A 70,145-nucleotide genomic window follows, 5' to 3' on the forward strand; every position below is an offset into this window, starting at 1 on the left:
GACGCTTGGAATGTTGCGCAAATGTCCAGCAGACGTGACAGCAGTTCAAACTGTTGCTCTCTTAGGTGCTCAGGCATGAAACTGTGCAGCTCAAACACTATACTTTTCCGCTCACACTGAAAAAAAATTAGAGGGAACATTGGTGGTGGCGTCCTCGAGGGGCCTGGAATTCAAGGAACGTTGGTCTGCTTAGCCAGGAAACTAACATGCTTTTATCCGGGATTGAGAGAAGAAACCTGGCCGGATCGTGGCCTGTTTGGTTCTGCAGTGTAGCTGGATGGCTGGTCGGTCCCTGATTTCAGCTACCCTCCTTTTATCCCTATTTGGACGTTACTGATTTTTAAAAGGCCCACAAAGTGTATTCCCAAGAGGCGAAATGGGTAATTGGAAGGATGGTTGTGCACACAGGATTTGGGGGTCCCAGGATCTCTCCTCCAGATGCAAATGGTCTGTTTTGGGGTGGGGTCCCCTCCTTTCTGCCCTGAGCTGCAAATCTTCTCCTTGATTGGTCTTCATTTGATTTTGGGACCCAAAGTGTGCACATTTCCTCCCATATCAAACACAGAAAATCCGCCCCCCCCTCACCTGTTCGCGGGGAGCAGGGAAGGAGGTCCTTCCATCATGCCCATCCCAGCAGGGTGGGGGCTGGAGTTTCCTCTGGGAGACGCTGCCTGGAAGAACATCTGGCAGCCAGCCCATGTGGCGTGAGGCGGGTGAAGAATTAGTGAGGCGCCTGCTGTGTCTTCCTGGGGACGAGCCCCTCATAAGGAGGAGGAGGAGGAGGAGGAGGAGGAGGAGGAGGAGGAGGAGGAGGAGGAGAGCCCTTCTCTGTCCTTCTGCTGGGCGCCACATCTGGACAGGAGCCAGGAGATGCCCAGCCGCCCGAGGGATGCCCGGAATGATCTGGGAGGCAGAGGCTGGACCACTGCTGGAGGTAAAGCGTCACCATGGCAACCCCGGGATGTTCCCTCGGCGTAACTAGCAGACGGTGGGGACAGGGATGGGCTCCTCGGACAACGGAGGGAGTTTCCTTTGCAGGGCTGGCGAGAGCCGGCTGGCTTCCCTCTCGCCCTGGGGAGACGGTTGCCACCCCCGCTGTCTCGTGCCCCCACCCCCCACCAGCCCGGATCTGCATCCCTGCCGGCTGCCAGGTACGGCTTCCGTCTCTGCTTTTTTAAATAGTTGCAATGAAGGATGAAAGGAATTCGGCTGGTTGCGTTTCAGCAGCTGCTCTGGAGGCAGAGAGAAATTTATTTTGCTGCTGCTGCTGCTGTTGTTCTGAAGGGTTTTCCCAGCCATGAGATGCACCTTAAATGCAGGCGGGATTTTTTCTTTTGCGGGGGAATATCTGGAGCTTTAGAAAGGGGTGGGATTTAAAGGGGCACCTGTTTCTCTCCCGCATCAGGGCATTTCCCCAGCCGTTAGTTTGGCTTTTAATTAAGACTCTCCTGTCGAAGGTGGAGCTGGGGATGAAGGAAGAGGTGAGGAGCCACTGAATTTGGAAAATCACCCTCTGTTTTTTTTTGTTTTGCTTCTTTGCATTTTTCACTCCATTCTCTGCAGCTTTTTCCCTCTTTCTACAAGATATATATTGACCATTTCCCTTTTTGGCCTTATTCATTCCATTATATGCCATTGTTATTATCCATGCGGTCTATCACTTCATTCTCTGTTCCACATTTTGTTTTTCATCCATTTTGCAACCTTGTTCTTTTCTTTCTCTCCCAAACAGTTTCCAAGTCCCTCACCTTTTCTTCCCAAGGGCCACTTTCCACCCGTTCTCTGTTGGGAGAACTGGCTGGGATTAAACTCCAGTGAGAACTAAAATAATTAATTTATACAATACAATACAAGAGCAGACTTGGAAGGGACCTTGGAGGTCTTCTAGTCCAACCCCCTGCCTAGACAGGAAACCTTTTCAGACAAATGGCTATCCAACATCTTCTTAAAGACTTCCAGTGTTGGGGCATTCACAACTTCTGTTCCACTGATGAATTGTTCCAACTGTCAATGTATTATAATACATTTTAATTTCAAACTCCTGCTTTTTCTCCCTGCAGTGATTCAGATTTCTCTCCTTTCCTTCCATGCCTGGTTTCCCCCACGATCCCTTTGTGGGTCTATCACAAAATAGTCTTCTCTCCACCTTCTCTTATTACCAGAACCAAGCAGGCCGATCCTCATTCCTTGCCATAAGAACAAGGTGCAGTGGCGATGGCACCAGGTGAGTTCTAGTCCTGCCTTGGCCGTGAAAGCCGGCTGGGTGACATTCGGCTGATCACCAGGAGAGGTGAGTTCTAATCCCACTTATGGCATGAAAGCCAGCTGGGCCCTTTCTCTCAGGCCGGTCCACCTCACAGGGTTGTTTTTCTGAGGAAAATAAAATAGGAAGGAGTGCTTGCTGCCTTCAGTTACTTGTAAAATAATAAAGGTGGGATTAAAATAAATGAACCGAATTGTTTGAAAAGGTCAGAGCTGCTTCTGATTCCACCCATCAGGCAGCCTCTCATTCTTAGCTCTCCAGATGTCACCATTACTTTTTCCTTACTCTCTTGTAATGCACTCGTCCTCCATCCCTTTCTCCTGGATTGGATTCATTCAGGGGGGTGGACAATTCCCCCCAAACGCACCCCTGGTTCTTCCTTTACCACTCTTCATCGGAGGCCGTCACAACACACAACCAGGACCCATGGATGCCCACCTTCACACAGAATAACGGAGGAGGAAGAAGGGACTTCGGAGGTCTTCCAGTCCAACTGCAGGGAATGAGAGATTCAAAAATCAAAGCCTCTGACCCTGGGGGATTAGCTGGGGGTTGCATCATCCAGACAGGAGAAAGTTGCAGGAGGAAACTGCCAGGCCCTACATGAAAAGAGGGTGATGGGCTGGCGGCTGAAGGAAAGGCATGGCACACACTTGAAAGGAAAGCAGGAAGACTGGGTGTTTCTGCACTGCCAGCTGCCCTCAGAGCCAGCGTTCCCTCTAAGCTGCGCGCGTGAGCGGCCGCGCAGGTAACAAAGAAACACCGCGCACAAGTTTCAAAGTGCAGCGCAGTGTTTTTTAATATCTTTAAATGTGACTGGAAATATCCCCCTTCCCCCCTTTCTGAACTCTGATTTCTGATTGGTGAAATCAAGGAAAACTCTGCCCGAAGACCGATGACGCTGCAGAAGGGAGAATTCCCATTGGTCCCCCACGTGTCCACTCAATTCCCTAACCAACTGCGCATGCGCATGTCACACACACACACACACACACACAGACACACACACACACACACACACACACACAGAAAAACGGACGGTCTTCCTCTCCCCAAACACTTTCCTGAAGCCGGGGGGGGGGGCAGAAACGGCCTCCCCGCCCTCCTAGATGCCCCCTGGAAGTCAGAGACAGATCATGTCCGAACTTGCAGGTGGCCCTTTGGGGGCGTTTCTTGCCCCCTGCAGCCCCCGGGGGCTTCCCTGGAGCCACGTCCGGCTTCTCCGGGAGGCCGTTGGTGCTTCCGGAGACGGTGGTGGTGAGCCTCGGGGCTGCCGGGCGGCCGATGTGCGCAGGGCGCTTGGCTGGTTCCAGCTGCAGAATGTCAGAAATCTCCCCGTTCTGCCAGGCGGCTGCCAAAGGGAAGGGAGGGTTGGGGCGCTTCTCCCAACAGCCCAGGGCCGGCTCCTCTGCCTTCCTCGGCGGTTGGGAGAGCGCTGCGCCCCTTTCAGTCTCCCTGGGGGCCGCCAGGGCTGCTGCGGCTGGAGACGAGCGCTGCTGGGGAGAAGTCAGCGGGGGGAGGGGGAGGAGAAGGGAAACTTCTGCTCTGGACGCCTTTTCCCTCCTCGCCCCCGGATCTCCCTCCGGCAGCCCTCGCCCCGCGCGGCAGCAAAGGGTCCGTGTGTCACGGGGGCTGCCTGGCACCGATCAGCTGAGAGGCTGGCAAAGAAGCGGCTCTCGGAGGAAGAAGGCGGGGATGCTGGCTGGCATTCGCTTCCCTTCCTGTTCGCCGCCGCCTGCAGCCCTGGCCCCGCCTACACTGTAGGCTCTCCGGCTTGGGGAGGGGAGGGGTTGGACTACATGACCTCTAAGGTCTCTTCCAACTCTGATTCACTTAACAACCGTGTTACTAATTTGAAAACTGCAGTGATTCTCTTAACAAGCGTGTTACTAATTTGAAAACTGCAGTGATTCACTTACCCTGTTACCAATTTAAAAACTTGTGATTCACTTAACAACTGCATTACTAATTTAAAAACTGGAGTGATTCACTTAACAACTGTGTTAATAATTTAAAAACTAGTGATTCACTTAACAACCCTGTTAATTTATAAATTAGTGATTCACTTAACAACTGCATTATTTAAAAACTGCAGTGATTCACTTAACAACCCTGTTACTAATTTAAAAACTAGTGATTCACTTAACAACCGTGTTACTAATTTATAAATTAGTGATTCACTTAACAAGCGTGTTACTAATTTAAAAACTGCAATGATTCACTTAACAACCATGTTACTAATTTAAAACCTGTAATGATTCATTTAACAACCATGTTTCTACTTTAAAAAGTGCAGTGATTTACTTAACAACCACATTACTAATTTAAAAACTGCAGCAATTCACTTAACAACCGTGTTAGTAATTTAAATACTATTGATTCACTTAACAACCGTGTTACTAATTTAAAAACTTCAATGATTCACTTAACAACAGCATTACTAATTTAAAAACTGCAGCAATTCAGTTAACAACCATGTTACTAATTTAAGAACTAGTGATTCACTTAACAACCGTGTTACTAATTTAAAAACTGCAGCCATTCATTTAACAACCGTGATCCTAATTTAAAAACTGCAGTAATTCACTTAACAACCGTGTTAATAATTTGAAAACTGCAGCGATACACTTAACAACCGTGTTACAAATGTAAAAACTGCAGTGATTCACTTAACAACTGCATTACTAATTTAAAAACTGCAGCAATTCACTTAACAACCACGTTGCTAATGGAAGCGGAAGCGCAACAGCCAATGTTGGGGAAGGGGAAGGGATGGCACTCGCCTGTTCTCGCCACCGCCACCCCTTCGCCCCTGGTAACGGCGACCGTTGTGCTGCTGCTTCCAGACGGGACGCTGGAGGAGCTGCTGGCGGGCAGGTGAGATCCCCGCCTAAAGACGCCACCGAGGGCCTGGCAGAATATATCCCGCTGGAAGCGGCAGCGGATCCCCAGGAGAGATGCCGGCTGGAGCTGTGCAAGAAGCCCGCTTGGGTGGGGAGGGTGGGCAGCCCTTGCCCATCCTGGCCACCGCCGTCCCCTCGTCCTGGGCGGCTGTCACAGCACCCTCTCTAGCTCGTGTGGGGGTGGCTTCAGGCTGTTCCTGCCCTTCCCCTTTTGGCTGCCACTGCTTTTCTGCGGTGCTCAAGCTGGCCCAGCCCTGACTCGCTGCCCTAAACTCAGGGAGACCATCTGCAGTCCCTCTCGTCTGGTTGGGATGCCAGCGAGAGTGTGTTGGGCTGAAGGAAGGAGGGATACTCTCTCTCTCTCCCTCCCTCCCTCCCACTCTCTCTCTCTCTCTCCCTCTCTCTCTCTCCCCCCCCCTCTCTCTAGAAACATATATCATGTTTGCAATAATTTACCTTTTTTTCTAAATAGGCACAGTTCCCTTACCGGAACCCTCGCTCACTCACTCAAACACACACACACAACCATTTTCCTCCATTCCAATTCGGATCCTATAAATCAATTGCTCTGTGAAACATCTGTGAAAAAAATTCAGGTGCTCAGACATGAAAATGTGCCGCTCAAACACTATACTTTTCCGCACACACTGAAAAAAAATTAGAGGGAACATTGGTTGAGAGCAATATGCTAACTCTTGTAAACCCCTTAGAGAAGGCTGTAAAGCGGTGTATAAGTTCAACTGCAATTCTTGCTAAGACAAAAGTTATTAGCTGTGTATTTTTTAAAGCACATCCATGTTGTTCAATTCAATGATTGAGTAAATTTTCTCTTAGTGCATGAGAACAAATACATTCTTGCCATTACTGAAACCTGGTGGGATGAAACCCAGAAGCATTTAAAAATTTCAAAACAGACGCAATAGAAGAAGAGGTGAAGTTACACATCAACAGCTAACCCTTTTTAGAATTGAAAAAAAAAACACCACTAACCCCCCCCCCAAATCCCTCATTAAATGCACTTGGGTTATTATGAAAGGAAAACGGAATGTGGCTGCCATCGGTGTAAACTCCGGATTATCCAATCAGAGGAACTAGAAGAACCGTTTGCTAATCATTTAGCTGGTTAACAGGAAGCATAAAAATAGGGGACTTTAACCATCCTGACAACTGGGAAACACCTAATCACTGCACCTGGTGGGAGGTCGAAGAGGTGAGATGCGAGAATATGAAGTTTTCTTGGCCTTAAGAGAGTCCCTTGTAGCGGTTTCTGCTGGAAGACAAGGGGACCATTCTGGGGATCCAACTGGCAAGAGTGTCAGATGTCTGGAGATGGTCTTACATGGTTCGGACATTTGGAAAACCCATATAGAGCGAATCAAATAATGACAGAACACTTGTTCCAATTAAGCACCAAGTGGGATGTCAATTTAAAAGCAATTTATTAGAGTATTGTAGCAAACAGATTTCCCTCAACCAAAGAGGAAACAGAATCGGGTTTCATTTTATACTCAACACAGTAGAAAAAGTAGAAAAGAAAAATTGATTGTATGGAAGAAATAAGATTTTTTTAAAAAAATATAGAAAACATATATTTATAAATATAGATCAGTCTGTTTTTAAAGCATGGAAGAAATCATCCTGCTCAGCTACAGTTATATCAGAGACGTGGACAGTAACATCCCATAATATTAAGCACCAGCACTGAAATGAGAATTGCATTACAGAAGAGAACATTCACATGAGAAATGGCATCTCATTGTAGCCAGTTGAAACATCTAGCATGTACAATTGAAAAAGTCCTTTCTTAATCAGCCTGGGAAACTCCCTTATTTGGCAACTATTTACTTTTCTTAATCTCCTCTTTACTCAACCCCCTTATTGGAATTACAATTATCATGGATATCATTATTCTGTTGCTTTGTTAGGACACTGGAAGTTTGTGCACTTGGGACAAATCCCTAGCGTGTCAATTCACAATTGGCCAAATTGGATGCAAAATTCAATTCCCGAGATACACTCTGTGACTTCTCCCACGCCCTTGTGAATTATTTGGTCTTGATGGAGGCCTCTACACTCAGTATAGCTCTTTCCCCACTCCAGGCATTGGTAAAGTTTCTCTGTAGTGTGGATTATTTGATGCTGAATAAGTTTCCCTTTTGACTGAAGCTGTTTCCACACTCCAGACATTTATGAGGATTTTCTCCTGTGTGGATCCTTTGATGTGCAGAAAGGTTGCCCCTCTGACTGAAGCTCTTTCCACACTCCAGACATTTATGAGGTTTTTCTCTTGTGTGGATCCTTTGATGTGCAGAAAGGTTGCCCCTCTGACTGAAGCTCTTTCCACACTCCAGACATTTATGAGGTTTTTCTCCTGTGTGGATCCTTTGATGTGCATAAAGGCTGCTACTCTGACTGAAGCTCTTTCCACACTCCAGACATTTATGAGGTTTTTCTCCTGTGTGGATCCTTTGATGTGCATAAAGGCTGCCCCTCCGACTGAAGCTCTTTCCACACTCCAGACATTTATGAGGTTTTTCTCCTGTGTGGATCCTTTGATGTCTATAAAGGTCGCTCCTCTCACTGAAGCTCTTTCCACACTCCAGGCATTTATGAGGTTTTTCTCCTGTGTGGATCCTTTGATGTGCATAAAGGCTGCTACTCTGACTGAAGCTCTTTCCACACTCCAGGCATTCATGAGGTTTTTCGCCTGTGTGGATCCTTTGACGTTTATAAAGGTCACTCCTCTGACTGAAGCTCTTTCCACACTCCAGACATTTATGAGGTTGTTCTCCTGTGTGGATCCTTTGATGTGCATAAAGATTGCTCCTCCGACTGAAGCTCTTTCCACACTCCAGACATTTAAGAGGTTTTTCTCCTGTGTGGATCCTTTGATGTGCATAAAGGTTGTCCCTCCGACTGAAGCTCTTTCTACACTGCAGACATTTATGAGGTTTTTCTCCTGTGTGGATCCTTTGATGTGCATAAAGGTGGCTCCTCTGACTGAAGCTCTTTCCACACTCCAGACATTTAGGAGGTTTTTCTCCTGTGTGGATTCTTTGATGTGCATAAAGGTTGCTCCTCTGACTGAAGCTCTTTCCACACTCCAGACATTCATGAGGTTTTTCTCCTGTGTGGATCCTCTGATGTCTATAAAAGTTGCTCCTCTGACTGAAGCTCTTTCCACACTCCAAACATTTATGAGGTTTTTCTCCTGTGTGGATCCTCTGATGTCTATAAAAGTTGCTCCTCTGACTGAAGCTCTTTCCACACTCCAGGCATTCATGAGGTTTTTCTCCTGAATGGATCCTTTGATGTGCATAAAGGTTGCTCCTCTCACTGAAGCTCTTTCCACACTCCAGACATTTATGAGGTTTTTCTCCTGTGTGGATCCTTTGATGTGCATAAAGGTTGTCCCTCCGACTGAAGCTCTTTCTACACTGCAGACATTTATGAGGTTTTTCTCCTGTGTGGATCCTTTGATGTGCATAAAGGTGGCTCCTCTGACTGAAGCTCTTTCCACACTCCAGGCATTTATGAGGTTTTTCTCCTGTGTGGATCCTTTGATGTGCATAAAGTTTGCTCCTCTGACTGAAGCTCTTTCCACACTCCAGACATTCATGAGGTTTTTCTCCTGAATGGACCTTTAGATGCTTTTGAAGACACTGATTTCTCTTGAAGAATTTTTCACATTCCGGGCACTGATATCTCTCTTCTTCCTCCTGGATCCTTTGGGGATTCCGGGGTCTCCCGAAGGACCCTCCGCCCTCCAGGCCCGTCTCGGCGTCTCCCCCCGTTTCCTCCTCCCCGCATCGCCCTCCAGGCAGCCGCCTTTCCCGGGCTACCCCTGGGCTCATCCCTCCTGCAGCTCCGGAGCCACCCCGGCCTTTCCCCACCGTCTCCCGGGGCTGTTCCAGGGTGCCCGCTCTCCTCCTCCTCTCGGGCGGCGCTTCCTTCCTTCCCTCCCGCTCCGGGCTCCTCCGTCCTCCTGCAGGGGAGAAAGAGAGGCGGGTCACGGCGGCGTCCCCCTCACCGCAGGAGAGGCCCAGGCCGAGGCCCTCCCCTCCCGAGGACCCGAAGGAGACCCTCGCAGGCTGCCCCTCCGTCCCAGCAGCCTCTACTTACTTCCGGTTGCTCCGCCTCCGAAGGGAACCGCTCCTTCCGTCAGCTCTTTGGTTCCGCTGGAACAGTTCGGTTCTCAGCCTTCCTGATTCCGTTCGACACGGTTCCTCCTGCGGTGGTGACCCCCAAGCGCCAAATTGGGCTGCAGCCTTCCCTTCGCCGCCACGTTCCTTTCTTTTATTTCATTCTACGCGCCTGGTTCTCCGCCTCAGCAACGGTCCCTCTAGGCCTCCGTAGCTCCGCCCACCGAGCGCCGTCCCCTACTCCTCTCTACATCTTCCCCTTCATATCCTCTCCTCCTCTTCCTATCCCTCCCCATCTGCCTCTCCTTTACTCTTTCTTCTTTCCCTTTCCTCTCCCCTACTCCTCTCTACTTCTTCAGCTTCATATCCTCCCAAAAGGAGACCTCTCCAGTTAAAGAGGAGCTAAAGAGGAGAATCTCCTGCTCGTGAATTTCCTCATAGAAATCAATATCTCATTGTTGGGGGCAAAAAGAAACAGGAAATCATTCAGCGCTGATATTCTCCAAGTTGGATTCTTTCTGGGTCCTCAGCTGCTGGAGTCCTCAACATTTGGAAGATGGGCAGAAGAGGGTCATGTCCTTGGGGATTCAGCATCATGAAGCCATGCAGGATCTTCTTTTGGCAGAAATTGTTCAAGGGAGACAGGATTTCTTTTTCCTGTCCTGCATGGCCGTATTACTTGGGGATTCAGGAAAAGTTGTCTCGCCTAAGCAGAAACGATGGAGGGAGCTCAGCTGGGGTGACGGAAGAAAACACAAAAGAGCCTGGCAAAAGAAAGGGAAGGCGATGGGAAGTTCATCCAGAGGCACATTAATGAGTGGAGCCTCCCTGGACAGAGGCAGTCTACATACACAAACCTGCTCAGGAGCCTTGGAAGGAGCCCCCCCCTTCCTGGATCCTTTGGGGCCCCCGCGTCTTCCGAAGGACCCTCCTCCTCCTCCTCCTCCTCCTCCTCTCGGGTGGCGCTTCCTTCCTTGCTTCCTCCGTCCTCCTGCAGGGGGGAGAGAGAGGCCGAAGCCTCCGCCTCCCACGGAGGTCCTCCCTCGTAGGGAACATAGAATATGGCCAGGACTGGACAAAGGAGTCTGTAACATCCAGTGAGGCTAAACCAAGCCGCGAGCACCGAGAATCTTCACGCTCTTCTCCATGCCCTTCTTGCAGAAAATGACAGGCGTTAGACTTCTCAGGATACAGGAAAAGTCTATTTGGCAGCCAGGTTCAGAAAGGGAGCCCATGGCTTAGCATCGCAAGTTCTGAACCACCTTCATTATCGAAGCAGGCGTTCTTATACGTTCTCAAAAGCATTGCAACACGGAAACACTTTACTCACTTCTTAGTGGTTGCCTTGAGGAGAGAAGCCTTAGAAGGAGACGGGGTCTTACTTCTCCTTTTGTTTATGGAGGACGTGCCATTAAGGAACTTTAATTGAACCTTGGACTTTTGACATAGGTTTTGACATAGGGACGTTGGCTGGAACATCTTGTGGTTAGGCACCGGCTTCCTGTTCTTTTGCAAGCTGCAACTCTGCCTATGTGGCTTTTTAATAAGGGGTCCCGAGAGGCTGTCCAGCCTGACCCAGTAGGTTGTCACACTTAATGTCCAAATCTCACTTTACGTCCTACTTTACCCTCCTTGGCTCCTCGCAACTGCAATAGATGCCCAGATGAGGCTTTTGGGGCTGTCGGGCTGAAAACCGAAGCCCTATTCGCCCCAAAAGCGGCTGCACCAGTAAAGAAGGCCTCCAGGTGGCTGCCGGCTTTAAAACATGGCCACCGTTATGCTGACCGAGCCTCCGGAGCCCTGCAGTGGAGGAAGGGCCCCAGAATCGCCAGCTGAGGCCTCTCTTGCCACCCCCCCACCCCCCCAGTCCCCAGCCTCCCCTGGCTACCTAAGCCTGCCAGCCAGGCCACCTTACCTGCTGCCTGCTCACCTGCCTGCTCCTTGCATCCATCACATCGGAGAGCTGCTGATTCTGCCTGCTTTTTTCCCTTTATGCTTTTAATGTTTTTTTTTTAAAAAATATTTATTGTGCATAGAATATTTTAATGGATTTATTTTAATTTATTGTGTATAGAATATTATATTTTAGAAAAATGGGAGAAAGGAGGTGATGCTTTGAGTTCCTAAATGGAAAAAAGAAATATATATCTAAAAAATAAATGTTAAGTTAGATTTTTCCCTGCAAAGTATTCATGAAATAGACCAGGTTGAAAAAAAGATTCCAACAAAATTACCCCTAATCGGTTATGGAATGATTAAGGCTGACTCTGAAGTAGTTAAATATATAATAATTATGCTAACTAATAATATAAGACTGTAGGGATTAATATCAGTAGCTTTTCTACTGCCCATAAGCTATTTTCTTAAAATCTAGGTGTGAATGTTCTATATTATTATTTAATGTTGAGATACCAAAAAGATGCACACAAAGACAATACAAAGACTTGAAACTACAGGTAGTCCTAGACTCAACAACAATTTATTTAGTGACTATTTAAAGTTACAACAGCACTGAAAAAAGTGACTTATGACAAGTTTCAACACTTCTAAATGTTGCAGCATCTCCATGGTCATGTGATCAAAATCAATGGACGGACGGACCATGCAGACTTTCTCCACACCTGCTTAGCGACCCTTCTTGTCCCTCCACAGTCCAGTCCAGTGTCTTACCTGTTCCTGCTGCCTCTCTGCCTGCCTCTCCCTGTTCCTTCCATCCATCGCATCAGAGTTCGGCTGATTCTGCCTGCTGGTAAGGGAGCCGGGTTTTTTTCTTTTCTTTTTTCAATGTATTTTAAAATAATATTTTATTTATTGTGCATAGGATTTTTTAAAATAGTTTTATTCTGTGTGGATTCTTTTTTTAAATTGTCTTAGACTATTTAAGAAAAGATTCTATCCAAAATAAATCGAAACAAACCATTTTTAAAAATTCTATGCACAATATAGAACTTTTAAAAATGGTTTATTTCAATTTATTCTGTGTGGAATAGTTTGAAATTTGTTACTTCAATTTATTCTGCGTGGATTCTTTTTTTAAATTGTCTTAGACTATTTTAAAAAAGATTCTATCTGAAATAAATTGAAATAAACCATTTTAAAAATTTTTATGCACAATACATTTCAAAGTATTGTGCATAGAATTTTTTTAAAAGGTTTATTTCCATTTATTTTGGATAGAATCTTTTTTTAAATAGTCAGGAGTCATTGACACTGAATTTGCACTTTTAATAATCAGGAAGCACATACTGAGTTTCTTTGAAAGAAAATCCAGTAATTTAAAAATCCAATAATGTGTTTCCTAGTATAATTTGATTGCTTATTAGTAACCTATCACTATCACTAAGTGTTGTAGCTTATGATTCTTAATGAATGTATTCTATTTTATTTTTCTTTATGTACACTGAGAGCATATTCACCAAAGACAAATTCCTTGCGTGTCCAATCACACTTGGCTAATAAACTACTCTACTCTACTCTACTCTACTCTACTCTACTCTACTCTACTCTACTCTACTCATTTCTATTTCAATTCTAATAAGGCATTATAATGCAAGCTAGCCTTAGCTTTCAAACAGTTCATTTAGTGACCAAAGTTACAATGGCATTGAAAATAGTGACTGATGACCATTTTCACACTTAGCGACCATTTTCACACTTATTGGTATTGGTATTTTATTATTTGTATGCCGCCCTTCTCCGGGAGGACTCAGGGCAGAGAACAATTCAAAGGGGAGAAAAAAGGGGGAACATAAAAGACAAAATACAAATAATAAAAGTGGACAACAGTCGCACAACCATACATGTCGAGAGGGGAGGGAACTCATCACCCCCAGGCCTGCCGGCAAAGCCAGGTTTTGACGGCTTTTCGGAAGGCCTGGAGAGAGGTGAGGGTCCAAATCCCTGCGGGGAGTTCATTCCAGAGGGCCGGAGCTGCCACAGAGAAGGCCCTCCCCCTGGTAATAGCCAGGTGGCATTGGCTGGTAGATGGCACCCGGAGGAGGCCAACCCTGTGAGATCTAATGGGTCTGTGGGAGGTAATTGGCAGCAGGCGGTCTCTCAAGTACCCAGATCACTTAGCGACTGTTGCAGCATCCTCATGGTCACGCGATCAAAATTTTGATGTTTGGCAACAGATTCGTATTTATGAAGGTTTCAGTGTACTAGGGTCATGTAATCGCCTTTTGTGACCTTTTGACAAAGTCAAATGGGGAAACCAGATTCACTTATGCTACTAACTTATCAGCTGCAGTTATTCACTTAAGAACTGTGGCAAGAAAGGTGGTATAATGGGGCAAAATTCACCTAACAAATGTCTCAGGAACAAAAAATTTGGGCTCAGCTGTGGTCAAGGACTACCTGTACAGACTTCCTGGGCAGGATTTTGCTGATGGTGGTAGCTTAATAGAGCTGCCCCCGGGTTTCTGGTCGCGTTATTTGCCTAGATATCTGGTAGATACCTCATTCAGGCAAAGAAGAGCGAGAGAGAGATCCAGCTGGTAAGAGCTTTTCCTTTGAAGTTTGCAGCTTTTTTTGCTGCGAATAGAAGGGGGGCCAGCCGAGGCTGAATCATATCTCCATGCCGGAAATCCCTAGCTGTTTTTATTACGGTGCAAAGTAAGGCACCTCCACTTAGGACAATATTTGAACTATTTATCTGAAATTAATACAAGCAGAGTCCGTATCTGAGAACCTTATCTGCTTTTTTTTTAAAAAAAATATCCTAGCTTCATTTTTTACAAGAGCTTCCTTCGTGCACTTGGTTTTTTTTTCTTAAAAAATAAGCTCCTAAAATGGCGATTGTGCATTCTCCGTAACAATGTCACATTCCTAATTCCTCTACAAAGAACAGTGATAAAAAAGATCAAAGGAACAGCCAGCCATCAGTTTCTTACTAATTAGTTTCACTTCTCTGAAGAGCTTACAAGACTTTTTTCTTATCAACTTTTAAAAGTTTTAAAAGACTCTTTGCTAATATAGAGACATTCCAGAGGTGAATATGCTGAACTGTTTCGTTACAATGCTAATCTTTTGAAACCTTCTGCAAACTTTCTGCAAAAAGGGAGGAACAGTCGGCTAGCAGTATCTTATTAATTAGTTTCACTTCTCTGAAGAGTTTACAAGACTTTCCTCTTACCAACTTTGCTAATATATATTTCTGATATAGAGAAGTCCAAAATGGCGCTGAATATGCCGAGCTGCTTTGTTACAACGCCCTTTTCTGAAACCTTTTGAAAAATCCTAAAGAACTAACAAAGGGGTGACTTAATACTTTACTTCTTGTAAGCTGCACCGCGGGCCAGTAGAGTTTGATTAATTGCTTGAAGACATAATGGCATCAAAATTAAATCTTGGGCCGAAACTTCCTCCTAGAAGCACATCCCCCATACCTGGTACAAAGTTGCAGCTTCCACCCTCTATGCCCCCTACTGGAGATTTGCTAACGAAAGAACTTTTTTTGGAAACTTTTAGAGAATTTAGAGAGCAGAATTTAGAAACTTTTAGAGAATTCAGAGAGGCGATAAAGAACGAGATAAATGAGTTTAAGGCGGACTTATATGATAAACTTGATACTAGGATTGCCAAAATAAATGATGATATGCTGGGAATTGTAACTGTATTGACAGAACATGTTTCTGAAATTGAAGATAACCTAGAGGTTCTTAATGAAGCTAATACCAATTTGACATCCAAAACAGAGGTGGTGCAACAAAAAGTTGAAAATGCTGAAAAACAAATTATTATGATACAGTACAGGCAGATGGAGCTCGCATTAAGAGTCAGGGGGTTGCGTGAGGATAAACAGGAGGACTTGAAACAGATTTTTTCAGAGGCTTTTGACCGTCTGGCGGGAAGACCGGGGTCCAACTTTGACTGGCAGATTGATAAAATTTATCGTGTTAACTCTTGGGTGGCAAAGCAGAAGCAACTCCCCCGAGATGTAGTCATATACTTCACCACAAGAGAGCTCAGAAACATGATGTTACAAGAGTCCTATAACACCAGGCTTCAAATTGGCGGTCAGGATTTGATTATCTTGAAAGAAATACCACCTCAAATGCTAAGAGGTAGGAGAGACTATGCCTTTCTAGTGGAAGAACTCAGAAACCGTCAGATACAGTATAGATGGGATGTGCCATTTGGTATTATAATTACATTTGACAAGCAAAGATATCGTCTCAACTCTGTATGGAACGCTCGAGATTTCTATCACAAGATTCTGAAGGTGGGACACCCTGAATCATCTGGATCTGGAGAAAGACCACGAGAAGGACAAGATAGACAGCAAACCACACAACTACCAGACAAAACGCACCATTTCCTCCTCCCGGAAGGGCAAGGAGTCATGGAACAAAGACCTAGCCGTATGACTACCAGATGAATGGAAAAACAAGCTACAATGCAACAACCTCAACAAGGAGTTACAGCAACAAGCTCAGAAGCCATGGGAGGAGCTAGGCCAAAGGTTAAACAGGCCATGCAGGAGGCTCTAAAAAAGCTTCAGGCAACCAAAAATGACAACTAAGATTTTGACATGGAATGTCAATGGACTGAACTCTCCACAGAAGAGAAAGAAAATATTTCACTATCTCAAACAGTTCAAGAATGATATAATTTGTTTGCAAGAAACTCATATCAAATCAACTGATCAAAAATATTTGTTTAACCCCAAACTTGATCAACATTTTGTGACCTCTGCTACGGAAAAGAAAAATGGTATAGTTGTATACTTAAGAAAAGACATTAAGGCTGAACTAATTGAAGCAGATCCCTTTGGAAGACATATCGCGCTAGACTTAATCTTAGAAGGGAAAAAGACATTACTTTGGGGAATTTATGCTCCTAATCAACAGCAAGACGGATTCTATAGAAATCTTCATGCTAAATTAGTACAGTGGGACTTTAAGTCTTGTATACTATTGGGTGACTGGAACGGCATGATTGACACCAAAAGAGATAAGAAGACCTCTCGCCCAAATACTAAAATCCGAGCTAAGTTACCCAAACTTTTTTTTGACATGATGGACGACTTCGAATTGAGAGATGTTTGGCGAGAAAGAAACGCAGAGGAATATGACTTCACCTTTTTTTCTGATAGACATCAATCCCTTTCAAGGATTGATTTTATACTAATCACTAATGATTTGCTTTCTAGGGTGAAGAAGACAAAGATTGCGGCAAGGGTCCTTTCGGATCATAACCCAGTTTGGATGGAATTGGGAAGGGTAGTGCAGGCAAGAAGGTCTTGGAGGCTGAATGAAAACTTATTCAGATATGAAAAGTACATTAATGATTATAAAAAATTGTTATCTGAATACTTTGTTCTGAATATGAATAAGGGTACATCTATGGAATTTGTATGGGATGCAAGCAAAGCGTATATGAGAGGAGTACTGATGAATATAAACAAAATACATAGACATAAACAAGGACAAAAACGAAAAGAATTGGAAGAGGAAATTAAAGGGAAAGAGTTGGAGTTAACATTGAATCCAGGTGATACAAAGGTTAAGGAAGCAATCACCATATTAAAATCCCAATTTGATATGTTGATCTCTGACCAGGTAGCCATTAGTTTATTATATGCAAAACACAACACTTTTTGTAACGCAAATAAACCGGGCAGATGGTTAGCTTATCAGATTAGGAAAAAAAAGGAAAATTCGAAATGTAACCAAATTGAGTTATAGAGGGAAGGAGGTGTTTCAACAGGAGGAGATTCAAAAGGTATTTTGGGAATTTTTTACAGAATTGTACAAAGGGGACAAAATTAAGGGTTTAGATATAGACAAATACTTAGATAAAGAGAAAATACCCCTAGTTAGAGAAGAGTACAGGCAAAAGTTGAACCAACCAATAACCTCAGGGGAAATCTTGCAGGTAATCAAACAACTAAAGTTAGGGAAAGCGCCAGGCACAGATGGCTTGACAGCGGTTTACTATAAAAACTTACAGTTAGAAATGGTAGAACCTCTTAGAGAACTATTTAATAAAATTCAAACGGAAGGTAAAGTGCCCCCATCTTGGAAGACAGCGTTTATATCTTTGATACCCAAAGAAGATCAAGATATTACCCAACCAAAAAATTATAGACCTATCTCATTACTTAATGTCAGTGACGTGCGGTGACCTTCATTGCCGGTGAGGCGGAGAGAAAGAGAAAGAAAAAACACGGCTCTTCTTTCCCTCCCTCCCTCCCTCCCCCCACCCCACCACCTTCCCAAAGACTGCAACTTTGCCCCTCGCACCACACAAAAACTTTCCTGCTCCAGATCTCGCCAAAACACCCCTCGCTCCTCCCCACTTGGTCAAGCCTTATCCATTTCGCTTGGAGAGGGTGGGTGGAGATGGGGGTCTTCCGTGGCACATGCAGGCACGCACGATTCCCTCCCCGTGCTGACACGTGTAGCCATTTGGGGTGACACGCACAGGATTTCATGTGATTCATCCTCGGCTCCTGCACGGCCGCCGAGGATGAAAGAATCTGTGCTGGAGGAACGGGGGGGGGGCAGGACGTGTGATCTCCCCCGCCCACACTCACTTACTGTATCACCGCCGCCCCTTTCTGAGCGCAGGGGCTGCTGGTAAGGTGTGCGTGCCGTGCGCACACACGTCATCAGCGCAGCGAGGGAGGACCCGCAGGAGAGGAGCGCGGGAACAGTGCGCGCCTCTCTCCAGTCAGGCCGGCACAGAGAGTCTACTCCTGGGACTGTCGGTTACGACCGCACCACAGCAGGGAACAGCGGAGTGCCAACGGGAACTGTGAGCGCCATTATACATTTTTGTAGTTTAAACTATAAATTGCGCAAAATTATGTTTTTGTCGAAGTGACACACAACGCGAGTTATGCTCGATTTTTTGCCGATTTTTGACACACCACGCCAAAAAGGTTGCCCATCACTGCCCTACAGTTAGCACCACTGTTCCCTCTAAGGTGCGCGGCCGCGCGGCCGCGCACATGGCAAGAAACCCCCGCGCAGAGGTTTCTAACTGCCGCGCAGAGGTTTCTTTCAAAGCAAACGTGGGGAAGTCCTTTGCAGGCGGCTAGAACTGGCCGCCTGCAAAGGACCTCCCCAAACTTGTTTCAGCGGCAGCTCTCAGCCTGGGCGGCAGCGTCACACAGGCTGTGGAAGGAGGGGGAGGAGGAGGGAACCAAAGAGAGCTTTTTCCGAGTCTGCGCCCCACAGCCAGGACTGTCCTTGCGCCTCAAGCCGCGTTTCTTCCTGCAAAGCCCTTCTGGCGTCAAGCGGAACTCTCGGGTTGCCCGAAGGGCTTTGCAGGAAGAAATGCGGTTTGAGGCGCAAGGACGGTCCTGGCTGTGGGGCGCAGACCCGGTAAAAGCCTCTCTTTGGTTCCCTCCTCCTCCTCCTCCTCCTCCTCCTCCTTCTTTCTGGAGCCCCTTCCTCAAAGATTTGGTACCAAAGCAATGGCAGTGAGGAAGTTGTGTCTTTTGGATTTTGCACTGTTGTCTTTTCAATGGTTCTCAGACTGGTTGAACCTTTAGCAGCTGGGGTGATATTCTTTACTGTTAAGGTTACAATTGGATGTGTTGGACAAATCTTAAAAGATGAAACTTTTATTAAAACGTTTGACTTAACTAAAAACGTCTTCCTTTTTCTTCTTCTTCTTAAATATGATTTATTTATTTATTTTTACTTCAGAAGTTTGATGACCGTTGTACAAACTAATCCAACCTAAATGTAGAGGAGAAGAAGAAGGGGGGGGATTTAAAAAGAGCAGAGGAAAAAGAAAAGAAAGCATGAAGAAAACATAAAGAAAGGGATGGGAGGGAGGGAGGGAAGGAAGGCACTTTATGTTGAAACAGAAAATATTATATAAGGAAGAAAATGGAAATAACTTAGGAAGGAAGGAAGGAATTGCACTTAATATTGAAGGAAAAGAGAATGAAGGAAAAATTATTGGAAGGATTGAAAGAAGGAAGGAGGAACAAAGAATTACACTTAATATTGAAATGGAAAAGAAAATATAATGAATGAAAGAAGAAGTATAGGAAGGGAAGGAAGGAAGGAAGAAAGAAAGAAACAAAGAAACAAAGACTGTTGAAACAGAAAAGATAATATAAGGAAGAAAATGGAAAGACGTATAGGAAGGAAGGAAGGAAAAAAGGAAGACAATGTTGAAATGGAAAAGAATATAAGGAAGAAAATGGAAAAAAGTATAGGAAGAAAGGAAGAAATGTACTTAATATTGAAACAGACAAGGGAATGAAGGAAAAAATATTGGAAGGATTGAAAGAAGGAAGAAAGAATGGAAGGAACAAAGACAATGTTGAAATGGAAAAGAATATAAGGAAAAAAATGGAAAAATGTTAGGAAGGAAGAATTACACTTAATATTGAAACAATTGAATATAATGAAGGAAAAGGAAACAGGAATAAGGGAGGGACGGAGGACTTCAGCTCCCAGAATTTCCCTGGCTGAAGAATTCTGGGAACTGAAGTCCACCCCTCGTAAAGTGACCAAGGCTGGGAAAAGAATCCACACTAGTAGGGACAATGCAAGCTATGCTTCACCCCGTCAGTCCATCTTAGCGTGCAAGAAAGACATCAGACAACGCCATAGTTGCTATGGTAGCATTTGGCTATGCGCAGCGATGCTCTCCTGGTCTTTATGGGTGGGAGGGGGGCAGTTGAGCTATGATGCTAATCCCCTCGTGGGAACACAGAGGGTGGGAGAAGAGAACCAAAGAACTTCAAACTCCAAGGTTCTGGAGTGGAGAATAAGGGGATCAACTTTGTCTAAATGATATTGACATATAAAGAACGGTTGTAGGAACTGGGTATGTCCAGTTTGATGAAAAGAAGGACTAGGGGAGACATGATAGCAGTCTTCCAATATCTCAGGGGTTGCTCCAAAGAAGAGGGAGTCAAGCTATTCTCCAAGGCACCTGAAGGCTGGACAAGAAGCAATGGATGGAAACTAATCAAGGAGAGAAGTAACCTAGAACTAAGGATAAATTTCCTGACAGTGAGAACAATTAACCAATGGACCAACTTGCCTCCAGAAGTTGGGAATGCTCCAACACTGGAAGTTTTAAAGAAGATTTTGGATAACCGTTTGTCTTAAGTAGTGTAGGGTTTCCTGCCTAGGCAGGGGGTTGGACTAGAAGACCTCCAAGGTCCCTTCCAATTCTATTTCTATTGTATTCTCTATATTCTATTCTTTCTCTATTCTATTCTAATCTCTTCTGAAGTAATGTTTATCTAGAACTCAAATAAATAGCTGCTTTTTGGTTTTATTTTTTTAAATATTTATCAGTCTCTCTTTTATTCCATACTTCTGGTTGAAAGACTATTCTATGTCATGCTAAACAAATGCATATTCTAGTGGCGGTGGGGGCTCGTTGGCATCTTCAGCAGCAGCCCTGCCTCCTGTGAAAAAACCAAAGATGGAGCAGATCCACGCAGATGACGTTGCTGCAACATGACTGGAGGAGGAATTCTGGGAGTTGAAGTCCACAAGGCTTAAAGCTGTCAGGTTTGAAGACCCCTGGGGTTTTTTTCCTAAAGGGTTAGGGGTGCGAGGGTCTTGTAACTTGACAGCTTTAAGACTTGCACGCTTCAATGCCAGAGTTTCTGAGCCAACATTTGGGTTGCTAAGCAGGACCGTTGTTAAGTGATACTGATATTATATAACACTTTTAATTAAGCGGGTACCTTGAATAAACATAACTTTGAGTTTCAAATAATACTGATTTCGTTGTTGTCTTAGGTGACATCTGTGAAAAAAATTCAGGTGCTCAGGCATGAAAATGTGCCGCTCAAACACTATACTTTTCCGCTCACACTGAAAAAAAATTAGAGGGAACATTGGTTAGGGGTGCGAGGGTCTTGTAACTTGACAGCTTTAAGACTTGCACGCTTCAATGCCAGAGTTTCTGAGCCAACATTTGGGTTGCTAAGCAGGACCGTTGTTAAGTGATACTGATATTATATAACACTTTTAATTAAGCGGGTACCTTGAATAAACATAACTTTGAGTTTCAAATAATACTGATTTCGTTGTTGTCTTAGGTGACATCTGTGAAAAAAATTCAGGTACTCAGGCATGAAAATGTGCCGCTCAAACACTATACTTTTCCGCTCACACTGAAAAAAAATTAGAGGGAACATTGATTGGCCAGTTTTATCTATGAATGTAAACAGAGAGGCTAAAAGTGGAGCCCACCAACTCCAACTGGCCGCCTTTTTGATTATTTCTGGCAGAACATTATCAGCCCCGGGTCACTTATTAGCAGTGGTGGGTTTCAAATTTTTTTCGAACCTACTCTGTGGGTGTGGCCTCCTGTGTGGCAGTGGATTGCCAGCCATGTGACCTGGTGGGAGTGGCTTGCCGGCCATGTGTTTTCTTTCTTTCTTTCTCTCTCTTTCCTTCCTTTTGTCTCTGTGTCCCTTTTTCCTTTTTTTCTTTCATCTCTCACTTTTTCTTTCTTTTTTCTTTTTTTTATTTCTTCCTTTCTTTCTCTTTCTGTGTGTGTGTGTGTGTGTGTTGGGTTTCAAAAAATTTTGGAACCTCTTCTGTAGGTGTGGCCTGCTTTCTGGTGGAACCTCTTCTAACCGGTTCGGTAGATTTGACGAACCGGTTCTACCGAACTGGTGCGAACTGGTAGGAACCCACCTCTGCTTATTAGCCTTTAGGGCTCCGAACAACCGGGATATCTCTTCTGGTGTAACGGGGGGGCCAGTAAGGAGTGTGGTCCAAACTAGCTTGGCTCTCCTTGGTTACATAGTCAGGATCTGTATAAAGCTCCCTAAAATACTCTTCCCAGGCATGAATCGGAACCTGATTAGTTGGGGGGTAGGGGGGGTTTCCCCAATCCCCTGGAGATGCACCAAAAAGGGATGTATTTTTTTGTCCCGACTGAAGTAATTAATCTATGTCAAGACTCCCTCCGAGTCGCATTTTTTTCTTTTCTTTTAGAAGGGTCTTATATTGTGCTTTCAACTGCTTTAAGTAGTGAGTGTGATCCTCAAAAGGGGCATTTTTACTTTCCCTGTACTCCGTATTATATATCCTTTTTAGTTGCACGCAACCAAAACCATTTTTTATTCTTTGAGACCGGCCTTTGGGAGCGAGCTAGTGTTCTGTTAATGAGAACCGAATTCAAATTTAAAATTAAAGTTTCAAACCCCTCTAAGTAAGATCCTCCAAAGTTATTCCTTAGCAGAGATGTAGGTAGCTCTATGGTTTCTGGAACTAACATCCGTTTGGTAACTTCCTTAGCATTTTCCTCTTTCCATTTAATTTTTACCTGGGTATTTTGAGTCTCTAACCTGGGCAGGTAAGCTGTGCCTGCCCTCAGAGATCTCTGGTGCAATGTGAGAGTAAGGAGCATTGTATTATGATTGCTTTCCAGTCGTGAGTCTACCTCCATCTTCTGTAAGAACTTTTGATCATATGATATTATCCAGGAATCAACCGTGGATTTTCTTCCTGCTCCCCGAGAAGTATATTCTGCTGGAAAGACGCCCCATGGGGACCCATTAAGGATACAAAGATCCAAACATACAGTCATCTGTCCTACACACAAACCTGCCCGATTTGCTTTAGGGTCTTTAAATTGTCTGGAATGCAGGGATTCTCCTGTTACATTCTCATCATAGTGGATCTTACATTGATTAAATAATGCTTGATCATTTGGTCCCATTCTAGCGTTTAAGTCCCCCCCCCCCCTATAATTATTGCTGCTTTGGGGGTATTTGTCTGAGCAGCCAAGAATAAAACCTTCTATGCTGTCCCAAATCTTATTGATCACACTATTCTTATTAAGTGGAGGAATATAGATATTAAACAGCAAAATATCCACCTGTTTAAATAGCAATAGCAGTTAGACATATACCGCTTCATAGGGCTTTCAGCCCTCTCTAAGCGGATTACAGAGTCAGCATATCGCCCCCAACAATCAGATAGATAGATATATAGATAGATATATAGATAGATAGATAGATAGATAGATAGATAGATAGATAGAGATAGATAGATAGATAGATAGATAGATAGATAGATAGATAGATAGATAGATAGATAGCAATAGCAGTTAGACTTCTATACCGGTAAGGAAGCTGCCCTACGACGCTCAGATGGAACAGCTACCCGAATTCCCATGTCTCCATCCATACCCCCTTCCCCGGCCTCTTATACACCCGGGCACAGGGCATGGGCCAGGTTTATCGGAGGCAAGGAGAGGAACGATGGGTGGCGGGTAAAGAGCAAAGTTATTCTACCAGATGCACCTCTAAGGATTCCTTTAAAACAAAATTCGTTATCTGCAGGACTAGATCACCCAGGGCATCCGTTTAAGCCTGCAGACTGGACGCTTGTAAAGACTCGGGGACCAACAACCTCCTTGGATCAGCAGTGGAAGGGACCCTTTCAAGGGCTTCAGACCACCCATACAGCCCTAAAAGTGGAAGGCCGGGCATCTTGATCACTTCCCGAGTGAAGAAATACCCACGATCTGCCCGTCCGGATCCCTGGACTGCGCAGCCTGTGACTTTCTCAGTAGCAGAACTGGGACTGAAGTTATTGTTCTGGAACCAAAAGCCTCCGGAACCATAGTTATGTGAGAGGAGAACTGCCATCTCCCGTAGGTGTTTTCTCAATTAGAACATTTCCCCAAAAGGTGTTTGTAGCTACCCACACAAGGATTAGGAGTTACCCAATTATTACCACTAGCTGATTGGTGCGTCTGTGTGCATGAAGGCTAAGATATTAAGACAAATAAACTTAACAACCTTTGGGATGAGACCACATGATTTTGTTATGTATCTGTGCTCTTCCCATATAGGTGGGTACCTATGTTATGCCCACTTTACCTGAAAGGAAGACTGGAAACCACAGGAATCTTGAACAACTCAGAAAGTACCTGAACCCCTTTCTTTGCTCTGTGGGCTCTGGTCCCTCAATAATGCTTTGTATCACATACAAGCGGTGGAGGAAATCCTAGCCAAGGCGACTGGGGAGTTTTTTTTATTGCTGCAGCCAAAGAACAAGAAGCCATTTGGACAATGACAGATCAGAATAGAATGGCTCTAGATATGATATTGGCATCCTAAGGAGATGGGTGTGCACTACTTGGACAACAATGCTGTGTGCAGATTCTGGAGAAATCCTGGAATTCCACAGCTGAACTACACACATCACAAAGAGAGCTGCAACCCCCCCCTCCCCCATGGACGAATGGAAAGAGAAGTGGCATTGATTGACAGGAGGGTTGCCTGATTTCACTGGTTAAGGACCTAATAATGACCCTGGCAGGCAAAGTCATTGTTCTCTTAATCACCTGTTGTGCATTGCAATGCCTTCTGCTTTGCCTCCTCACCTGTAAGTAAACCAGGAGGTCTCCCAGTACAGGGATATTGCTGTTGGGTGAACCTTGGAAAATGAGATCATTTTCAGATTCAATTTAGATGGTTCTGTTTGTTTCTTAGTACGATTTGATTGCTTATTAGTAACTTACGACTATCACCGAGTGTTGTATGATGATGGATGCCTTTTATTTCACTTCAGGTACACTGTGAGAGGTGATGCACCAAAGACAAATTCATTGTGTGTCCAGTCACACTTGGCCAATAAAGAATTCCCTTGTGCTCTGTCCTATTAACGGAGGACATTTCTTGGGTGAGAAGTGAAAGCAAAGAAAATGCAGTTGCCTCCTGAAAAGGCACCTTCGGGATGAGATCTGCTGCTTGAGCAGAGGGTTGGGCTAGAAGACCTCTAAGGTCCCTTGCAGCTGGCTTGTTCTTATTGTGTCAGCTCAGAAGGGAACTTCCTCCACCGCTCTAAGCCTCACTGGGCTCCAGCATCAGATTAGTTGAGGTCTTCAGTGCAAAACGAGGAGAACATTAAAAGGGCGGAAAACTCTGTGGCCCCTTCAGCTTTCGCTCGCCTGGCTGCCCCACCAGACCTCCCAACCCACCTTGCCTAGGGGAGGACCCCAGGGGGAGGGAACGGCTGCAGTCCCAGGAGGGACCCTCGGCCTCCCCCTGCCTGAATGCTGGGATTGGGCGGAGGTTTTTCTCTTGAATGGATCCTTTGATGTCTATAAAGGTGGCTCCTCTGACTGAAGCTCTTTCCACACTCCAGACATTTCTGAGGTTTTTCTCCTGTGTGAATCCTTTGGTGTGCATAAAGGTCGCCCCTCCGACTGAAGCAATTTCCACACTCCAAACATTTATGAGGTTTTTCTCCTGTGTGGATCCTTTGATGTGCATAAAGGCTGCTCCTCCGACTGAAGCTCTTTCCACACTCCAGACATTCATGAGGTTTTTCTCCTGTGTGAATATTTTGATGTGCATAAAGGCTGCTCCTCTCACTGAAGCTCTTTCCACACTCCAAACATTTATGAGGTTTTTCTCCTGTGTGGATCCTTTGATGTCTATAAAGGTTGCTTCTCTCACTGAAGCTCTTTCCACACTCCAGACATTTATGAGGTTCTTCTGCTGTGTGGATCCTTTGATGTCTATAAAGTGTTGTACTCTCACTGAAGCTCTTTCCACACTCCAAACATTTATGAGGTTTTTCTCCTGTGTGGATCCTCTGATGTCTATAAAAGTTGCTCCTCTGACTGAAGCTCTTTCCACACTCCAGGCATTCATGAGGTTTTTCTCCTGAATGGATCCTTTGATGTGCATAAAGGTTGCTCCTCTCACTGAAGCTCTTTCCACACTCCAGACATTTATGAGGTTTTTCTCCTGTGTGGATCCTTTGATGTGCATAAAGGTTGTCCCTCCGACTGAAGCTCTTTCTACACTGCAGACATTTATGAGGTTTTTCTCCTGTGTGGATCCTTTGATGTGCATAAAGGTGGCTCCTCTGACTGAAGCTCTTTCCACACTCCAGACATTTAGGAGGTTTTTCTCCTGTGTGGATTCTTTGATGTGCATAAAGGTTGCTCCTCTGACTGAAGCTCTTTCCACACTCCAGACATTCATGAGGTTTTTCTCCTGTGTGGATCCTCTGATGTCTATAAAAGTTGCTCCTCTGACTGAAGCTCTTTCCACACTCCAAACATTTATGAGGTTTTTCTCCTGTGTGGATCCTCTGATGTCTATAAAAGTTGCTCCTCTGACTGAAGCTCTTTCCACACTCCAGGCATTCATGAGGTTTTTCTCCTGAATGGATCCTTTGATGTGCATAAAGGTTGCTCCTCTCACTGAAGCTCTTTCCACACTCCAGACATTTATGAGGTTTTTCTCCTGTGTGGATCCTTTGATGTGCATAAAGGTTGTCCCTCCGACTGAAGCTCTTTCTACACTGCAGACATTTATGAGGTTTTTCTCCTGTGTGGATCCTTTGATGTGCATAAAGGTGGCTCCTCTGACTGAAGCTCTTTCCACACTCCAGGCATTTATGAGGTTTTTCTCCTGTGTGGATCCTTTGATGTGCATAAAGTTTGCTCCTCTGACTGAAGCTCTTTCCACACTCCAGACATTCATGAGGTTTTTCTCCTGAATGGACCTTTAGATGCTTTTGAAGACACTGATTTCTCTTGAAGAATTTTTCACATTCCGGGCACTGATATCTCTCTTCTTCCTCCTGGATCCTTTGGGGATTCCGGGGTCTCCCGAAGGACCCTCCTCCCTCCAGGCCCGTCTCGGCGTCTCCCCCCGTTTCCTCCTCCCCGCATCGCCCTCCAGGCAGCCGCCTTTCCCGGGCTACCCCTGGGCTCATCCCTCCTGCAGCTCCGGAGCCACCCCGGCCTTTCCCCACCGTCTCCCGGGGCTGTTCCGGGGTGCCCGCTCTCCTCCTCCTCTCGGGCGGCGCTTCCTTCCTTCCCTCCCGCTCCGGGCTCCTCCGTCCTCCTGCAGGGGAGAAAGAGAGGCGGGTCACGGCGGCGTCCCCCTCACCGCAGGAGAGGCCCAGGCCGAGGCCTCCCCTCCCGAGGACCCGAAGGAGACCCTCGCAGGCTGCCCCTCCGTCCCAGCAGCCTCTACTTACTTCCGGTTGCTCCGCCTCCGAAGGGAACCGCTCCTTCCGTCAGCTCTTTGGTTCCGCTGGAACAGTTCGGTTCTCAGCCTTCCTGATTCCGTTCGACACGGTTCCTCCTGCGGTGGTGACCCCCAAGCGCCAAATTGGGCTGCAGCCTTCCCTTCGCCGCCACGTTCCTTTCTTTTATTTCATTCTACGCGCCTGGTTCTCCGCCTCAGCAACGGTCCCTCTAGGCCTCCGTAGCTCCGCCCACCGAGCGCCGTCGCTGGGAGGGAGGTGCTTTCCCAGCGTCCTCTGCGCTTGCGCGTCTGTCCCCACTCCGGCCCCTCCTTCCGCCCCGCCCCCTGCCCACAGCCAGCCACTCGGCAAGGCGGGGGGAGGGGATTCGGTGGGCGGAGCCACGGTGGCCCCTCCCCTCCCGCCGCCCCTTCCCTTCGGGCGGCTCCTTCGGGCGCGGGAGGCTCCTGGCGGGGGCGGCGGAGCTTCGCCCGGGGAGCTGAAGGGGAGGCTCCGAAGGGAAGGCCCGCGTCCTCCCTTCCCCGGCTTCTCCTGCCAGGGAGACGCAGCACGTAGGCTCCGAAGCCTTCCAGGCTCCCCCCCGGGGGTCTCGGGCGACCCTGGGAAAAGGCCCGGCCACCCCCAGGAGGAGAACCGCCGGGCCAGGAGCCGAGCAGCCGAAGGGATCCCGGGAAGGGATGGAGCTCAGCCCGAGGGGATCCCGGGAGGCCATTGGGAGACTAGGGAGCCGAGGAGGGACGGGGGGATCCACTGGAAAGCCAGGGATCCCAAGGGGGGGGATCGTGGACAAGGTGGAAAGAAGCGGATCCCAGGAGGGGATCACCCCCCACCCTTTCCTGCAGGGGGGGGGAAAGGACCCCTCTCCCTTTGGGGTTGAGCAGGGGGGAGACCAGCCATGGGGGGGGGGAGCTCTGGGTCCCCTGGAGAAGGAGCTGGAGAGGCTCATGCAGTTGCTCTGCTTCGGTGGGTCCTCTGGACTGGATCCCCTAGACCGGATCCCCTGCGGTTGAGGAGGCCCTCTGGCCACAGGGACCCCCAACGCTGCAGCGGAGGAGACCCCGAGCCCCCCCCCCATGGCACAAGAGCCGCTGGACGTCCCAGCCGAAGAGACCAAAAAGGGCCCCCAGCTCCGGACAAAGTCTGGCTACGACCAAACAGGGGCCGGAGAAGTCGGGGTGGGAACAGGGGGCGCAAATAAACTCTGTACATGCTCAGGGGCTGCAGTGGCCTGTTTTCCACAAAGGACGGTTGGGGATCCTGGGAAAGGTCATCCCATGCCAAGGGTGTCCCGTGAGTGGGAGCTACCAGCTGGCCTCTAGTTGAAATGGGCCCAATTGGCTGTGGAAGGGACAGGAGACCACAAAGAGATCTCCACTCTGCCTGGAAGAAGCAAAGGCGAACCGCTTCCACATTGGGGCTTCATAAATCAGAAATACACTTTCTAAGGTGGGAAACGTGGCCCCACGTGGCTCTGTCTAAAACTGCCCCCTTGGCTGGGGACCCATCAGCAAAGCCCTTTAAAATATCCCAGTAACGTTCTGGTTGGTCAGGTGACCGACCCTCTTTATGTCCATCCCTAGTTATGACCTTGATGGCAAGCTCCATTACGATATTTATGTATATACTTGAACACTTGAATAATAATTCTTCTTTAACATGCAATCAACAAATAAAGTTAAATGTATAATGTTCCCTGGCTATAATTTCTTGGAAAGCGTAAAGGAGAAATCTGAAAAAGGGGCAAAGCTAAAAGAGGATAGAAAAAAATATTTTGTTTGTGACTTTGTTGACTATGGAAAACTCAAGAGCAAAACCAAGAAATTCAATCATTAAATGATACCTAAAGGAGAGTTTTCTGAAATTAAGGCCTCGGAGTCATTAGATCTGCAAATCAGAGTCTCCCGCCCTCATTTGCACTCATCCCTTACTCTTCTCTTTCCCTTCATATCCTCTCTCCTCTTCCTATCCCTCCCCATCTCCCTCTCCTTTCCTCTTTTTTCTTCCCCTTTCCTTCTTCCCTTTCCTCTCCCTCTCTTCTCTACCTCTTCCCCTTCATATCCCCTCTCCTCTGTCTTTCTTCCTTCTTCCCTTTGCTCTCCCCTACTCCCCTCCTCATCCCTCCCCATCTCCCTCTCCTCTCCTTTCCCTTCTTCCCTTTGCTCTCCCCTAATCCCCTCTACCTCTTCCCCTTCATATCCTCTCTCCTCTCTTCCTATCCCTCCCCATCTGCCTCTCCTTTCCTCTTTCTTCTTTCCCTTTCCTCTCCCCTACTCCTCTCTACTTCTTCAGCTTCATGTCCTCCCAAAAGGAGACCGTCTCCAGTTAAAGAGCAGCTAAGGAGGAGAATCTCCTGCTAGTGAATTTCCTCATAGAAATCAATATCTCATTGTTGGGGAAAAAAAGAAACAGGAAATCATGCAATGTTGATATTCTCCAAGTTGGATTCTTTCTGGGTCTTCAGCTGCTGGAGCCCTCAACATTTGGAAGATGGGCAGAAGAGGGTCATGTCCTTGGGGATTCAGCACCATGAAGCCACGCAGGATTTTCTTTTGGCAGAAATTGTTCAAGGGAGACAGGATTTCTTTTTCCTGTCCTGCATGGCCGCATTACTTGGGGATTCAGGAAAAGTTGTCTCACCTAAGCAGAAACGATGGAGGGAGCTCACCTGGGGTGACGGAAGAAAACACAAAAGAGCCTGGCAAAAGGAAGGGAAGGCGATGGGAAGCTCATCCAGAGGCACATTAATGAGTGGAGCCTCCCTGGACAGAGGCAGTCTACATACACAAACCTGCTCAGGAGCCTTGGAAGGAGCCCCTCCCCCCTCCTGGATCCCTTGGGGCCCCCGGGGTCTTCCGAAGGACCCTCCTCCTCCTCCTCCTCCTCCTCCTCTCGGGTGGCGCTTCCTTCCTTGCTTCCTCCGTCCTCCTGCAGGGGGGAGAGAGAGGCCGAAGCCCCCGCCTCCCACGGAGGTCCTTCCTCGTAGGGAACATAGAATATGGCCAGGACTGGACAAAGGAGTCTGTGACATCCAGTGAGGCTAAATCAAGCCGCGAGCACCGAGAATCTTCACGCTCTTCTCCATGCCCTTCTTGCAGAAAATGACAGGCGTTAAGACTTCTCAGGATACAGGAAAAGTCTATTTGGCAGCCAGGTTCAGAAAGGGAGCCCATGGCTTAGCATCGCAAGTTCTGAACATCCTTCATTATCTAAGCAGGCATTCTTATACATTCCCAAAAGCATTGCAACACAGAAACACTTAACTCACTTCTTAGTGGTTACCATGAGGAGAGAAGCCTTAGAAGGAGACGGGATCTTACTTCTCCTTTTGTTTATGGAGTACGTGCCATTAAGGAACTTTAATTGAACCTTGGACTTTTGACATAGGTTTTGACATAGGGACGTTGGCTGGAACATCTTGTGGTTAGGCACCGGCTTCCTGTTCTTTTGCAAGCTGCAACTCTGCCTATGTGGCTTTTTAATAAGGGGTCCCGAGAGGCTGTCCAGCCTCACCCAGTAGGTTTCACACTTAATGTCCCAATCTCACTTTACGTCCTACTTTACCCTCCTTGGCTCCTCGCAACTGCAATAGATGCCCAGAAGAGGCTTTTGGGGCTGTCGGGCTGAAAACAGAAGCCCTATTCACCCCAAAAGCGGCTGCACCAGTAAAGAAGGCCTCCAGGTGGCTGCTGGCTTAAAAACATGGCCACGGGAATGCTGACCGAGCCTCCGGAGCCTGTCATTCTGTCCATTTCTGCACACTCATAAATCTTTTAATCTTTTAATTATGGCATCTGCAACGGTCGCTAAGTGTGAAAAATGGTCGCATCCATCCAGGCCACCTTACCTGCTGCCTGCACACCTGCCTGCTCCTTGCATCCATCACATCGGAAAGCTGCTGATTCTGCCTGCTTTTTTCCCTTTATGCATTAATGTTTTTTTTAAAAAAATATTTATTGTGCATAGAATATTTTAATGGATTTATTTTAATTTATTGTATATAGAATATTATTATTTTTAAATAATCTTTATTGGTTATACATTTTTTTTAATAAGACATACAAATACAAATACAACTTTAAACATACATTCACAGCCCAACATTTTTTTTCTTCCTCATTGTTTAGTCTCTAACCAGCATCTTCTTGTTACACAGTTCAGGGATCTGTTACAATAGTTCACTTTTAGTTCCCATTGTTAACAGCTGCTATTTTAACTTTCCCCGTTTTAAGTCCCTGCTGTTCTCCTTGTCGCCCACATATACCACAGGTTCCAGCTCAGATAATGTTCCGTTTCTCCTTTGTCCCTCAGCCAACCCGTCATTCTCTCCATTTCTGCACACTCATAAATCTTTTTAATTATGGCATCTGCAACGGTCGCTAAGTGTGAAAAATGGTCATGAGTCACTTTTTTCAATGCCATTGTAACTTTGGTCACTAAAGTGATGATGTTTGCTGCATATCAATAGAATAAAAAAGTTGTTACACTCCTACTTGGCAGTTTCAAAATACAGCCTCAATTGTTCTAATGTAGGGTCAGTTGTTGCTACTTTTCAATAGATAGATGACAGGTAGGTAGGTAGGTAGGTAGGTAGGTTTATTCTGAAGATAAACGTTTATGTACACCAAGAACCTTTGAATGAAAGCTGGGAGAGGAAATTGGACAAATGAACAGAATAGTATAGTACTCTAAAGGAATAAATGTGCTCTGGCTGATAAATGCACAGAGCAAAGATTTATAAAAATAGAAATGTCAGTATGAAATTACAAGCTATTACCTTATGCATTAATTAAATATATATCCTGCTTCCCCCCCCCCCCCAACGCAAGGTAGCCTGCATGGTGCCATCTCCTCCAATTTTTTATCACCTTCTGAGTTAAGCTAAGTGAAGATAGAGGAATAACCAAAGTCACCTCCTGTATTGAGTTTCTGTGGTTGAGAATAGGGCAGAGCCTGACTTCCCACATCTGACACCTGCTAGAGGCTGTGAGAGTTTTCTTTCTGAACAAGAAAAATTTGTGACCAGCCATGTCACAAAATCTATTAATGAAAGGATAAATCCCTATTTGCGAAATAGCCAGAATATTCTACCCAAATTTAAAAGATTCCTCTTCTGGAATTACAAAGGATGTCTAAAAGCGCTCTACCAGAGAGGGAGTATGAATCATTAAGGTGGAAGAGTAGAAATACAATAGAGACATTCATCTTCAAGTTTTCTTTTGCTCTGCTGGGGGATTGGGGCAAGTCATTTTCTGTTAGCTCTACCTACTTCCTGAAAGTATTTTGGAAAAATGGGAGAAAGGAGGTGATGCTTTAGTACCTAAATGGAAAAAAGGAATATATATCTAAAAAATAAATGTTAAGTCAGATTTTTCCCTGCAAAGTGTTCATGAAATAGACCAGGTTGAAAAAAAAATTCCAACAAAATTACCCCTAATCAGTTATGGAATAATTAAGGCTTCCTCTGAAGTAGTTAAATATATAATAATTATGCTAACTAATAATATAAGACTGTAGGGATTAATATCAGTAGCTTTTCTACTGCCCATAAGCTATTTTCTTAAAATCTAGGTGTGAATGCTCTATATTATTATTTAATGTTGAGATACCAAAAAGATGCACACAAAGACAATACAAAGACTTGAAACTACAGGTAGTCCTAGACTCAACAACTGTTCATTTAGTGACTATTTAAAGTTACAACAGCACTGAAAAAAAGTGACTTATGACAAGTTTCTACACTTCTAAATGTTGCAGCATCTCCATGGTCATGTGATCAAAATCAATGGACGGACGGACCATGCAGACTTTCTCCACACCTGCTTAGCGACCCTTCTTGTCCCCCCACAGTCCAGTCCAGTGTCTTACCTGTTCCTGCTGCCTCTCTTGCCTGCCTCTCCCTGTTCCTTCCATCCATCGCATCAGAGTTCTGCTGATTCTGCCTGCTGGTAAGGGAGCCGGGTTTTTTTCTTTTATTTTTTCAATGTATTTTAAAATAATATTTTATTTATTGTGCATAGGATTTTTTAAAATAGTTTTATTCTGTGTGGATTCTTTTTTTAAATTGTCTTAGACTATTTAAGAAAAGATTCTATCCGAAATAAATTGAAATAAACCATTTTTAAAAATTTTATGCACAATACATTTCAAAGTATTGTGCATAGAATTTTTTAAAAAGGTTTATTTCCATTTATTTTGGATAGAATCTTTTTTTAAATAGTCAGGAGTCATTGACACTGAATTTGCACTTTTAATAATCAGGAAGCACATACTGAGTTTCTTTGAAAGAAAATCCAGTAATTTAAAAATCCAATAATGTGTTTCCTAGTATAATTTGATTGCTTATTAGTAACCTATCACTATCACTAAGTGTTGTAGCTTATGATTCTTAATGAATGTATTCTATTTTATTTTTCTTTATGTACACTGAGAGCATATTCACCAAAGACAAATTCCTTGTGTGTCCAATCACACTTGGCTAATAAACTACTCTACTCTACTCTACTCTACTCGACTCGACTCGACTCGACTCGACTCGACTCGACTCGACTCGACTCGACTCGACTCGACTCATTTCTATTTCAATTCTAATAAGGCATTATAATGCAAGCTAGCCTTAGCTTTCAAACAGTTCATTTAGTGACCAAAGTTACAATGGCATTGAAAAAAGTGACTGATGACCATTTTCACACTTAGCGACCATTTTCACACTTATTGGTATTGGTATTTTATTATTTGTATGCCGCCCTTCTCCGGGAGGACTCAGGGCAGAGAACAATTCAAAGGGGAGAAAAAAGGGGGAACATAAAAGACAAAATACAAATAATAAAAGTGGACAACAGTCACACAACCATACATGTCGAGAGGGGAGGGAACTCATCACCCCCAGGCCTGCCGGCAAAGCCAGGTTTTGACGGCTTTTCGGAAGGCCTGGAGAGAGGTGAGGGTCCAAATCCCTGCGGGGAGTTCATTCCAGAGGGCCGGAGCTGCCACAGAGAAGGCCCTCCCCCTGGTAATAGCCAGGTGGCATTGGCTGGTAGATGGCACCCGGAGGAGGCCAACCCTGTGAGATCTAATGGGTCTGTGGGAGGTAATTAGCAGCAGGCGGTCTCTCAAGTACCCAGATCACTTAGCGACTGTTGCAGCATCCTCATGGTCACGCGATCAAAATTTTGATGTTTGGCAACAGATTCGTATTTATGAAGGTTTCAGTGTCCTAGGGTCATGTAATCGCCTTTTGTGACCTTTTGACAAAGTCAAATGGGGAAACCAGATTCACTTATGCTACTAACTTATCAGCTGCAGTTATTCACTTAAGAACTGTGGCAAGAAAGGTGGTATAATGGGGCAAAATTCACCTAACAAATGTCTCAGGAACAAAAATTTTGGGCTCAGCTGTGGTCAAGGACTACCTGTACAGACTTCCTGGGCAGGATCTTGCTGATGGTGGTAGCTTAATAGAGCTGCCCCCGGGTTTCTGGTCGCGTTATCTGCCTAGATATCTGGTAGATACCTCATTCTTCAGGCAAAGAAGAGCGAGAGAGAGATCCAGCTGGTAAGAGCTTTTCCTTTGAAGTTTGTAGCTTTTTTTGCTGCGAATAGAAGGGGGGCCAGCCGAGGCTGAATCATATCTCCGTGCCGGAAACCCCTAGCTGTTTTTATTACGGCGCAAAGTAAGGCACCTCCACTTAGGGCAATATTTGAACTATTTATCTGAAATTAATACAAGCAGAGTCCGTATCTGAGAACCTTATCTGCTTTTTTTAAAAAAAAAAAAATCCTAGCTTCATTTTTTACAAGAGCTTCCTTCGTGCACTTGTTTTTTTTTTCTTAAAAAATAAGCTCCTAAAATGACGATTGTGCATTCTCCGTAACAATGTCACATTCCTAATTCCTCTACAAAGAACAGTGATAAAAAAAGATCAAAGGAACAGCCAGCCAGCAGTTTCTTACTAATTAGTTTCACTTCTCTGAAGAGCTTACAAGACTTTCCTCTTACCAACTTTGCTAATATATATTTCTGATATAGAGAAGTCCAAAATGGCGCTGAATATGCCGAGCTGCTTTGTTACAACGCCCTTTTCTGAAACCTTTTGAAAAATCCTAAAGAACTAACAAAGGGGTGACTTAATACTTTTCTTCTCGTAAGCTGCATCGCGGGTCAGTAGAGTTTGATTAATTGCTTGAAGACATAATGGCATCAAAATTAAATCTTGGGCCGAAACTTCCTCCTAGAAGCACATCCCCCATACCTGGTACAAAGTTGCAGCTTCCACCCTCTATGCCCCCTACTGGAGATTTGCTAACGAAAGAACTTTTTTTGGAAACTTTTAGAGAATTTAGAGAGCAGAATTTAGAAACTTTTAGAGAATTCAGAGAGGCGATAAAGAACGAGATAAATGAGTTTAAGGCGGACTTATATGATAAACTTGATACTAGGATTGCCAAAATAAATGATGATATGCTGGGAATTGTAACTGTATTGACAGAACATGTTTCTGGAATTGAAGATAACCTAGAGCAGTGTTTCTCAACCTTGTCAACTTGAAGATGTCTGGACTTCAATTCCCAGAATTCCTCAGCCAGCGAATGCAATCTTTAAGTTGACAAGGTTGAGAAACACTGACCTAGAGGTTCTTAATGAAGCTAATACCAATTTGACATCCAAAACAGAGGTGGTGCAACAAAAAGTTGAAAATGCTGAAAAACAAATTATTATGATACAGTACAGGCAGATGGAGCTCGCATTAAGAGTCAGGGGGTTGCGTGAGGATAAACAGGAGGACTTGAAACAGATTTTTTCAGAGGCTTTTGACCGTATGGCGGGAAGACCGGGGTCCAACTTTGACTGGCAGATTGATAAAATTTATCGTGTTAACTCTTGGGTGGCAAAGCAGAAGCAACTCCCCCGAGATGTAGTCATATACTTCACCACAAGAGAGCTCAGAAACATGATATTACAAGAGTCCTATAACACCAGGCTTCAAATTGGCGGTCAGGATTTGATTGTCTTGAAAGAAATGCCACCTCAAATGCTAAGAGGCAGGAGAGACTATGCCTTTCTAGTGGAAGAACTCAGAAACCGTCAGATACAGTATAGATGGGATGTGCCATTTGGTATTATAATTACATTTGACAAGCAAAGATATCGTCTCAACTCTGTATGGAAAGCTCGAGATTTCTATCACAAGATTCTGAAGGTGGGACTCCCTGAATCATCTGGATCTGGAGAAAGACCACGAGAAGGACAAGATAGACAGCAAACCACACAACTACCAGACAAAACGCACCATTTCCTCCTCCCGAAAGGGCAAGGGGTCATGGAACAAAGACCTAGCCGTATGACTACCAGATGAATGGAAAAACAAGCTACAATGCAACAACTGCAACAAGGAGTTACAGCAACAAGCTCAGAAGCCATGGGAGGAGCTAGGCCAAAGGTTAAACAGGCCATGCAGGAGGCTCTAAAAAAGCTTCAGGCAACCAAAAATGACAACTAAGATTTTGACATGGAATGTCAATGGACTGAACTCTCCACAGAAGAGAAAGAAAATATTTCACTATCTCAAACAGTTCAAGAATGATATAATTTGTTTGCAAGAAACTCATATCAAATCAACTGATCAAAAATATTTGTTTAACTCCAAACTTGATCAACATTTTGTGACCTCTGCTACGGAAAAGAAAAATGGTATAGTTGTATACTTAAGAAAAGACATTAAGGCTGAACTAATTGAAGCAGATCCCTTTGGAAGATATATCGTGCTAGACTTAATCTTAGAAGGGAAAAAGACATTACTTTTGGGAATTTATGCTCCTAATCAACAGCAAGACGGATTCTATAGAAATCTTCATGCTAAATTAGTACAGTGGGACTTTAAGTCTTGTATACTATTGGGAGACTGGAACGGCGTGATTGACACCAAAAGAGATAAGAAGACCTCTCGCCCAAATACTAAAATCCGAGCTAAGTTACCCAAACTTTTTTTTGACATGATGGACGACTTCGAATTGAGAGATGTTTGGCGAGAAAGAAACGCAGAGGAATATGACTTCACCTTTTTTTCTGATAGACATCAATCCCTTTCAAGGATTGATTTTATACTAATCACTAATGATTTACTTTCTAGGGTGAAGAAGACAAAGATTGCGGCGAGGGTCCTTTCGGATCATAACCCAGTTTGGATGGAATTGGGAAGGGTAGTGCAGGCAAGAAGGTCTTGGAGGCTGAATGAAAACTTATTCAGATATGAAAAGTACATTAATGATTATAAAAAATTGTTATCTGATTACTTTGTTCTGAATATGAATAAGGGTACATCTATGGAATTTGTATGGGATGCAAGCAAAGCGTATATGAGAGGAGTACTGATGAATATAAACAAAATACATAGACATAAACAAGGGCAAAAACGAAAAGAATTGGAAGAGGAAATTAAAGGGAAAGAGTTGGAGTTAACATTGAATCCAGGCGATACAAAGGTTAACGAAGCAATCACCATATTAAGATCCCAATTTGATATGTTGATCCTTTATTAACAGGAGTTTCAAGTACAAATCCATTCAGACCACAGAAAGTCGGTTCTTTTCTCTGATTTGATCTAACAACTTTCCCTAGCTGTTTATGTTGAATATGGAAATGAAACAAGATGGCTTGGAGCCTGTACAGAAACTTTGTATTAATGTGCCAACTTTAAGCTTGTAAGATTGCTATTGTTTCAAAACCCCTTAAAATCTACTTCTCTAACAAGCTGTATGCTTTCCTGTCCGAAGGTTGTTGCTTCACTCGGCCCGGAAGACACTTTAAAAAATAAAGTGTCACACACACACGGACACAATAGGGCAGCCTATAAATTATAATAAACACTCTAAACACTCTAAACACACAATAAAAACAAATTACAATTACATTCCAAATAAATTGAATTCCTCCCCCCTGCCCCGTCCCTCTGACCCACATACCTTCCAGCTGCGCCAAAATTCCAGATTTGGTCTAGCCAGGCTCCAGGGCCAGGCAGGCTAGGATAGTGGCTCCTAGAACCACCACGTGCCCTCTTCAGGAAGAGGACCGAGAACTATGGGCCTCATTTGCATACTATTTTTTTTTTTGCTTTTTAACGTAACTGTTAAAAGGCGAAAAATTCCTTAGGCAAAGGAGGCCCATAGTTCTCTGGCCTCCCCCTACAGTTAGCACTAAGCAGACTCCAAGTCACTGTGAGTTGGACTCTGGCAGCAACTAGCTTGGCTTTAATTATTTTTAAAAAATCTTTAAAATTCTTTTTTTTTCTTCAGGAAACTGGTGAGGCCCCGCCTCCCCTGCCTCTAGTGAGTGCACGTCCCTGGATACTGGATACTATATGGATAGAAAGATAGATAGACACAAGAGGATGGATAGAGAGACATAGAGAGATCGGATGGATGAATGGATGGACACCAAGCTTACCCCCAACATTGCTTTTTTCCTGAGAGTAAGTCTTCTGTATACCAAGGGAGGTTGAAATTGCTCCAAGCGTTCATTATTTACTCTCTCCCCCCCCTCTCTCTTTCTCTAAGGGGTGTTGGGTCCCTCCCCCTCCCAGTATTTTCTTTCTTCCAGAGAATAAGTCATCTGTGTACAAGGTTTGGTTGAAATTACTCAAGGCATTCCAGAGTTATGTGGGCACACACACACACACACCAAGGAGTGTTAGGGGTGTCTTATCCCATGGTCTTTATTTCCAGAAAATAAGTAATATGTGTACCAGTGTAGGAAGTTATCACCCATCCCTTTCCCAGAAAAATGAAATATCCTAGGAAATATTGAAAAGGCAGAATATTTCTCTGGATGTGAAAAGGGAGAAACATTTTATAAAGAGAGAATAGCTCCCTGCAGCTTCCTGCCCCCACCCACTTTGTCAATGGGTCATTAAGAAGGCCAAGCCAGTCCCTTTACATAATAAAGAGTTCTCCCCTTCAGCTGCAGGGTGATGGGATTAAGCCATGATAATATTGGCCCTTTACCCAACTCCCCACATGGCATCTGAGAACTCAACCAAACCTGGATTCAAAACGCAGCCTAGAGAGTTGCCCCTGCATGGCCCTATGGGAGTCTGACAACCAATCAGGATACAAGCTCAAGATCAAAGGCCAAAAAGGGCATAAAACCAGGGACTCAGCTTCTCTTCCTTCCTTGCCTTCCCTTCTCTTCTTCTCCAGCAACATTGAAGCATGTGATCACCTTTTCTGTTCAGGACTCAAGCCATGTGGTCCTGTCCACCAATAAACCATTTTTCCAAGCAGCCTCCATGACTCCAGTGTCTTTTCCCCCACTTGGAGCCGAACCCAGAAGGACATTTCTTCCAACATCTTAATCCGATCTCTACCTCATGCTGGTCTGGTGTTTCTTCTACACATTGTGTAGATCGGGCACATCTCCTCTTCCCTGTGGTTGATCTTGAGGGGGGGGTGTCAATTGAGTGGGCATGGCCAGCTTGGGGCCACTTACCGGCTGTGGCTGACTGGATGGGTGTGGCCAACTGGGTGGACATGGCCAGCTTAACACCACTCCCCCAACTGCTGCCATGTTTTCTACTTGCATTGCGTAGAGCAGGCCAGCTCCATGTTGGCACGATATGTGTGCTTTGCAATGGGTGAACTGGACTTAACGCCATGTCTGATGGGCCCCCCCGTTTGACCGCTTTTGTCATAATGGTTTTCCCCCTATATTATAGTTTTGGAAGCTCCCCAGCCTATTGACCTTAGCAGGGAGCTTCTTTTCTGGGAGTGAGAAGAATTGACTTGAGAGAAGTTTCCTTGGAAGTTGTGTGAAGTTGATCCCTGGAAGGAGAGCCAGGACTGTCATGTGTCAAAAGTGGTGCATTGCAGGGATGTAAAAGAGAAAGGCCACAGGGCAGTCGTGAAAAATGTAAGGAGGGAACGTGTGACGGGTTCACCCGGGGTACGAAGGGCACCTATAAAACTATACCAATTTGAAATGAAGTGGCCTTCCAGTTGTGGAGACACGACCCGGTCTACCAATTATGCAAACAGGACCCGGTCTACCAATTGCAAAGAAGGGGTCCGGTCTACCAATGACATAGACATCTCCTGGTCTGCCCGTCACAATGCTTGACATAGCGAGACCCGGTCTACCACTTGTGAATACAGACCCCGGTCTACTAGCATGAAGTCAGTACCGGGCCGGCATGATGCGACCCGGTCTACAAGCCTCCCAACGTCCCCCTTTTCTTTCCTTCCTTCCTTCCTTCCTTCCTTCCTTCCTTCCTTCCTTCCTTCCTTCCCTCCCTCCCTCCCTCCCTCCCACCCTCCCTTCCTCCCTCCCTCCCTCCCTTTCCTTTCTCCTTCTTTCCTTCTAATGAAAGACATGTCCTTCTGGGTTTGGCTCCAAGTGGGGAAAAAGACACTGGAGACATGGAGGATGAACTGGCCTTAACGCCATGTCTGATGGCCCCCCCTGTTTGACCGCTTTTGTCATAATGGTTTTCCCCCTATATTATAGTTTTGGAAGCTCCCCAGCCTATTGACCTTAGCAGGGAGCTTCTTTTCTGGGAGTGAGAAGAATTGACTTGAGAGAAGTTTCCTTGGAAGTTGTGTGAAGTTGATCCCTGGAAGGAGAGCCAGGACTGTCATGTGTCAAAAGTGGTGCATTGCAGGGATGTAAAAGAGAAAGGCCACAGGGCAGTCGTGAAAAATGTAAGGAGGGAACGTGTGACGGGTTCGCCCGGGGTACGAAGGGCACCTATAAAACTATACCAATTTGAAGTGAAGTGGCCTTCCAGTTGTGGAGACACGGCCCGGTCTACCAATTATGCAAACAGGACCCGGTCTACCAATTGCAAAGAAGGGGTCCGGTCTACCAACGACATCGACATCTCCTGGTCTGCCCGTCACAATGCTTGACATAGCGAGACCCGGTCTACCACTTGTGAATACAGACCCCGGTCTACTAGCATGAAGTCAGTACCGGGCCGGCATGATGCGACCCGGTCTACAAGCCTCCCAACGTCCCCCTTTTCTTTCCTTCCTTCCTTCCTTCCTTCCTTCCTTCCTTCCTTCCTTCCCTCCCTCCCTCCCTCCCTCCCACCCTCCCTTCCTCCCTCCCTCCCTCCCTTTCCTTTCTCCTTCTTTCCTTCTAATGAAAGACATGTCCTTCTGGGTTTGGCTCCAAGTGGGGAAAAAGACACTGGAGACATGGAGGATGAACTGGCCTTAACGCCATGTCTGATGGCCCCCCCTGTTTGACCGCTTTTGTCATAGTGGGTGTCCCCCTATATTATAGTTTTGGAAGCTCTCCAGCCTATTGACCTTAGCAGGGAGCGTCTTTGGTGAGAGTGAGAAGAATTGACTGAGAGAAGTTTCCTTGGAAGTTGTGTGAAGTTGATCCCTGGAAGGAGAGCCAGGACTGTCATGTGTCGAAAGTGGTGCATTGCAGGGATGTAAAAGAAAAAGACCACAGGGCAGTCGTGAAAAATGTAATGAGGGAACGTGTGACGGGTTCGCCCGGGGTACGAAGGGCACCTATAAAACTATACCAATTTGAAGTGAAGTGGCCTTCCAGTTGGGGAGACACGACCCGGTCTACCAATTATGCAAACAGGACCCGGTCTACCAATTGCAAAGAAGGGATCCGGTCTACCAAGAACACAGACACCTCCCGGTGTGCCCGGCACAATGCTTGACATAGCGAGACCCGGTCTACCACTTGTGAAGACAGACCCCGGTCTACTTGCATGAACGCAGTATCGGGCCGGCATGATGCGACCCGGTCTACAAGCCTCCCGACGTCCCCCTTTTCCTTCCTTCCGTCTTTCCCTCTTTCTTTCTTCCTTCCTTCCTTCCTTCCTGCCTGCCTTCCTTCCTTCCTTCCTTCCCTCCCTCCCTCCCTCCCTCCCTCCCTCCCTTTCCTTTCTCCTTCTTTCCTTCTAATGAAAGACATGTCCTTCTGGGTTTGGCTCCAAGTGGGGAAAAAGACACTGGAGACATGGAGGATGAACTGGCTTTAACGCCATGTCTGATGGGCCCCCCTGTTTGACCTCTTTTGTCATAATGGGTGTCCCACTATATTATAGTTTTGGAAGCTCCCCAGCCTATTGACCTTAGCAGGGAGCCTCTTTGGTGAGAGTGAGAAGAATTGACCGAGAGAAGTTTCCTTGGAAGTTGTGTGAAGTTGATCCCTGGAAGGAGAGCCAGGACTGTCATGTGTCAAAAGTGGTGCATTGCAGGGATGTAAAAGAGAAAGGCCACAGGGCAGTCGTGAAAAATGTAAGGAGGCAACGTGTGACGTGTTCGCCCGGGGTACGAAGGGCACATATGAAACTATACTAATTTGAAGTGAAATTGCCTTTCAGTTGTGGAGACACGACCCGGTCTACCAATGATGCAGACGGCTCCCGGTCTCCAGTTACAATGCTTGACATAGCGAGATCCGGTCTACCACTTGTGAATACGGACCCCGGTCTACTAGCATGACGTCGGTACCGGGCCGGCATGATGCGACCCGGTGTACAAGCCAAAAAATGTAAGGAGGCAACGTGTGATGGGTTGGCCTGGGGTATGAATGGCAGCTGTGAAAATAGACCAATTTGAAGCAACCTGGTCTTGCAGTTGTGGGGGCACGACCCGGTCTACCAGTTACGCAGAGAGGACCCGGTCTACAAATTGCAAAAAGAGATCCGGTCTACCACTCGTGCGGACAGCATTCGATCTACCAATGCAGCAGGCGGGTCCCGGCCCACCAGGCACAAATCTGCTATGGCGGGGTCCGGTCTACCACTTGTGAAGCCAGACCCGGTCTACCGGCTTGAAGGCGGTACCGGGCCGGCATGATGCGGCCCGGTCTACAACCCTCCCGACGTCCCCCTTTTCCTTCCTTCTTTTCTTCCTCTTCCTTCCTTCCTTACTTCCCTTTCCTGTGGGGGGGAAGGAAGGGGACAGGACCACATGGCTTGAGCCCTGAACAGAAAAGGTGATCACATGCTCCAATGTTGGTGGAGAAGAAGAGAAGGAAAGAATGAGATGCTGAGTCCCTGGTTTTATGCCCTCCCTGCGGCTACATCTTCAAGTCTTGCAACGCGCCCTAGTGGCTGACAAGTGAACTGCAGCTACATCTCCAAGTCTTGCAACGCGCCCTAGTGGCTGACAAGTGAACTACGGCTACATCTCCAAGTCTTGCAATGCACCCTAGTGGCTGACAAGTGAACTACGGCTACATCTCCAAGTCTTGCAATGCACCCTAGTGGCTGACAAGTGAACTACGGCTACATCTCCAAGTCTTGCAATGCACCCTAGTGACTGACAAGTGAACTGCAGCTACATCACCAAGTCTTGCAATGTACCCTAGTGACCGAGAAGTGAACTATGGCTACATCTCCAAGTGTTGCAATGCATCCTAGTGGCCAACAAGTGTACTGTGCCTACATCTTCATTGTCTTGCAAAGCACCCTAGTGGCTGAGAAGTGAACTACGGCTACAACTTCAAAGTCTTGCAACGTACCCTAGTGGCCAACAAGTGTACTGCACCTACATCACCAAGTTAAGCAGCGCATCCTAGTGGCCAACAAGTGAACTGCACCTATCTCTGAAAAGTCTGGGAACACACCCTAGTGGCCAACAAGTGTACTGCGTCTATATCACCAAGTTAAGCAATGCACCCTAGTGGCCAACAAGTGAACTGCGGCTACATCTTCAAGTCTTGCAATGCACTCTAGTGGCTGACAAGTGAACTGCACCTACATCTTCAAAGTCTTGCTACACACCCTAGTGTCCGACAAGTGAACTGCACCTATCTCTTCAAAGTCTTGCAACGCACACTAGTGGCCAACAAGTGAACTGCGGCTACATTTCCAAGTCTTGCAACGCACCCTAGTGGCCAACAAGTATCCTGTGGATGGAGCAGATCCTCGCCGATGACATCGCTGCAACATGACTGGAGGAGGAATTCTGGGAGTTGAAGTCCACAAGTCTTAAAGCTGCCAGGTTTGAAGACCCCTGGGATTTTTTTTTTCCTAAAGGGTTATGGGTGCAAGGATCTTGTAACTTGCTTCAATGCCAGAGGTTCTGAGCCAACATTTTGGTTGCTAAGCAGGAGCGTTGTTAAGTGATACTGATATTATATAACACTTTTAATTAAGCGGGTACCTTGAATAAACATAACTTTGAGTTTCAAATAATACTGATTTTGTTGTTGTCTTAGGTGACATCTGTGAAAAAAATTCAGGTGCTCAGGCATGAAAATATGCCGCTCAAACACTATACTTTTCTGCTCACACTGAAAAAAAATTAGAGGGAACATTGTTTGGCACTCTCTGCTTCTGCAGCTGCCTTCTCTGCCTGAACTTTGGCTGCTGCAGCTGCTCTTCTCTTGCTGCCTCTAGATCCACCTCTGCCATCTCAGCTTCTATTAGTGCTTCTCCAGCTGTAGATATCCATGACCTTTGTCTGTAAAGGGAAGATTGCTGCGAGACGCTGCTACCTGTTCGAGATCGAGTTGCCTTTGATTGGAAAGATGAGGCCTTTCTGGAGATGTGGGAGGAAGCTGCGTGTGAGTGTTGAGATGTCGTGTGACAGATGCGGCCTTCTCTCCCTGTGTAACTATGGGACCAGATGAGGATGTCCTCTTAGAAGCGTGAGGGGGCTGCATGTGACCACTGAGATGGTGCTCGCGAACGACGAGACACTTCGGATCTGGCATTTGTTTCTGATGTGTCCTTGGGATTGGATGAGGATGCTCTCTTGGAAGCATGAGAGGGAGCTACATATGACTGTTGAGATGCTTCAGACTCAGCCTTCTCATCCAGGGCTGTCTCCCTCTTCAGATTGGTTTGTATAAGGTCTTTGCTGTGTCGAAACTCCTTTTTACGTTCTTTGTTTAACAACTGAATGTGCAGCTTTTCCCTCTGGAGTTCTTCATCATCATTTAGTTGTAACTGGATGTCATTGAGGCGGTCTCCATAAGATCTCCATAGCTTGTAGATTTCGTCCACATCTTTACTCAAGGAACGGAGGCGTTTGGGGGGTAGATCGTCTTCGAGTTTGTCGCAGAGATGCTGCAACAGCTTCCAGCCACTTTCCTGCTTTCAATAAACCCCGTCCCATTCCTCCAAGAGGTATAACTGCATAATCTGCGTAGGCTTTCTATGCTGTCTTAGGTCATAGGTTATTTGACGTGTTTCCGCCTTTTCTGATAGTTGGACATCCAATTCTGAGTTTTGGATGACCAATTCTGAGTCTATGCTGGGTTCAGGCATGGGTTTCGGCATATCTGACCCTTCTGCCATGGTAAGGAAGATTCTATATCTAGGATTAACTCAGAAAATTTCTAGAATGTGTTATCAATTCTTTGAGTTCAATTCCCTTTTTGGCCACTAGGGTGCGTTGCAAGACTTGAAGATGCAGGCACAGCGTACTTTTTGGCCACTAGGGTGCTGTCAGCCTCTGTTTTGCTGCTTGCTTTTCAGCCGCCATTGAAACGGGGAGGGAGGGCATGGTATTTGGGTGGGGGGAAATGATCTGTGCAGTAGGACTGTTAATTGGGAGTTGTTTTCACCATCGTTTGCGCATGTGGAAGGAGGGGAGTTTCCCGCCAAGGCCAACTGTCCAGCATTCCAACCTGATGATGATGTTTGAAGATGTCTCCCACCTGATAGTTGTGGTGATATATGATTGGGCTGTGGACTGGGGTATCAAGGGGAGGGGAATGAATCATGTATTGATATCTATTGCTTTTGCGCTCTTTTACTCAGATCCAGCTTTGCTTCACTTCTCATCGTTTATAATCAGTAAAAGTACACTTAATTCTGAAACATGGAGTTGAGTGGTTTCTTTCTTGGTTATTAAGTGAAGGGGCTGTGGCAGGTGCATTGCAGGACTTGAAGATGTAGCTGCAGTTCACCTGTTGGCCACTAGGGTGCAGTTCAAGACTTGGAGATGCAGACACAGTGTACTTGTTGGCCACTAGGATGCGTTGCAAGACTTCTAGATGTAGCCGCAGTTCACTTGTCGGCCACTGGGGAGCATTGCAAGACTTAAAGATGCATACGTGGCATACTTGTTGGCCATTAGGGTGCATAGCAGGACTTGAAGATGTAGCTGCAGTTCACTTGTCGGCCACTAGGGTGCGTTGCTTAACTTGGCGATGTAGGCGCAGTACACTTGTTGGCCACTAGGATGCATTGCAAGACTTGAAGATGTAGCCGCAGTTCACTTGTGGGCCACTAGGGTGCATTGCTTAACTTGGCGATGTAGGCATAGTACACTTGTCAGCCACTAGATTGCGTTGCAAGACTTGAAGATGCAGGCGCAGCGTACTTGTTGGCCACTAGGGTGCGTTGCAAGACTTGGAGATGTAGCCACAGTTCACCTGTCCGCCACTAGGGCACGTTGCAAGTCTTGAAGATGTAGCCGTAGGGAGGGCATAAAACCAGGGACTCAGCATCTCAGTCCTTCCTTCTCTTCTCCACCAACATTGAAGCATGTGCACTGTTCCCCTAAGGTGCGCAGCTGCGCGGCCGCGCACATGGAAAGAAACCCCCGCGCAGCAGTTTCTAACTGCCAGGCAGAGATTTCTACCAAAGCAAACGTGGGGAAGTCCTTTGCAGGCGGCTAGAACTGGCCGCCCACAAAAGACCTCCCCAGACTTGTTTTGATGAGCTGCCCATGGCAGTGGTGCCTCTCCCTCCATGCGGAGCACCTGAGCTGGCCCCCGCGTTATCCCTCCCCCTTCCTCCTCTGCCGTGCTTTTGAGGAGCCATGAGCCAGTAGGAAAGCGGCGGAGGTGGAGGCGGCGGCAAGGGTAACCCAGAGCCCAGCTGAGGTGCTCCGAGCGGAGGGCGAGGGCGGGGGCTCCAGTGGGAGCTTTGCCGGCTTCACCGGCAAAGAAGGAGAAGAAGCAAGAAGACTGGCGGCTTTCCAATGCAACCCCCTGGTTCGGCGTAAGCGGGGGCCGAACACATGCTGCGCCGACTTTGCACCGCGTCTTTGCTATGAGGCGGAGTAATTCAACACCCCCCCCAAAGAATGTGTGTGTGTGTGTGTGTGTTTGTGTGTGTGTGTGTTTGTGTGATTCCGCTTGATGAGATGGTGGTAGAAAAAGTATACGAATTGCGAATTGGATCAAAATTGGTGGCCAAAGGAGTGGAGGGAAGGAAGAAAGGAAGAAAGGAAGGAAGGAAGGAAGCCCTGCCCCCTGTGAAAAAAACTGAAGATGGAGCAGTGAATGAATAAACCATAAAAGCAACAAACAGTTAATGCGTAAGTAAGCTGAGGAGCAAGTTCTCAACTAAGGAAGCAATATAAGAAAGAAATATAAAAAGCTCAATATGCCAAAACACTTATTTTAGTCTTCATTTAATTACTTGTATTGTAGTCTGATGTAACATCTTTTTAAAGTTAACGTTAGTTAGAAAAGATAGGGTACAAATCTTAAATAATAAAAAAATTGTACATTCATTTTGAAAAATAAATGCAATACTTGATTAATTTCATATCTTTATTTAAAATAGTTTTGGCATGGCATATGATTTTATTGACTCAGTTGGAAATGATGTGGATGTTGTATCTGATTCTCAGGTATATATATTCTTAAGTAACATAACATATAGCATATTGTCCAAACTTGCTAGACTATTTAATTGATCTTACTACTTTAAAGGGGGAGAGTTTCATGATAAATTATTTTATTACATTTATGTTGCATTTATATATTATATTTATTACATTTATATTCCACATTATATATTTGTATTGTTATTTTAGTGTTTATTGTCAATTTTGATAGATATATTGATATATCAATACTGATTTTAATCATACTAAATAACAATTACTGCTATTATTTATCAGCATTACATATTTACAGTTTTTAATATTGAGTTAGTCATATTTTAGAATAATAGCGTTATCTTTTAATAGGATAATTGGCAAAATCTAATTCAAATGTGATGGGTTGCATTCCAAAGGAATGTTAGAGGACAGGTTGCCTGCAAAATGTCAGGACCCAGGACCCTGTTGGTGCCATGTCTCTCTCTAGCCAGTCTAACGATCTAAAAGCTGAGCAGAGAGCCTTTTTTTTCAGTGTGAGCGGAACATCTGGCAGCCAGCCCATGTGGCGTGAGGCGGGTGAAGAATTAGTGAGGCGCCTGCCGTGTCTTCCCGGGGACGAGCCCCTCGTACGGAGGAGGAGGAGGAGGAGGAGGAAGAGAGCCCTTCTCTGTCCTTCTGCTGGGCGCCACATCTGGAGAGGAGCCAGGTGATGCCCAGCCGCCCGAGGGATGCCCGGGATGATCTGGGAGGCAGAGGCTGGACACGCCATGGCAACCCCGGGATGTTCCCTCGGCGTAACTAGCAGGCGGTGGGGACAGGGATGGGCTCCTCGGACAACGGAGGGAGTTTCCTTTGCAGGGCTGGCGAGAGCCGGCTGGCTTCCCTCTCGCCCTGGGTAGACGGTTGTCCCCACCCCCCACCAGCCCGGATCTGCATCCCTGCCGGCTGCCAGGTACGGCTTCCGTCTCTGCTTTTTTAAATAGTTGCAATGAAGGATGAAAGGAATTCGGCTGGTTGCGTTTCGGCAGCTGCTCTGGAGGCAGAGAGAAATTTATTTTGCTGCTGCTGCTGTTGTTGTTCTGAAGGGTTTTCCCAGCCATGAGATGCACCTTAAATGCAGGCGGGATTTTTTGTTCTGCGGGGGAATATCTGGAGCTTTAGAAAGGGGGGGAATTTAAAGGGGCACCTGTTTCTCTCCCGCATCAGGGCGTTTCCCCAGCCGTTAGTTTGGCTTTTAATTAAGACTCTCCTGTCGAAGGTGGAGCTGGGGATGAAGGAAGAGGTGAGGAGCCACTGAATTTGGAAAATCTCCCTCCGTTTTTTTGTTTCTTTGCATTTTTCACTCCATTCTCTGCAGCTTTTTCCCTCTTTCTACAAGATATATATTGTTCATTTCCCTTTTTTGCCTTATTCATTCCATTACATGCCATTATTATTATCCATGCGGTCTATCACTTCATTCTCTGTTCCACATTTTGTTTTTCATCCATTTTGCAACCTTGTTCTTTTCTTTCTCTCCCAAACAGTTTCCAAGTCCCCCACCTTTTCTTCCCAAGGGCCACTTTCCACACGTTCTCTGTTGGGAGAACTGGCTGGGATGCAAACTCCAGTGACAACTAAAATAATTAATTTATACAATACAATACAATAGCAGAGTTGGAAGGGACCTTGGAGGTCTTCTAGTCCAACCCCTGCCTAGGCAGGAAACCCTATACCTTTTCAGACAAATGGCTATCCAACATCTTCTTAAAGACTTCCAGTGTTGGGGCATTCACAACTTCTGTTCCACTGATTAATTGTTCCAACTGTCAATGTATTATAATGCATTTTAATTTCAAACTCCTGCTTTTTCTCCCTGCAGTGATTCAGATTTCTCTCCTTTCCTTCCATGCCTGGTTTCCCCCAGGATCCCTTTGTGGGTCTATCACGAAATAGTCTTCTCTCCACCTTCTCTTATTACCAGAACCAAGCAGGCCGATCCTCATTCCTTGCCATAAGAACAAGGTGCAGTGGCGATGGCACCAGGTGAGTTCTAGTCCTGCCTTGGCCGTGAAAGCCGGCTGGGTGACATTGGGCTGATCACCAGGAGAGGTGAGTTCTAATCCCACTTATGGCATGAAAGCCAGCTGGGCCCTTTCTCGCAGGCCGGTCCACCTCACAGGGTTGTTTTTCTGAGGAAAATAAAATAGGAAGGAGTGCTTGCTGCCTTCAGTTACTTGTAAAATAATAAAGGTGGGATTAAAATAAATGAACCGAATTGTTTGAAAAGGTCAGAGCTGCTTCTGATTCCACCCATCAGGCAGCCTCTCCTTAGCTCTCCAGATGTCACCATTACCTTTTCTCTTACTCTCTTGTAATCCACTCGTTCTCCATCCCTTTCTCCTGGATTGGATTCATTCAGGGGGGTGGACAATTCCCCCCAAACGCACCCCTGGTTCTTCCTTTACCACATCGGAGGCCGTCACAACACACAACCAGGACCCATGGATGCCCACCTTCACACAGAATAACGGAGGAGGAAGAAGGGACTTTGGAGGACTTCCAGTCCAACTGCAGGGAATGAGAGATTCAAAAATAAAAGCCTCTGACCCTGGGGGATTAGCTGGGGGTTGCATCATCCAGACAGGAGAAAGTTGCAGGAGGAAACTGCCAGGCCCCACATGAAAAGAGGGTGATGGGCTGGCGGCTGAAGCAAAGGCATGGCACACACTTGAAAGGAAAGCAGGAAGACTGGGTGTTTCTGCACTGCCAGCCGCCCTCAGAGCTCTTTTGACAGTGATTGAGTGCTCTGAAAATCAAGGGGCGATGCAGAGATCCGCCAACAGGGAAGCTGCCCAAAGATTTGCCAGTGGGTTGGATTTTGCCTCAATCTGAGATATGAGGAGGATTAGATATAGGGATCAAAGGCAGCCTTTTTCTCATCACTGAATGTCTGTCTGACCTCAACGTCCCTTGGAAAATCCGGGTGATTTTTGGCCATTTCAGGGAGCTCATAATATGGGACTTCTTGAGCAACTAAAAGCAATATTGCAGGAACAAAAGATTTGAGATTATTGGTGAAACTTGTTAATAGTCCATTTCTGTTAGAGGAGTGTGGAGGTGGTGTTTCTGTGTTGTGTCCAAGACTTGGGAGAGGAGTAAGACCCTCTAATAACAATAAAGAAAAAGACCTTATTATTATTTCTTATTTTACTTTTAAAAAGGGATTTGGAAAAAATGGAGCTCGTGGGCTTGTGAAAGCTCCCTAAAATAATGATAATGATTGGTTTCCCTGGAGAAAGTATGAAAGGAAATATTTGTAGGTGGATTTTTATGCAAGCAGTTTGAATGGAGGATAAATCTGTAAGTATGCCGATGTGTAAATGCTTGTGTGTGTAGAGTCCCTATCCCCGACTGTGAAAGGGGTTAAATGTTTTGATTCCCTTTCTTACAAAGAAACCCAGTGCTCCTCTGGTTAAACTGGAGGACTCGGAGACTGGTCTGCCATCCCCTACTTACTAATGGAATGGGATACTCCAGACATAGAGACCCCAGGGAAGGGGGGAGGCTGAGGAACAAGGTAATCCGCGAGTGACTCTTGTGGAATCCAATCTCATTCAAAACTAAAACCAGAGATGCTGCAGGCTCACTCGGAGAAAATATAGTGGCAGGAGGAGGAAATAGATGCTGTCGAGGGCTCGTTTTCACCCCATTTTCTACTTCCGACCTTTATAATTGGAAGCAACAAAATCCCAGTTATAGGGAAGACCCAGAGAAAATAAGCACTCTCTGTGCTTATCTACTAGAAGGACGCATAGCCCCACTTGGGCAGACATTCAGACATTGACGGATGTCCTTTTAACACCAGAGAAACAGACTGCTGGGGGGGGGGGGGAAGGCAGTGGAGCGGCAGTTAAAAAAACGGAGAAGAATGAGAATGACAGCCGGTGGGAATGCCCCCCCACCCTCACGGAGCCAGAATGGGATCTGGGTGATGATGGGGACAACACGAGGCTACTGAATTCTCAATCTTATATGGAATCCAAAAATGGAGTTCCCTAAATTAAGACTCTGGTAAAAGTGTATGAAATAAGGCAAAAGAAAGACGGGAGTCCTGAGGACTTTTCTTGAAAGGATATACCAGGATTTTAGCTAATACCCTGATTTAGATCCTGAAGCTTCAGATAATCAGGAAACGATGAACATGATTTTTATAGGGAAGTCAGCAGAGGACATTAGAAGAAAAGTTACGGAAAGTAGGAGGAGGTCCGTGGAAAGGCATTTCAGACTTGGCTGAGATAGCCTCCTGGAGGGTAGGAAGAAATGAGAAAGAAATCCAGAAGGCTGGCAGAAATGCTGTCTTCCTAGCAGATGCCCTTAGGCAGGAAAAGGTGGGAGGAAGGGGGACAAAGCGGAAGAGGTGGTGAGGAGAGGAGTGGGAGTTTAGGGAACCCGAAAGCAGTCTGGGCATGGAAGAGGAAAGGTGGGACCTTACCAGTGTGCTACATGCGGAAAAGAAGGATATTGGAAGAGTGGGTGCCTGGTGGCTATAGCCATGTGAGCAGAAAAAGAAGGGGGAAGAGGCCAGAGGCAGGGAGCTGTGGCTCTCCCAACCCACCTCTGCGGAAGTCCCAATTGGGGGATCTAAACATGAGATGTAAACAGATACAGGAGCCAGAAGATCTGTTCTTAAGCAGTGTATTGTTCCTCGGACTACCGAGGATGAGATACCTTTTGGGGGGGCTTCAGGAAAGGCCTATATAATGTGCCTGAAACAACAAAAGCCCAAATTGCACAGCAGGAGGTGAAAACTTAGGGGTTGGCATCTCTACAGGACAGCAAAGACCTTTAGCCTAAAGAGGGAAGCAATCTATGAAAGCCCTCTGTTAATAGAAAACAATTGGGATTCTTGGGGATGGCTGGTTTTGGTAGAGTTTGGATTCTTAATTTTTGATTTATTGTCAAGCCCCTTTATGAGGCTGTCAAAGGGGATGGGAAAATATTTGAATGGACTGGAGAACGCCAACACGCATTCAAACAAATAAAGTGTCAGCTTGTGAGAGCACTGGGGCTTCCGGACCCCACTAGAGCTTTCACCCTCTTCGCACATGAGTGGGAAGGCATTGCTGCAGGAGTTCTCACCCGGAAACTAGGCTCATGGCAAAGGCCTGGGCCATATTATAGTAAGCAAATAGATATGGGAGGGGGGCGTTGGGAGGGCCTGGATGTCTGAGGGCAGCAACTGCCCTGCTGGTTGAGGAAGCCCAAAAGTTAACACCGGGAGAACATCTAATAGTCAAAGTCCCACATGGGGTTCAGGAGATTATGGAAGCGAAGGGGGCCTTTTGGATGACTGGGGGCCGCCAAGCCAAGTATCGGACTGTCCTGCTTGACTCCCCAGCCATACAATTAGAGGTGTGCGATACCCTCAATCCAGCTACACTCTTGCCCCAGGTGGATACTGAATTGCATCAGGATTGCGTACAGGTGGTGGAGTCTGTATATGCCAGTAGACCCAATCTTAGTGCTCAGCCTCTCCCAAATGCTGACTGTGAATGGTTTACAGATGGTGGCAGCTTTATGATGGAAGGTCTGAGAAAGGCGGGATACGCAGTGGTCCCACTGTGGGAAGTTATAGAAGCCGAATCACTACCAGTAAAGACTTCTGTTCAGCTGGCTGAGCTGGTAGCTTTAACTAGAGCCTTACAGCTGGCTGTAGGACTAACAGTAAATATTTACACATATAGCAAATTTGCCTTTAGAATCTTGCACACCCTTGGAGCTTTATGGAAGGAAAGAGGATTGTTAAATGCAAAGGGGTCAACTATTAAGTATGGTCCACAAATTTTAGAATTGTTGGAAGCAGTCTGGCAGCCAAAAGAAGTAGCAGTCATACATGTCAAGAGGCATTCTAAGGAAGACACCCTTTACGCGAAAGGGAACCGGGCTGCAGATAGGGCTGCTAAGGAAGCTGCCCTACGACACTCAGATGGAACAGCTACCCGAATTCCCATGTCTCCTTCCATACCCCCTTTCCCAGCCTCTTATACACCCGGGCACAGGGCATGGGCCAGGTTTATCGGAGGCAAGGAAGGGAACGATGGGTGGCAGGTAGAGAGCAAAGTTATTCTACCAGATACACCTCTAAGGATTCCTTTAAAACAAAATTCGTTATCTGCAGGACTACATCACCCAGGGCATCCGTTTCAGCCTGCAGACGGGACGCTTGTAAAGACGCGGGGACCAACAACCTCCTTGGATCAGCAGTGGAAGGGACCCTTTCAAGGGCTTCAGACCACCCATACAGCCCTAAAAGTGGAAGGCCGGGCATCTTGGATTGATCACTTCCAGAGTGAAGAAATACCCACGATCTGCCCGTCCGGATTCCTGGACTGCGCAGCCTGTGACTTTCTCAGTAGCAGAACTGGGACTGAAGTTCTTGTTCTGGAACCAAAAGCCTCCGGAACCATAGTTGTGTGAGAGGAGAACTGCCATCTCCCGTAGGTGTTTTCTCACTTAGAACATTTCCCCAAAAGGTGTTTGTAGCTACCCACGCTAGGAGTTACCCAATTATTACCACTAGCTGATTGGTGCGTCTGTGTGCATGAAGGCTAAGATATTAAGACAAATAAACTTAACAACCTTTGGGATGAGACCACATGATTTTGTTATGTATCTGTGCTCTTCCCATATAGGTGGGTACCTATGTTATGCCCACTTTACCTGAAAGGAAGATTGGAAGCCACAGGAATCTTGAACAATTCAGAAAGTACCTGAACCCCTTTCTTTGCTCCGTGGACTCTGGTCCCTCAATAATGCTTTGTATCACATACAAGCGGTGGAGGAAATCCTAGCCAAGGCGACTGGGGAGTTTTTTTATTGCTGCAGCCAAAGAACAAGAAGCCATTTGGACAATGACAGTTCAGAATAGAATAGCTCTAGATATGATATTGGCATCCTAAGGAGATGGGTGTGCACTACTTGGACAACAATGCTGGGTGCAGATTCTGGAGAAATCCTGGAATTCCACAGCTGAACTACACACATCACAAAGAGAGCTGCAACCCCCCCTCCCCCATGGAGGAATGGAAAGAGAAGTGGCATTGACTGACAGGAGGGTTGCCTGATTTCACTGGTTAAGTACCTAATAATGACCCTGGGAGGCAAAGTAATTGTTCTCTTAATCACCTGTTGTGCATTACAATGCCTTCTGCTTTGCCTCCCCACCTGTAAATAAACTACCAGGTCTCCCAGTACAGGGATATTGCTGTTGGGTGAACCTTGGAAAATGAGATCATTTTCAGATTCAAAGGGGGGGGGATGATGGGCTGGGGGCTAAAGCAAGGTCATAGCACACACTTGAAAGTAAAGCAGGAAGACTGGAATTGGGGTGTGGGGCTCTGTCTGTCTCACAAGAACAAAGAATGCTTATCAACAGGAAATATGCATGTGTAAAGCTTGCAGCAATTATGGGTAGCTAGAAAGTTGATAAAAGTAAGGAGAATTAGACAACTTGCAGAGCTCAGCTAAAAGTTAGGAATAGAGATGGCCTATGGCAGCCAATGAAAGGCCTGTTAGAGAACTCCTGGGGCCTTCGTTAGCCAAGGCTTAGGAATGGCACAGCTAGAGACCAACAGAACAAATGGTAGAATTATTGCTAAAGTGTTTTTTAGAGGATATTTCTTATTATTTCACCTTGTCCCGCCTTCTCCTTTAGTGAAAATGTATAAAGCTTTCTTAATCGTTTGTTCTTGGCCTTTTGACCAGGAACCTTTTTCCTTGGAGTCCTCCAATAAAAAGCAATCAGAAAACCTGCCCCTCCTGTCTGGGTCCATCATTGGCTTCCACACCAGGCTCAGACCCGAATTGGGGACAACACAAGTGTGTCTTTAAATAGCAACTGCGTGGATACATTTTCTTCCTGGATATCTGAATTTGGAATTCATGCCCAAAAGGAGACCGTCTGCAGTTAAAGAGGAGCTAAGGAGGAGAATCTCCTGCTGGTGAATTTCCAAATAGAAATCAATGTCTCATTGTTGGGGAAAAAAAGAAACAGGAAATCATTCAGCGCTGATATTCTCCAAGTTGGATTCTTTCTGGGTCTTCAGCTGCTGGAGCCTTCAACATTTGGAAGATGAGCAAAAGAGGGTCATGTCCTTGGGGATTCAGCATCATGAAGCCACGCAGGATTTTCATATCTTACTCTCCAAACTCAGGCACTAAGTTTGGTGTGGAGCCGAAAAGAACTTGATTGCCTGAATTGGGGAGATTTTGAGAGAAGCAAAGGGGAGCCCAACTGCCAATGACTCTGGGTGGCTTACAAGAGAGGACAATAAAACGGGGAAGAAGATGGGCAAAACACTGTATGAAAATCCAAAGCTCCCAATGGCTCAAGGAAGAGCCAACCCAGGGGTGGAGGGCTATGTCGCAGGGCACAGTGGCACAGGCAGCAGCCGCAACAGGAGTCCCTTCCAAAGAGGGAGAGGGTGTAGGAGGAAAAACACACACACACACAAACACACACGGTTTCCAAGGGCTCAAAAAGGTTGAAAACTGCAACCAGGAAGGGGGCAGTATTGGAGGGGATTTCCCCCCACTGCTGCAGTTTTTGGAAAGGAGGAGCAGGTGGATGTGGGGAGGGAGGGGCTGGTAAGGCAGCTAAAGTGGGGAGGGGCTGGCTGACTACCATGCTTAATGTCTCTGGGGTACTGCACTGCACACCAAGACAACTAGACACAAGAACAGCTTTCCCCCACCTGCCATCACTCTGCTCAACAACGAATTCCCACACCTCCTCCTAAGACTGCATTACTATCTTCTTCTTACTCTTCTCGGTAACTGTCTCTCCCCACTTATGACTATGTTGCTTTTATCTTTACAATTTAGATGGTTCTGTTTGTTTCTTAGTATGATTTGATTGCTAATTAGTAACTTACGACTATCACCAAGTGTTGTATGTTGATGGATGCATTTTATTTTACTTCAGGTACACTGTGAGAGGTGATGCACCAAAGACAAATTCCTTGCGTTTCCAATCACACTTGGCCAATAAAGAATTCCCTTCTGCTCTGTCCTATTAACGGAGGACATTTCTTGTGTGAGAAGTGAAAGCAAAGAAAATCCAGTTGCCTCCTGAAAAAGCACCTTCGGGATGAGATCTGCTGCTTGAGCAGAGGGTTGGGCTAGAAGACCTCTAAGGTCCCTTGCAGCTGGCTTGTTCTTATTGTGTCAGCTCAGAAGGGAACTTCCTCCACCGCTCTAAGCCTCACTGGGCTCCAGCATCAGATTAGCTCAGGTCTTCAGTACAAAACGAGGAGAACATTAAAAGAGTGGAAAACTCCGTGGCCCCTTCAGCTTTCGCTCGCCTGGCTGCACCCCCAGACTTCCCAATCCACCTTGCCTAGGGGAGGACCCCAGAGGGAGGGAACGGCTGCAGTCCCAGGAGGGACCCTCGGCCTCCCCCTGCCCGAATGCTGGGACGGGGCGGAGGATTTTCTCCTGAATGGATCCTTTGATGTTTATAAAGGTTGCCCCTCCGACTGAAGCTCTTTCCACACTCCAGACATTTATGAGGTTTTTCTCCTGTGTGGATCTTTTGATGTCTATAAAGGCTGCTCCTCTCAGTGAAGCTGTTTCCACACTCCAGACATTTATGAGGTTCTTCTCCTGTGTGGATCCTTTGATGTGCATAAAGGCTGCTCCTCCGACTGAAGCTCTTTCCACACTCCAGACATTTATGAGGTTTTTCTCCTGTGTGGATCCTTTGATGTGCATAAAGGCTGCTCCTCTGAATGAAGCTCTTTCCACACTCCAGACATTTATGAGGTTTTTCTCCTGTGTGGATCCTTTGATGTGCATAAAGGTGGCTCCTCTGACTGAAGCTCTTTCCACACTCCAGACATTTATGAGGTTTTTCTCCTGTGTGGATCCTTTGATGTGCATAAAGGCTGCTACTCTGACTGAAGCTCTTTCCACACTCCAGACATTTATGAGGTTTTTCTCCTGTGTGGATCCTTTGATGTGCATAAAGGTTGCCCCTCCGACTGAAGCTCTTTCCACACTCCAGACATTTATGAGGTTTTTCTCCTGTGTGGATCTTTTGATGTCTATAAAGGCTGCTCCTCTCAGTGAAGCTCTTTCCACACTCCAGACATTTATGAGGTTCTTCTCCTGTGTGGATCCTTTGATGTGCATAAAGGCTGCTCCTCCGACTGAAGCTCTTTCCACACTCCAGACATTTATGAGGTTTTTCTCCTGTGTGGATCCTTTGATGTGCATAAAGGCTGCTCCTCTGAATGAAGCTCTTTCCACACTCCAGACATTTATGAGGTTTTTCTCCTGTGTGGATCCTTTGATGTCTATAAAGGCTGTTCCTCTCACTGAAGCTCTTTCCACACTCCAGACATTTATGAGGTTTTTTTCCTGTGTGGATCCTTTGATGTGCATAAAGGCTGCTCCTCTCACTGAAGCTCTTTCCACACTCCAGACATTTATGAGGTTTTTCTCCTGTGTGGATCCTTTGATGTGCATAAAGGTGGCTCCTCTGACTGAAGCTCTTTCCACACTCCAGACATTTATGAGGTTTTTCTCCTGTGTGGATCCTTTGATGTGCATAAAGGCTGCTACTCTGACTGAAGCTCTTTCCACACTCCAGACATTTATGAGGTTTTTCTCCTGTGTGGATCCTTTGATGTGCATAAAGGTTGCTCCTCTCAGTGAAGCTCTTTCCACACTCCAGACATTTATGAGGTTTTTCTCCTGTGTGGATCCTTTGATGTCTATAAAGGTTGCTCCTCTCACTGAAGCTCTTTCCACACTCCAGACATTTATGAGGTTTTTCTCCTGTGTGGATCATTTCATGTGTATAAAGGTCGCTCCTCTGACTGAAGCTCTTTCCACACTCCAAACATTTATGAGGTTTTTCTCCTGTGTGGATCCTTTGATGTTTATAAAGGTTGCCCCTCTCACTGAAGCTCTTTCCACACTCCAGACATTTATGAGGTTTTTCTCCTGTGTGGATCCTTTGATGTGCATAAAGGTTGCTCCTCTGACTGAAGCTCTTTCCACACTCCAGACATTTATGAGGTTTTTCTCCTGTGTGGATCATTTCATGTTTATAAAGGTTGCTCCTCTGACTGAAGCTCTTTCCACACTCCAAACATTTATGAGGTTTTTCTCCTGAATGGACCTTTAGGTGCTTTCGAAGATACTTATTTCCCTTGAAGAATTTTTCACATTCCGGGCACTGATATTTCTCTTCTTCCTCCTGGATCCTTAGGGGATTCCGGGGTCTTCCGAAGGACCCTCCGCCCTCCAGGTCCCTCTCGGCGTCACCCCCCGTTTCCTCCTCCCCGCATCGTCCTCCAGGCAGCCGCCTTTCCCGGGCTCCCGCTGGGCTCATCCCTCCTGCAGCTCCGGAGCCCCCCGGCCTTTCCCCGCCGTCTCCCGGGGCTGCTCCGCGGGGCCCGCTCTCCTCCTCCTCCTCCTCTCGGGCGGCGCTTCCTTCCTTCCCTCCCCCGCCGGGCTCCTCCGTCCTCCTGCAGGGGAGAAAGAGAGGCGGGTCACGGCGGCGTCCCCCTCACCGCAGGAGAGGCCCAGGCCGAGGCCTCCCGTCCCGAGGACCCGAAGGAGACCCTCGCAGGCTGCCCCTCCGTCCCAGCAGCCTCTACTTACTTCCGGTTTCTCCGCCTCCGAAGGGAACCGCTCCTTCCGTCAGCTCTCTGGTTCCGAAAGCGAAGGCGCTCCGTTTCCCAGCCCCTCCTTCCTGCGAAGCCCCGCCTCCTCCTCTCCAGGCACCGATTCCTTGTCGTTCCCTCGAAGGAGAGAAAGGGACCCGCTAGAACAGTTCGGTTCTCAGCCTTCCTGATGCCGTTCGACACGGTTCCTCCTGCGGCGGTGACCCCCAAGCGCCCAATTGGGCTCCAGCCTTCCCTTCGCCGCCACGTTCCTTTCTTTTATTTCATTCTCCGCGCCTGGTTCTCCGCCTCAGCAACGGTCCCTGTCGGCCTCCGTAGCTCCGCCCACCGAGCGTCGTCGCTGGGAGGGAGCTACTATCCCAGCGTCCTCTGCGCTTGCGCGTCTGTCCCCACTCCGGCCCCTCCTTCCGCCCCGCCCACAGCCAGCCACACGGAGAGGCGGAGGGAGGGCGGAGCTTCGGTGGGAGGAGCCGTGGTGGCCCTGCCCCTCCCGCCGCCCCTCCCCTTCGAGCGGCTCCTTTGGGCGCGGGAGGTTCCTGGCGGGGGCGGCGGAGCTTCGCCCGGGGAGCCGAAGGGGAGGCTCCGAAGGGAAGGCCCGCGTCCTCCCTTCCCCGGCTTCTCCTGCCAGGCTCCCCCCGGGGGTCTCGGGCGACCCCTGGGAAAAGGCCCTTCCACCCCCAGGAGGAGAACCGCCGGGCCAGGAGCCGAGCAGCCGAAGGGATCCCGGGAAGGGACGGAGCTCAGCCCGAGGGGATCCCGGGAGGCCATTGGGAGACGAGGGAGCCCAGGAGGGACGGGGGGATCCACTGGAAAGCCAGGGATCCCAAGGGGGGAGGGAATAAGCGGATCCCAGGAGGGGATCCCCCACCCTTTCCTGCAGGGGGGGAAAGGACTCCTCCTCCTCCTCCCTTTGGGGCTGAGCAGGGGGGAGACCAGCCGCGGGGGGAGCTCTGGGCCCCCTGGAGAAGGAGCTGGAGAGGCTCCTGCAGTTGCTCTGCTTCGGTGGCTCCTCTGGACTGGATCCCCTAGACCGGATCCCCTGCGGTTGAGGAGGCCCTCTGGCCACAGGGACCACCAACCCTGCCGCGGAGGAGACCCCAAGGCCCCCCATGGCACAAGAGCCGCTGGACGTCCCAGCCGAGGAGACCAAAAAGGGCCCCCAGCTCCCGACAAAGTCTGGCTACGACCAAACAGGGGCCGGAGAAGGCGGGGTGGGAACAGGGGGCGCAAATAAACTCTGTACATGCTCAGCGGCTGCAGTGGCCTGTTTCCCAGAAAGGACTGTTGGGGATCCTGGGAAAGGTCATCCCACGTCAAGCGTGTCCCGTGAGTGGCAGCTGCCAGCTGGCCTCTAATTGAAATGGGCCCAATTGGCTGTGGAAGGGACAGGAGACCACAAAGAGATCTCCACTCTGCCTGGAAGAAGCAAAGGCGAACCGCTTCCACATTGGGGCTTCATAAATCAGAAATACACTTCCTAAGGTGGGAAACGTGGCCCCACGTGGCTCTGTCTAAAACTGCCCCCTTGGCTGGGGACCCATCAGCAAAGCCCTTTAAAATATCCCAATAACGTTCTGGTTGATCAGGTGACCGACCCCCTTTATGACCGTCCCTAGCTATGACCTTGATGGCAAGCTCCGTTGCAGTATTTATTTCTATGTACTTGAATAATAATTCTTCTTTAACATGCAATGAACAAATAAAGTGCAAATGTATAAAGTGCAATATGAAACAAATTCCATGATCTTGAAACTCTCCCTTTGTTGACGCAGCCTAGAACTGGATTGCCGTTTTTGGAAGAGGCCGCACACTGCTGGCTGAGACTTGGATCCCTCTCACAGTCACTGCTGTTGAGCAAGGGACCAGCTCCTTTATACCAGTGGCTCCCAAACTTGGCAACTTTAAGACTTGTGGACTTCAACTCCCAGAATTCTCCAGCCAACAGAGCTGGGAGTTGAAGTCCACAAGTCTTAAAGTTGCCAAGTTTGGGAACCTCTGCTTTATACCTATTCATTCGGTATGGGGACTTTCAGACCAAGTTACAGGAAATTACAGATCAACCGGACCAGTGGTGGGTTGCTAACCGGTTTACTACCGATTTGCTTGTGCTTGCGCTGCGCAGTGCTTCAGTGTGTGCACAGAAGTGTCCAGGTGGGTGGGCGGAGCCTCCTGCCACCGCCACTGCTTGTTCAGCCGAACTGGGAGGAACCCACCTCTGAACTAGAACTGGGAAGATTTTAGGAAATATAATCAAGTAATACCTGATTCTCTTTTTTCCCAGGTCTCTGTCTGACTGTGGCTCAGCCACCATCTCCAAAGAAGAAGGTTGGGCAGCATCTCTTCAATGAAGGATGGATTTATCCTCCCCTGCCTCCAGCTCCCTAGACCCTCGCTGATCATTCTGGCCACCCAAGTAGGACAGGGGGTCTAATCCCCAGGTGGCTCAGCTAAGAGCTCAGAAGATCCTCTCCATTTCTCAGGATCCATAGATTTAGACCGATCCCAAGTACCTCCACCACACAAAGCCTCCCTCATCTCAGCCAGATTTGCCGAACTCAAGATAGGGGCTACGAAGGTTCGCATCTCCTTCATGGTAGAAGGAAGGGGGGCACCGTTTTGAAATAAATAAATAATTGCTGCGGCCAAACTCCCCCTTTTCCTTTTGCCCTCCTACCTCCCTTCTGGCCCTTCCTGTCTACTAAAGCTCAAACATCGCCTTAGTTTTCTTTCCAGCAGCTGGAGGAGGGAGGCTGCTGGTCCGATTCTGGCCAGCCTCCCGGGGGAGACCACCAGTACCTCCTGGGCCCATCGCCCACTTCGGATCCACCTGATGGACATCTCAGATGACCGTCCCTCCTGCCGCTTCACTTCAGATCCCCCCTGGTCTTCCTTGGAGGCCTTCAAAAGGAGCCTTTGGGGCAAGGATGCTTCTCTTGGCTGCCCAATGAACTCAATTACCCATGTGGCTAATGGGAAGGGTTTGAAGGGTAGCTCTCCCGTGTCCCTTCTCTGCAGCCACCCAGGCCTTCCTCCCCTGCGTCCCAACTGCCCCACAAGCTGCTTTTGCTGCTGCCTCGTCTGGACCCCCTCAAAAAACCCACATTTGTTTGTTTAGTTAATATTCAGGGGCCCAAAGTAACCCACATAGCATTCCCTGCTCTTTTCTCCGCCACGTGCCTGTGGGGTAGGCTAAGTGTCAGGCCTGCAGTCATAATTCCTTTTAGGATCTTTGGCCCGCCACTCTCTCTCTTATTTTACTATGCTGTTTCATTAGTGGGGAATTGGGAGGGGGAATAGTAAGGAGTAGGACGTTGTTGTCAAAATAAAACATTCCTTTCTAGAAGCCCAAGGCCATCCTTTGTCTCTGCACCTGATCGGAAGTGGATGGGTGGAACTGCCAGCATGGCTGAAGAAGATTGGACCATGGGATGGACTTGTGGGTGGGTGGGTGGGACTAGATCATCAACTTTCAACTGGGTGGGAAACCCCAGAAACTTTCAGATTCGGGTGTCTTTCATAAATTGGAAGTTTGAGGAAACTTCTGCCTTAGACTCTGATTTAATTCTGGATGATATTTGGAACACTGACACTAAAAGGGCTTTCACAGCTGAGGTTGGGTAAATTTGAAGCCACGCTGGAGTCTTGCAGGAGGGGCTGTCCTGTTCTCTCCCCTCAGAGCTTGTCGGGGGGTCTGTTGCCCTGGTTTTCCTCCCCCTTTCTCCCAGTCTCACCCCCTCTTCCCCTGGTTTCCAGTCCAATCTTTTTTTTTTTTTTTTGTATTAAATGTTTTATTCATTTTCATTTTCAATTTTGTACATTCACTTATATACTGGATATTTGCAATAATAATAATATAATAGTAAGAAAAAAAAAACCCCAACCTAAACACAACTCATAAACCCAACCTATCGCTTTCATACACCCCTTCTTCTCCCCCTCCAACTTTCCTTTCTCCCTCCAACGATCACCCCTCCTACTTCCCTTTCCCCTCCTATCTTCCTTTCTCGCCTTCCTCACCCTCCTTCCCCTCTCATCCTCCTTACATTCCCCTCTTCCTCCCTCCTTACTTCTCCCTCTTCCTTTCCTCTACTTCTCACTCTGGTGCATTTCTCTATTCCTTACGCCAAAAAGAAAAAAGAAAGGAAAAAAGCAATAAGAAAAAAAAAGAGAAAAATAAAAAGAAAAGATAAGGAACAACAGTATACAAGTGTATTCTTCTTATTCTATATATTGAAACTATATCTCCACCCACCCACCCACCCCCAATGAACCCCCCTCCCTAACCCCCTCCGACTTCCCAGGTCACACACCCGGCACACTTCAGTACCATTCACCTTCAAAATATCTTATTAACAATAATAATGAAAATAAAATAAAAAGAACACTCCGAAAAAGAAAAAAAACAAAAACAAAAAAGTAAATTAAAAAAAAATTGAAAAATCTTTTGCATTATGCTCAGCCTCCCATCATTCTTAAAATTTAAACAGTGTGAATCATTCCATTTATATTTTGTCCTCGTCCCTTACTTCTTTGATATTTACCCCCATCTTCCTGTAGACTCTCCAGATAGCCTTTCTTAACCTTATATTCAAATATTAGTTGATACAAAAATCAATTTATCTTCATACTTTCGCTACTCATCTTCCTATCCTTCGTTTCACGTCTCCATTCCTCCCAAGCCCAAATTACATAAGATTAGGATCTCGCTCTTCACTTTAAAATCCTGAGCTTTTTATGTTATACTTCAAACATGTAAATTCGTAAAATGTGTGCCCAAAATCCATACCCGTTCGTTCAATCCCAAGATCCCTTCATCAATATCCCGCTCCACCTTCCTTTCTGCCCCACTCTTCCCAACTCCATTCATCCCAAACCGCAATTCAAATAAATCTTAGTCCCCGCTTTCCTCACAGAAAACACTTCATGCGCAGTTTGGATTGAAATTCAAATAAGTCTTGTAAAAGTCCCGTATAATATCTGTCTAGAATAAGCAATGCTTCTTTCCATTCCTCATCAGTACACAGCTTTACCATTTCATACCAAACAGAAATCCTAAAGTTTTAATCAGTCCAAAAGCTTAGAAAGTATTTTAAAGACGTCGCTGGGTCTATATTCTTTACTCTTCTGCCCTTCCGGAAAGGAAAGGCAACCCTCTGCCTTATAACCACGTGATCCGCTGCTTTGAAAGTATGACTGAATCCTCAGTTTCCGCTCTTCTGCCTCTCCAGTAGGGGGAGAACAACTCCCTCCTTCTTGTAACCAAGTGACTTGCTGCTTATCTTTCCTTCACCTTGTCCTTCCGCGTTTCCAAGTGAGTCAAGAAGCCCCGCCTTCAGAGTTTTATAATAAAAGTCCCGAGCTTCCGAAACAGAATTAATACGAAATCTTTGATTTTCAAATGTAACTGTGATTCCAACTGGAGCTTCCCATTTATACTTTATTTGACGATTTCTAAGTTCTTGGGTTAAAAAAGTATAACCTCTCCTTGCTTGCAACATCTGGAGCGGGATCTCTTTAAAGACAAACAAATCATGGCCATCGATTCGAAGCCTGTTATTGTAAAATTTTTGAGTAATCGCATTTCTGGATTCTCTTGTGAAAAAGTATATAATTATGTCTCTTGGAAGCTGTCGTTGCTCTGCTACACGCGAATTCTGGCGATAGATTTTTCGAATATTCCAATCAAAATTGAGTCCCGGACCTCCCACCGCTTGGCTGAAAGCTTCTACAAACGTCTGTTTCAAGTTCTCTCCTTTCTTTTCGGGCAGTCCTCTGACTCTTATTGCAGACGCCTTTCTGTTATAATTTATCATTGTAAGTTGTGTTTGAGTATCTGTAATCTCTTGTTGTAATGCTTGGATATTAGAAGTCAAATTAAAATTAGCCCCCTCCAAAGTTTCCAATTTCGTCTCCATTTCTTCAATATAATCTGTTAAAGTAGACGTGACTTCAAACATATTCGCATTTATCTGGGCAATTTTGGTCTGTATTTTATCGCATAAATCCAACACAAATTCTTTAATTTCTTTTCTAAAGTCATTAATTATTTGAAAGAGAAGCTCCTGTGTCAAAGAATCTCCAGTAGATGGCGTAGGAGACAAAGGCAGCGATTTGGTAACAAGTTCTTTAAGCACGAGGGGGGAGGATTTTTTTGCCTGTTTAGACCTGGGAGACATTATAGATAAAATCTGAGAATAGACAGATAAACAGTGTCTTCAGCTGGTCAGTTCTCAATAAATTATTTGTAGATTTTGCTCATTAATGAGTAGCGGTCTCCGGGGAAATAAAGACAGTTAATTACGTCATCAATCACCAACACAGTAAAAACGCCATTTTGTATCCCAATTGCGCAGAGAAGTTCAAAGGAAGAACAAGGCTGGTGTTTAGATAGTTAAAAAAAAAACACATCACAGAAGTGAGACCCGCTCGTATTATCTTAAAAACAATTTATCATTGTCCTGAGTGTGGGAGTCGGCTGTCTAGGGCTGCAAAAAGGCAGCTGCGAAGAACTGGCTGGAGATAAGAGCTCAGTTACGCTGGATCTATTCTCTGTTCGCAGCCCCCCAAAAAAAGGAAAAGGGCTGTGAACTACGAATAAATCCTAACACCTGAGCTTCTGCCTGTCCCTTTCTGCCAGAAAGGGATGATATCTATTGATCTTAATTAGATATACAGACCAGAACTCTAAGAGGGGCTCCGTTGAGCTCCTCGGCGACAGACTCCTCCCACAGGAAGTCCTTTCCAGTCCAATCTTGATTTGGGCTCCCCTGATGGAGATGGGCTCCCCTATGGCTGTCGTAGGGCAGCCTACCCCATCTCCATTTCCATGGGGGAACCCAGCATCTTGCAAGGTCCTGTGAATGCAGCCGTGCAATAAAGACAGGGCTGTTCCTCCTGGTTGTGCTTCTTGTTGAACTGTGAGATGGGTAGAGCTTAAACTTAATAAAATAAATGGGCTGGATTCCTTCTCAGGGCTAACAGGGGAGACTGAGGCTGGAATGAAAGATGGAGATGGCTTAGTAGCAAAAAAAAAAAAAAAAGACTCTGCCCATCCTCAATCAATAGGTGGTACCAAATGCACAGGTACAGTACAGGTGGTACCTTGCTCAATAGTAGTAAGTGTGAGAGGGATCTTGGAGTCCTAGCAGGCAACCATTGAAATAGGAGCCAGCCGTGGGCAGCAGCTGCCAAAAAAGCCAACACAGTTCTAGGCTGCGTCAACAGAGGGAGAGAATCAAGGCCACATGAAGTGTTAATACCACTTTATAATGCCTTAGTAAGGCCACACTTGGAATATTTGCATCCAGTTTTGGTCTCCACGATGTAGAAAAGATGTGGAGACTCTGGAAAGAGTGCAGAGAAGAGCAAGAAAGAGGATTAGGGGACTGGAGACTAAAACATACGAAGAACGGTTGCAGGAACTGGGTATCTCTAGTTGAATGAAAAGAAGGACCAGGGGAGACATGATAGCAGTCTTCCAATATCTCAGGAGCTGCCCCAAAGAAGAGGGAGTCAAACTATTCTCCAAGGCACCTGAGGGCAGAACAAGAAGCAATGGGTGGAAACTAATCAAGGAGAGAAGCTACTTAGAACTGAGGAGGAATTTCCTGACAGAAGAATTAATCAGTGGAATAGAAGTTGCCTCCAGAAGTTGTGAATGCTCCAACACTGGAAGTCTTTAAGAAGAGGTTGGATAGCCATTGGTCTGAAAGGGTATAGGGCTTCCTGCCCAGGCAGGGGGTTGGACTAGAAGACCTCCAAGGTCCCTTCCAACTCTGCTCTTGTATGTATGTTCTTTGGGCTATTCTATGCTTCACATTTATGCAATGTCTTCCGGTTGGTTGGTTCGTTGTGTCTTGTGCTGACAATCCCTCAGTTCCTAAACTACTTGATAAGCTGGTGGTCAATCAACACTTCTGTTAAATAACCAGGGCCTGTTTCCCAGGCTTCAATCCTCTTTTGGAGCACAGGAGGGGCAAAGGAGATTTCTACTTTCAGACTTGTATGATTCTACAACAGTATTTTATTTATTTATTTAGAGTTACGTGGGCACTCAAAAAAACTCAGTGCCAGAGGTGGTCAGGCAACCTGGAAGATCATTGAAGATTGTCGAACCAATTCATTAATAGTAATTCCCAACATACAAAGCTGGGATCTTTTATAGTAATATACGTCTCTGAGAAACGGAGTGACATCAAAACCTCACTCACTAATTAATTTGTTCAGTAACTATTTGAAGTTATGCTGGTGCTCTAACAATAACTTTACAATCGATACATGTATGATTTCACAGCATTTTTCACTTACATGATTAACATTATAGTCGGTATGCATTATCCTCACTTGTGGCTTTTCTTTCCCTACCCCTAGGTAGGAGAGGAGAGGAAGGGGTTACAAGAGAGTAAGCAAACTCACCATGCAGAATAACAGTTGAAAGGCCGACAGCGGCACCAACATCTCCAAACCCATTATACAAACAGCCCAGTGTGTTCCAAATTGTGTTGGCTCCCTTTTAATCCCTTCCTCTCCAATCTCTTCTTCTTATTCTCAAACAAGTGGGTGTTGATAGGTTACAATGGACATTCAGCTGCTGGAGCCCTCAATATTTGCAAGATGGGCAAAAGAGCGTCATGCCCTTGGGGATTCAGCACCATATAGCCACGCAGGATTTTCTTTTGGCAGAAATTGTTCAAGGGAGACAGGATTTCTTTTTCCTGTCCTGCATGGCCGTATTACTTGGGGATTCAGGAAAAGTTGTCTCCCCTAAGCAGAAACGATGGAGGGAGCTCACCTGGGTTGACGTAACAAAACACAAAGGAGCCTGGCAAAAGAAAGGGAAGGCGATGGGAAGTTCATCCAGAGGCACATTAATGAGTGGAGCCTCCCTTGACAGAGGCAGTCTACATACACAAACCTGCTCAGGAGCCTTGGAAGGAGCCCCTCCCCCCTCCTGGATCCTTTGGGGCCCCCGAGGTCTTCCGAAGGACCCTCCTCCTCCTCCTCCTCCTCCTCTTCCTCCTCCTCCTCTCGGGCGGCGCTTCCTTCCTTGCTTCCGCCGTCCTCCTGCAGGGGGGAGAGAGAGGCCGAAGCCTCCGCCTCCCACGGAGGTCCTTCCTCGTAGGGAACATAGAATATGGCCAGGACTGGACAAAGGAGTCTGTGACATCCAGTGAGGCTAAACCAAGCCGCGAGCACCGAGAATCTTCACGCTCTTCTCCATGCCCTTCTTGCAGAAAATGACGGGCGTTAGACTTCTCAGGATATGGGAAAAGTTTATTTGGCAGCCAGGTTCAGAAAGCGAGCCCATGGCTTAGCATTGCAAGTTCTGAACACCCTTCATTATCGAAGCAGGCGTTCTTATACGTTCTCAAAAGCAATGCAACACGGAAACACTTAACTCATTTCTTAGTGGTTACCTTGAGGAGAGAAGCCTTAGAAGGAGATGAGGGTCTTACTTCTCCTTTTGTTTATGGAGGACGTGCCATTAAGGAACTTTAATTGAACCTTGGACTTTTGACATAGGTTTTGACATAGGGACGTTGGCTGGAACATCTTGTGGTTAGGCACCGGCTTCCTGTTCTTTTGCAAGCTGAAACTCTGCCTATGTGGCTTTTTAATAAGGGGTCCCGAGAGGCTGTCCAGCCTGACCCAGTAGGTTGTCAAACTTAATGTCCAAATCTCACTTTATGTCCTACTTTACTCTCCTTGGCACCTCGCAACTGCAATAGATGCCCAGAAGAGGCTTTTGGGGCTGTCGGGCTGAAAACCGAAGCCCTATTCGCCCCAAAAGCGGCTGCACCAGTAAAGAAGGCCTCCAGGTGGCTGCCGGCTTAAAAACATGGCCACCGTTATGCTGACCGAGCCTCCGGAGCCTCGGAGCCCTGCAGTGGAGGAAGGGCCCCAGAATCGCCAGCTGAGGCCTCTCTTGCCACCCCCCACCCCCCCAGTCCCCAGCCTCCCCTGGCTGCCTAAGCCTGCCAGCCAGGCCACCTTACCTGCTGCCTGCTCACCTGCCTGCTCCTTGCATCCATCACATCGGAGAGCTGCTGATTCTTCCTGCTTTTTTCCCTTTATGCTTTTAAAGTTTTTTTTAAAAAAATATTTATTGTGCAGAATATTTTAATAGATTTATTTTAATTTATTGTGTATAGAATATTATTATTTTTAAATAATCTTTATTGGTTATACATTTTTTTAATAAGACATACAAATACAAATACAACTTTAAACATACAACCCCCCCCCCCCCCGGTGACAGTCATTCACAGCCCAACATTTTTTTTCTTCCTCATTGTTTAGTCTCTAACCAGCATCTTCTTGTTACAAAATTCAGGGATCTGTTACAATAGTTCACTTTTAGTTCCCATTGTAAACAGCTGCTATTTAACTTTCCCGTTTTAAGTCCCTGCTGTTCTCTTTGTTGCCCACATAAACCACAGGTTCCAGTTCAGATAATGTTCCATTTCTCCTTTGTCCCTCAGCCAACCCGTCATTCTGTCCATTTCTGCACACTCATAAATCTTTTTAATTATGGCATCTTCCGATGGCATGGAAGTAGATTTCCAAAATTGCGCATAGGTTATTCTTGCGGCCACAATTATATGTAGGCTCAAATGCCATATAGATCTACTCATGTTTTCTGGTTTTATGCTTAATAAAAA

The 70,145-nt window shown here is 46.3% G+C and overlaps 1 pseudogene; it reads right to left on the reverse strand.

Moving 5' to 3' along the window:
- Positions 1 to 6,569: 6,569 nt before the first annotated feature.
- On the reverse strand, positions 6,570 to 59,257 carry LOC116520273 (annotated as a pseudogene).
- Positions 59,258 to 70,145: the final 10,888 nt, after the last annotated feature.

Source organism: Thamnophis elegans, chromosome 17 (genome assembly GCF_009769535.1).
Source record: "Thamnophis elegans isolate rThaEle1 chromosome 17, rThaEle1.pri, whole genome shotgun sequence".
Taxonomy (NCBI): Eukaryota; Metazoa; Chordata; class Lepidosauria; order Squamata; family Colubridae; genus Thamnophis; species Thamnophis elegans.